Source organism: Phoenix dactylifera, unplaced genomic scaffold, assembly GCF_009389715.1.
Source record: "Phoenix dactylifera cultivar Barhee BC4 unplaced genomic scaffold, palm_55x_up_171113_PBpolish2nd_filt_p 000304F, whole genome shotgun sequence".
Lineage (NCBI taxonomy): Eukaryota > Viridiplantae > Streptophyta > Magnoliopsida > Arecales > Arecaceae > Phoenix > Phoenix dactylifera.
In genome coordinates this window covers 360722-418725 of record NW_024067778.1, presented here as the reverse complement: position 1 = coordinate 418725, position 58004 = coordinate 360722, and the positions used below count along the sequence as shown (strand labels likewise).

Here is a 58004-nt window from a genome sequence, read left to right as displayed (position 1 = left end):
TAGACCAAGATGAATCAGGTAAATCTGTAGATCAAAAACTTTATAGAGGTATGATAGGTTCTTTACTGTATCTTACTGCAAGTAGGCCTGATATTATGTTTAGTGTGTGCATGTGTGCTAGATATCAGGCTAATCCTAAAGAATCACACCTAGCTGCAGTTAAGAGAATCTTTAAATACTTAATAGGAACTAAGAACATAGGGCTGTGGTACTCTAAAGAATCTAGCCTAAACTTAATAGGGTACACAGATTCAGACTTCGCTGGATGTAAGCTTGATAGAAAAAGTACCAGCGGGTCTTGTCAATTTCTAGGAGAAAACCTAATCTCATGGTTTAGCAAGAAACAAAACTCGGTTGCATTATCCACTGCAGAAGCTGAATATGTTGCAGCCGGGAGTTGTTGTGCTCAAATCTTGTGGATTAAACAACAATTAGAAGATTATGGCATTAAACAAGATAAAATCCCCATTAATTGTGATAATACAAGTGCCATAAACCTAACTAAAAATCCAATTCAACACTCAAGAACTAAACACATTGAGATAAGACATCACTTCATAAGAGATCATGTATTGAATGGTGATGTGACTCTCCAATTTGTTTGTACTGATAATCAATTAGCAGATATTTTTCACAAAACTCCTAAGTGAAGAGAGGTTCAGTGTACTTAGGAGGGGATTAGGAGTGATTGACCCATCCTAGTGGGAGTTTCCACTAGATTAATTGATTTTGATGGTTAAAATGAGGTTAAAATAGAGTTTCTATTCAATGATCATCAAATCAGATCCCAACTAGGTGATTTTTCCTCATTTGGCACGGTTATAGCATGATTTTAAGTGCGTGCCAAGGTTAGAGACGACTCGAGTAAGTTTTCAGAGTCGGCTCCTAAGGGGGAGTCGACTCGCGCATTTGGGGGAGTCGACTCGCAAAGTTGGCAGCTGAGGGGGAGTCGACTCGCACATTGTCGGGAGTCGACTCGAAGTCTACAGGTGCATAAGGAGAGTCGACTCGCGCATTTTCTGGAGTCGACTCGAGGTTCGAGTCGACTCGTGACTCAGGGGAGTCGACTCGCAGTCGGGATCCGACTTTTTTAACCCTAGGTTTGTCGTTTTGCAAACACTTTTTCTCAAGCCGCCACTGTTCACAAAGTCCCTAGAGCCGACTCCTAGGTCATCCTCGATCGTCTCCAAGCCCTTTTCCCGTCGATTCTTCGCCGGACATTGAGTTTCCGTCCGTTCCTAGGTCTTTTCAGGTCAGTCCCGAGCTTCCTCTATCGATCCTTCTTCGTTCTCTAGGTTTTCATCTCGTTTAGGTCAAGATGCCTCGCAAGGGAGTTGTTAGAAAGAGGTCCCGTCCCGTGGCCGGTCCCGAGCGGCGCTCCAAGGCGCGGCACGATCCCGCGAGGCAACCTCCTCCGGATCGTTCCCCGCCTAGGGTGGTTCATGTTAGGCCGTTGGCCGGGAAGGCCGTCACCTCCGGGAGGTATGTCACTTTCGACTATCTCTCCCGGGAAGGATTCACCATAGGCGATAGGCTTAGAGCCCAGGGTCTAGAGTACTTCCTCACCTTGGACCTTCCCACCTATCCTGGCCTAGTTCAAGAGTTCTACAGTACCGTCCATCGGGGAGATGGAGGTATTGAGGGCACGGTATTAGGTGTCCCATTGCGTGTCACAGAGGACCTCATTGCACATATCCTCCACCTTCCATTAGTAGGGGTGGCTCCTGCACATCCTGAGGATAGATTTGAGGCCCTTACGATCGTCTTAGGGCATCCACCTCAGTCTCCCCTAGATGAGGTATCTGCTAGCTCACTTCCTATTGAAGTGAGAATCCTTTTGAGCATTTTGTCCAGGTCCATCTTCCCTAAGACAGGGAGATTTGATTTTGTGAATGAGAGGGATCTAGCTATTATGTCTTACATTCTTCAGGACACCCCGGTCAACTTCCCCAAGCTCATTTATAGGTATATGTGTGAGCCCCTGGATAGACCTAGGCTCTCCCTCCCATACGGAATGATATTCACTCTTCTCTTTAGGCAGTACGAAATTTTCATTCCTGAGAAGGAACCCTCTCGTGCCTTGCGATGGATTGATCGCTTGGGTACGGGGACCATGCACAGGATGGGATTTCGGAAGAGAGAAAGGATCTGGGTTAGGAAGTCCACTCTCACCGCTCAGACCACCAGACATCACCCAGTCCTGAGCCAGATTCTGACTACCCAGAGTTCCCAGACCATCCAGACCTTCCATCCACTTCCTCCTGCTCCTACCACCTCTGCCGGACCTTCCTCCTCAGCTCCACCATCTATGGAGGTCCGTATTGATCCAGAGCAGCTCCGGGAGCTGCGGCAGAGATCGTCCGAGATTTGAGGGACGAGCTGCTCCGGGAGCTCCGAGGTTCCGTGCCAGCTCCCACTCCTGCACCCACTCCATCCTCAGCATTGGTCCCCATCCTTGACAGCCGTGACAGACATGACGGCTGAGGTGCGGCAGGAGATCTACAACATTAGGACCCTGGTGCAGGCCCAGTTCCACAGCATGAGCGAGGTCACGAGCACCACGAGGAGGGATGCGGGATGACATCCGCCGTGACATGCACACCACCACCGAGGGGGCCGAGCGCTTGTCGAATGTGCTCATCGACAAGCTGGACGCACTTCAGACCTTGGTGACTGGGCTTCAGACGTCGGTGACTGAGCTCTCCACTACACATAGCAGAGCCACCACGTCTATTATCACGCAGCTGGGCCATGTTACAGAGGCAGTCGCCCTCCTCATGGAGCAGAGCCGATTGAGAGGAGGAGTCACATCCTCTGAGAGGAGGAGCTACATCCTCCAGAGGAGGAGATGTATCCTCGAGAGGGGGAGCCACATCCTCCAGAGGAGGAGATGTATCCTCGAGACGGGGAGCCACATCCTCGAGGAGGTCATAGATGATTTTGAGTTGTGTTTGTCTTCTTTTGTATTGTTCTTGCTTTACCTATTGTATGCTCAAATGATATTCACCTTCATATCAATACAATGAGTAGACATCTTATCTTCATTTCTGTGCCATTTGATGATTGACTGTGCCATTTGTGCCATTGATTGTGTGTGATTACCTCCTTTTTGGTATGATGACAAAAAGGGGAAGAAATGTGTAAATATAAAATATGTAAAAGGGGAGAAATATTAAAAAATATGTAAAAGAAATCAATGGAAATAAATAAAAACGATAAACTCTTAAAAACACACATAAATTTGTTCTAAGTGGATTCGGTACCTCGAGGCTCATTATCTCTCTTTTGGGGCTCCTAATGGAGTAATCTCCAGAATCTATTCAAGGGATATTCGGAGATTAGCTGAATCCTACTCAAGAACAAATTGACAGATTTTCCCTCTAAAGATAAAATTCAGTTCAAAAAAACTTCAAAGCATGAAGAGGAAATTCAGAAAATCAAAATATAGTTGAATGCATATGTTGAGGGGGGAGAATCTGAATTTTAATCAAGCTAAACATTAATGACATATAAGCCAAACAATTGATTGCATAATATGAAGGCTTATATAATTCCAAATGAAAGGGGGAGCTTTAACTCCGAAATTTAATGTTTCACTCCCTTCAAACTTGGATAAATTAAATTATCAGACATTTGAATTCATTTATGGATTTTACTTCATTGTTTTATGAGCAATTCATTTTACATATACTCAAAGTTTTGTCATCATCAAAAAGGGGGAGATTGTGGAGTGATTGATTAAAACCCCATTTGATTTTGATGAGCTCAAAGCATTGGAGTATATCTTGTGATTACTAATGAATTCAATTGAGTGTTTCAGTGAAAATCCTGTCCAAGTGTCTCTAGACTTGGTTCATAGCATTTTGGATAAGTTAAGAAGTCTGCATGAACCAATGTCTGAGATACGAGTCGACTCCCGAGTTTCACGAGTCGACTCCAAGCGTATCAAGGTCACTGGCACGAGCTCGAGTCGACTCCTGATCAGTACGAGTCGACTCCGACTGAAAACAGACAGAAGGACAGAAGAGCAGTTTTTCAGGTCTGAGATTCGAGTCGACTCCAGTGGAACGCGAGTCGACTCCCAGCGGTACACACAGAAAAGTCAGAGAGCGTTTTATGGACTCTGAGATTCGAGTCGACTCCAGTGGAACGCGAGTCGACTCCCAGCGGTACACAAAGAAAAAGTCAGAGAGTGTTTTATGGACTCTGAGATTCGAGTCGACTCCAGTGGAACGCGAGTCGACTCCCAGCGGTACACAAAGAAAAAGTCAGAGAGCGTTTTATGGACTCTGAGATTCGAGTCGACTCCCGCAGTACGCGAGTCGACTCCGAGACTGTGCGACCATCGACAGACAGAAGACCATGTTACTGCCTCTGAGATTCGAGTCGACTCCCAGACAGCTCGAGTCGACTCCAAGACAAGCTTCACGTCAAAAGGCAGAAGACCAACTTTCGGAAACTGAGAGCCGAGTCGACTCCAAGGAAGTTCGAGTCGACTCCAAGACTGGATGAGCCAAAAGACAGAGAATCGGGAGTTCGGGCTCTGAGATTCGAGTCGACTCCCAGGACAGTCGAGTCGACTCGAGTGGACAAAATTCAAATTTGGATCCACGGACTACAGAGGATGAGCCGACTCCAAAATTGCCAGGTCAGCGCCAGAAGTTGGCGAGTCGACTCCGGGTCAAGACGAGTCGACTCCCAGTCAAGACGGCAACTTTAATTCAAACTGGGAACAGTTGCCGAGTCGACTCCGGAAAAGCTCGAGTCGACTCCTGCTTACAGCCGAGTCGACTCCTGATCGCGCGAGTCGACTCCAACCCACCAACGGTCACATTGTCAGGCTGCGCAGAGTGTGCAGAACGGCCAGAAAAAGCAGGAGTAACGGCTAGTTTCCGTGGGGGTTGGCTTAAATAGCCACAGAAGACTGTAGCAAGGTAGAGAACACACATTCCACTCCTAGCATTCAAGTCTTCAAGCTCTCTAAGTGCTCTTCAACGAGAAAAAGGGAAGATCTGCATTTACTGCTCCACCAACATCTTCCCAGCATTCAAAGCTTCCTCCTCCTGCTTTCAAGTCGATCACTCTTTCAAGAGGAGACCGGAGTTCCAGAAGCCACACCTCTTCACCATCTTAAAAGCGTTTGAGGGCTTCTAACTCCTTTACGATTATATTGTTTTAAAATCTGCTTTTTGAGAAGCTATCTTCTGTTTTCTTCTATCTCGTGTATTTACTTGATTCAATCGGGGGGTTGATTCAAGGGGATTAAGGTTGGTTGGTGAGCCGGTTTAAAACCAACGAGTGTAAGGGTTTGATTGTGAGCCCGGAAAAACAATCGGGGGTTGGTTCTAGTCGGTGAGCCTGGGAAAACCGACCGAGTTTCGTTGTGAGCTCGTAAAACAATAAGTTCGGTTGTGAGCTTGCAAAACAACCGGCTGTAATCCAAGGGGGTTATAGTGAAATTCCCAAGTAAGACTTGGGGAGTAGACGTAGGAGCAAGGGTTAGCTCCGAACCACTATAAAACTTTGTGTTTGTAGTGCATTGTCTCTCATCTTCCTCCCCACACATTACTCACAGCACTTAGCTTTAATTAAATAACTGGCTATAGTATTTAGTTAATCATCCACAAAGTTTTAATTAGCTAAGTTAATTTAAAAACCCCAATTCACCCCCCCCCCCCCTCTTGGGTTGTCTATCTGGGCAACAAGATGACAACTTGACTTTTGTCGCCTCAAAAGTGGGGTTTAGTGATGGTAAAATGTTGGAAACCTGGACCTTGAACTGGACCGACCTTCTTGACCTTAGTATAAACCGAGGCAGACAACTTTGGCTCCAGGCAAAGAGCCAGTCAACTGAGGAGCCGATCGGAACATGCTAATAGAGACTGTTGATCTAGCAATCGACAGTTGTGGTGGCACTGTAGTCGACGAGCGGTCAGTGTCGTATGTCGCTCATGCAAAATAATGCCCACGCCATAAATGTATGATGGGTCATTAACACATGTCGCATCAACTTAGATAAGACAAAATATTACTATCCTATATAAAGGGATAATCCGGAGATCCTCGTTTAGCGTTTATGTGAGGTTCATTCAAAGAGAACTCTACTCTGTTGAAATTTCTCCCTTCCATACTGTTGCCTCTCTATCTAACTTAGGCATCGGAGGGTCCTAACAAGCGAACTTCTTGCAGGCTATCTCCAAAGGAGATCAACTTCTCCATGCCATTGGCCACCTCATTCAACTTGATTCTTGCCCGACCTCAGGATCGGTCAAGCTGCACTCTGACCTCCGTCCAAGATCTATCCAGAAACCACTCTACATTTGAATCTCCGTGACCTGCTCGTGCATGTGCACACAGACACACACAAGAACATATTAGAACCAATAAATGCCATACTCAACCAAGCTAATTTTGTCTAAGATAGAAGGACTTTATCTGAATTGTGAAGATGGCGGTCCCTGGCGAGGCTGTTGAAACCGTGTTTGAAAAACAAGATGCGGAAAATGAAGGGTTTCGTAGAGAGAGACCCCAGCATTGTTTCAGACCAACTCCAGCCTCTTTTTTTGGAGATGGAAATTGGAGCCTCCCCAGCCATAAAATAGTAAGGGATCAAAAGAACCTCAGATACTGATCTCCTCACTCTCTGAGTTATATCAAGTGGTGGGGTTCCCACCACCGGGTGGGACTTCATAGAAGAAAACTGTCTGAACAGGAAAAAGCCCACTGTCTGGTCTATGTTTTGAAAGATACACAATCTTTGTAGGTGTTGGATTTCTTGAGAACCCAGGCTTACTATTCCCTTCTCTTCTAACATCATTATTTTGTTAAGGAAACAGAGATCTCCATGGAACAAAAGACACCCAAGCCAATTGTTTGAGGAAAGAGGCGAAGGAATTGCATGCAATGTAAGTATACTATTAACAAAGATTTTTAATTTATCTCTAGGAGTAGAACATCTTCAGAAAGAAGTAAGAAAAGCATGATGTCCGGTGGATAGTATCCTCGTAGCCGATGCTTGCAATTGTTCTTATATATATATATATATATATATATATTTTTTTATTTTTGATATTTAAAGATGGCCCAATCTTCATGCATCCCGGGCTCGACTGGGCGTCTGTTTAGACCTGACCCACCCTATTTTTGAAGACCCGGGAGCAAATTAGATTTAAATGTTAGACCCAGTCTATATTTTCAGGCAAGATTTGACCTAAAGAAAGTATTCCATGTCCTCCTTCTTTTCTTCCTTCAGAAGAGAAGTATCTCAAACTAATCTACTATATTAAGAAAGTTCGTCTGTCAAGGTTATTAACCCCTTAAAAGAAGTTATAATTTTAGATAAATATTAATTCATGGAGTTTTAACCATGTTTGCAAACAAGTACAAAAAATTTAATTTGATTTAGAGATAAACAAAATTTTCTTTTTGAAATCTTATTAATAAATAAATAGAGACCTAGATCTGAATTGGACTTAACTTAGACCTGAATATTTTAGATTAGATCCAAGGTCGTAAATGGACCCCAACTCAATTCAAACGGCCCACTAAGCCCAAAATATTTTTCATCGACTTAGTTTCATCCGTTCCGATCATCTATAAGTAGGGTCCGGTCTAATATTAAGACCCACGCATGAAATCAAGTCGGGTCGGAGTCAAGTATGCCCTAGCACGTCTGGCGTCATTCTGTTGCAACGAGGATCACAACCTCAACAGCGGAGAGATGGTACAACTAGCTGCAAGAAGAAAGAAAGGTCGACGTAGAAACAGTGCTGAGAGCTAGAATGGAAACGGAGATGCAGAAGCACACAGAAATCTCGGTCTGTCTGTGGAGTGCTCGAAGTCGCTAGCAGCATATATACCACCATGGCAGGGAGAAGCCAAAAAAACATAGGGTCTACAGCCAAGAAGAGCCAAGAACCGAGCAAAACCCAAAATTTCCACTGGGGTCTCTCTCAAGAAACTAGACAAAAGCTCCTGACATCTCTGGTGCAAGGATGGATGAATGGGTAGGATATTATTAGTTCCAGGGAAAAAAATGCCCGGACTTGACATGGTGACCTGGGGCTAGGTTTGATCTTATGCTAACACTACAGGAAAAGTAAGATTTCCCGACTCTTTTTCCCGACGCTAGGGGAAAGCGTCGGGAAATGTTGATTCCGCGCAAAATTGTGCCGACGCTTCTAAAAAGCGTCGGTATAGCTTTGTTGGGAACCCGCCCATGCCGCTGATATTTCAAAAATTTTTCAGATGGCAGCGGAATCGGGCATGCGCGAGTTCGACGTTCATCACATGAACGTTGTTTCGAGACCTTTCGTAATTAGGGAAGAATTAAAACTTTTAAAACTAATAGGAAGATCAAATCTTCACCTTGCGCGGGTAGATGATCACCGCGAATCTGAATTCGTGGTTTTAGGAAGAGGGTTCGCTTGAAGCCGTTCAAACGTCCGGCCTCTACGGGTATCCACACGAAGTAGAGATCCGATCCAACGTTTCCTTGTCTCCCCGGGGTGCTAGCTCCCTTGCAGAGACTTCCTTTGATGGCTGATCTCCTCTCTTTCTTTCAACTCTTGAAAGTGCTTGAGAGGAGGAAGAAGAAGGAGGGATGATGAAGAAGAACAAGAACCCTTTGCAGCCTTCTCTCCTTGCTTGCGTTGGAGCCCAAACCAAGAGAAGAAGGATGAGCCGGCAATCCCTTTCTCTCTTCTTGCTGATGGCGGCTGAAAACCCAAGGGGAGGATGAAGGGCGTACGGCACAAGGGAGAGGAAATCCCCAATACCCTAGGTGCTGCCCCTTGAGCCCCTTTAAATAGATTGTGGAGCCTCCCTAACTTTTAGGAGCTCCATACTATTTTCCAAGAGGGGCGCCGGCCCCTCTTACCTTGCCGCACCAAAGAAGAGAAGAAGGAGGGGGCGTACGGCCCTCCTCTTGGTTTGCCCTAAATCCTCATCTAATGAGGATTAGGAGGCCCTAATCCGGTTTAGTCCTAATTCGATTAGGCTTAGCCAAATTTGGTTCAATGCATACTAGTCCTAATCCAATTAGGACTTGAATGAACCATGACTCAATTGAACTCTTCAATCCTAATCCAATTAGGAGTCATGTTGATTCATTAGATTATTAATTAATTTAGACTTAAGGAATCCTAATCCAATTAGGATTTATTTAATTTTAGTCCTAATCCAATTAGGACTCTATTTGAATCCGAAGTCCTAATCCAATTAGGATTTCTAGGAATCCTACTCCAAGGAGGAATCCAATTTTAATTCAAAACTCCTAATCTCATTAGGATTGAGGAATCCTATTCCAAGTAGGAATCCCAGTCCTAATCCAATTAGAACTCTAGGTATCCTACCCGAAGTAGGATTCTTGTTTCAAGTCCAATTAATTAATTCCTTTTTTCCTTCTTCAACTTTTTATCAATCAAATTGATTTCTTGTGATTCCTAATCACGATTTCAACCATCGGATCGGTCAATACTTCTAGTGTGTGTGACCCCATAGGTTCTATTCTGACTAGTAGTGAGATATATTGTGATCTCTATCACTATATCATTGAAAACTCCTTTCAATGGGTTGGAACGATTCCAACTCAACTCATTAGGGTTTATCGATCATCAAGAATAATCCCTATGAGTCCCACCATCCACCAGTGACACCTAGCAGCATGTAGTGGCTACCCAGCAGAATGGAATGATGAACCTCTAGGTGCAGTTAACGTGTGATACAGTCCTACTATCGTGGATCCCTACAGGACGGAGGTCATGGACAACTCGTCAAACCCCATTGTCTGTCATATGTCAAGATTTATTCGACTTGAATTCGATAGTGGAAAACTCTTTCTCCACTTTACTGCCCTGGCCAAGGTCTTAGAACTCAGTCTAACAAATCACATAGGATCACTCCTCTTCTATCAAGGTCGATAGATTCCTTGTAGGTGCATACCCTACTCCTACAGTGAACCTACTGCAGCCAATCTACACTGCATGGACCCATATGGCTAGAGACCATAGTATGTGTGCAGTCAAACTACAATAACCTCACTGTGAGTAGCCGAAGCACCGCAGGTCAAAGGACCAGTCACACTACTGCAACATCAAGTAAGTCACTGACGAGTGGATAGACATCCAAGTGACTTCTTGTCTTGGTCACGCTCAGTACCTTGTTCTCTAACAAGCACCTGCACTATCACTTCAGTGTCCCTACACTGTGGACTCAAGTCTCGTCCATCCAGAAGGAAAGTGATCTGTGCACTGATCGGATCGATCACCGTCCTCGTGATGATCCATTGATCAGGAGCATTTAGAAATTAATCACCAATGATACATGGCTCAAATTCTCAACTCTTGAGATTATGTATCATCATCTTATTAATTTCTTGGACGATTCATAGACACATAAATAATTTGAATGAAAAGATGCCTTTTTATTTATTCAATAATAAATAGTCAAGTACAAAATTATGTCCTAGAATCAACAATGTGTCAGCCAAATTGACTTCTAGGGCATACATCTAACAATCTCCCACTTGCACTAAAGCCAATTGGTCATATATCTTAGGCCCATCTTCTCAAGGTGGGCTTCAGTCTTTTGCTGACTCAGCTGCTTAGTGAAAGGGTCTGCCACGTTATCCGCGGAGTCTACTCTCTGCACCTCTACATATTTCTTCTCCACATAGTCGCGTATGAGGTGAAAGCGCCGCTCTATATGCTTAGACTTCTGATGAGACCTTGGCTCCTTAGCAAGGGCTATGGCGCCATTGTTATCGCAGTAGAGTGTTATGGCATCTGATGTCATCACATCCAGCTCTGCAATGAATTTCTTGAACCAGAAGCCTTCCTTAGCAGCTTCAGAGGCGGCGATGTATTCGGCTTCCATAGTAGAATCAGCAATGATCGGTTGTTTAGAACTCTTCCAATTCACCGTACCACCATTGCACAAGAACACGTATCCAGATGTTGACTTCCTGTCATCGACATCAGTCATGAAGTCTGAATCTGTGTACCCTTCTACCTTTAACTCTGATGATCCTCCAAAAACCAAGAATAAATTTTTAGTTCTTCTCAAGTACTTAAGAATATTCTTCACAGCTGTCCAGTGTTCTTCACCTGGATTCGACTGATATCTGCTTGTGACACTCACAGCAAGAGCTATATCAGGTCGTGTACATAGCATGGCATACATGAGGCTTCCTATTGCTGATGCATAAGGAATCTTGCTCATGCGTTGAATCTCCTCAGATGTGTTGGGGCACATCTTCTTGGAGAGATGAATTCCATGCCTTAGGGGTAAGAGACCCCTCTTGGAGTTTTCCATGCTGAACCTCTTCAGCACCTCCTCTATGTACATTTTCTGTGACAGGCCAAGCATCCTTTTAGATCTATCTCTATAGACCTTTATTCCCAAAATATAGGATGCTTCCCCAAGGTCTTTCATGGAGAATTCTTTTGACAACCAGACCTTGACCGAGGTTAGCATGGGAATATCATTCCCAATCAGGAGAATGTCATCTACGTACAGTACGAGAAAAACGACAGCACTCCCACTAACCTTTTTATAAACACATGGTTCCTCCTCGTTTTTTGATGAAATCAAACGTTTTGATTGCATCATCGAAACGAGTGTTCCAACTCCGAGAGGCTTGCTTTAGTCCATAGATGGATCTTTGCAGCTTGCAGACCTTGTGATCTCCATCACTGGAAGTGAAACCCAAAGGCTGTTCCATATAGATATCTTCATCAAGATATCCATTCAGGAAAGCAGTTTTCACATCCATCTGCCAGATTTCATAGTCATGAAATGCTGCAATGGCAAGCAATGTCCGGATGGATTTTAGCAATGGCTACAGGTGAAAAGGTCTCCTGATAGTCAATACCTTCGCGCTGACTATACCCTTTCGCCACAAGCCTTGCCTTATAGGTCTCTACCTCTCCATCCGAACCTATTTTCCTTTTGTAGATCCATTTGCATCCAATAGGTACAATACCTTCTGGTGGATCTACTAAGGTCCAGACTTGGTTGGAATGCATGGAGTCTATCTCTGACTTCATAGCTTCCAGCCATTTCTCGGAATCGATATCAGATATCGCCTCGTTGTATGTTTTGGGATCCTGTATGTGATCCCTATCTTCCACTAGGAACATTTCCTCAGTATCCTCTTCAAGTATACCTAAGTATCTATCGGGAGGATGGGAGACTCTACTAGATCTACGAGGTGGTTGAGGGACATCGTGTACTGGCTCCTTATGAATAGGTTCTATAGGATCCATGACTCGTTGCTTTTCAGAGACTTTCTCTTCAAGCTCAATTTTTCTCCCACTGCCTCTATCAAGGATAAACTGATTTTCCAAGAAGATGGCATGACGGCTCACAAACACATTGTGATCCTCTGAGACGTAAAAATTGTATCCTAATGACTCTTTAGGATATCCTATAAAACGAGCACTTATGGTCCTAGCCTCTAACTTGTCCGCCTGTAGTCGCTTGACGTGGGCCGGACACCCCCAAATCTTGAGATGACCCAGACTTGGTTTCTTACCATGCCATATCTCATACGGTGTGGTAGGAACGGATTTAGAGGGAACTCTATTCAATAAATAAATCGCTGTGAGTAAGGCATCTCCCCAAAGGAACATAGGTAAATCAGTGAAGCTCATCATGGACCTGACCATATCCAATAGGGTCCGATTTCTCCTCTCTGACACCCCGTTGAGTTGAGGTGTACCCGGAGGTGTCCATTGTGAGACTATGCCGTTTTCTTTAAGATAGTCCCAGAATTCTCCACTAAGGTATTCTCCTCCTCGATCTGATCGAAGAGCCTTAAGAGGTTTTCCAGTTTGTTTTTCTACTTCATTCTTGAACTCTTTGAACTTTTCAAAAGACTCAGACTTGTGTCTCATAAGATACACATACCCATACCGTGAATAATCATCGGTAAAGGTAATGAAGTAAGAATAACGTCCCCTGGCTAGCACATCGAATGGGCCACATACATCTGTATGTACTAGGGTAAGTATTTCAATGGTCCTCTCCCCATGTCCTACAAAGGGCAGTCTAGCCATTTTTCCTTGAAGACAGGACTCGCAAACTGGATATGACTCGGAAGTCAATGAGCCTAAGAGCCCATCTTTATCCATTTTGTTCATCCTATCTTCTCCAATATGGCCAAGTCTGAGGTGCCACAAATATCTTTGGTTTATCTCATCTCTGGATCTTTTGATCCTTTGGCACTCACATCTTGCTTGGTAACATTCACAGATACATCCATATGTAAATGATAGAGACTGTCAATCATGAAACCACGTGCGACTATTTTATTTCTCAAATAAATAGAACAGCAGTCTTTGTCAAATGTAAAAACATGACCTTCCTGTGCTAGACATGAAACAGAAATCAAATTTCTGCTAGCAACAGGTACATAATAACAGTCTCTAAGTATTAAACTAAATCCAGACGGTAGTCGCAGATGGTAGGTGCCCACAGCCACAGCAGCAACTTTTGCCCCGTTGCCAACCCGAAGGGTTACTGCACCTTCCGCCAGCCTTCTACTTTCCTTTAGACCCTGCATGGTAGTGCACAAATGAGCACTAGAACCAGAATCTATAACCCAACTAGAAGTAGAAGAAACCGTTAGATTAGTTTCAATAATGAGCAAGTCTATACCTTCTGAAGGTGTGTCACCTTTCTTGTTCTTCAGGCTCTCGAGGTATGAAGGACAGTTTCTCTTCCAGTGGCCTTCGACATTGCAGTGGAAACATTTTCCTTTGTCGTTAGCCTTTTTCTTTTGAACTTCCTTCTTTGGCTTCTTGTCTTTCTTCTGCTTCTTTGCAGGCTTCTTTTTCTTCCAAGTAGACTTTCTCTTGGAACCAGAAGTCAACTCAGCAGCGAGGACATTGCCCCTTGAACCTTTCAAGGCTCCCTCAGCAGTTACCAACATGTTGATTAGTTCAGTCTTAGTGCATTCAATCTTATTCATGTGGTAGTTTACTATAAACTGACCAAATGAATCAGGAAGTGACTGTAGGATCAAATCCACTTGCAATTCCTTGTGCATGTCCATACCGAGCTTCTCAAGCTCCTCTAGGTCCTTGATCATGGTCAGACCGTGATCAATGGACAGACTGCCCCTCGCGCATCTTCGCTTTGAAAAGCCTCTTGGACACTTCAAAACGAGCTGTGCGACTTTGCTCACCATACAACTCTTGCAGGTGTGCCAGTATGTCCCTAGCAGTCTTTATATTTTCATGCTGGCATTGGAGTTCATTAGACATAGATGCCATCATATAGCATTTTACTCTAATGTCATCGTCCAACCACTTTTTATGCATCTCACGCTGAACATCAGTGGGACGTGCTGGTAATGTGGGGATATCTGAATCGAGTATGTAGCCTATCTTCTCACAGTCCAAAACTATTTTGAGATTTCTAAGCCAGTCCTTGTAATTGGTTCCGGTCAGTCGGTTGGTCTCAAGAATACGGGTCAAAGGGTTTGAAGCCGACATTGTATCTGCAGAGAGTAAAGATTCTAGTTAGACTTTTGTACTTGATCCTAATCTGTCCTAAGGTCTTTTAGAACAAATTGTGACTCCCACTATTTTCTCGAATTCCTCACACTCCCCTGGTAGGAAAACGAAAATCCCACACGACTAGGGTTTCTAGTGGGTACTGCGGTCCCACCAATTTACATGCCACCTCACCTAACAGTTATTGGTGACACATAGATGGATGAGTGTACAACTCTTGTACAATGCTTCTCAAGCATGTTGCAGTGCAACTTGGTCTCTAAGCCATGAAGACCTCACCTAACAGTTATTGGTCTCATTTCTTAGTTAAGTCAGACCCACTGTATAACCGTAGGAATAAAGTCGTCATTGGGTCCTCACCTAACAGTTATTGGTGCCCAACCCCACCTTTACCCTACAACATCTCATGTCTATAGAGAGGTCCAGCCCCCCAATGCAACTTGACCACTGTATCCAGCCGAGACAAGTCAACATCAGAAAGGCCTTAGCAGCTCTACTACAGTGGAAGACCTATTGACTTAATATTGGTTAATCAGGTCTTAGTGTTTGCAACTTGAGCCTTTCATAAGAGGTAATCGAACAATTGGCCAGGTAAGCAGGTGGGAGGCTCCCCTTACTCAGAGAGTAAGGTCCTAATTAAGTAACCACCTTTCATGCTTTCCTAGACACCAATTAGATCAATTAATCTAATATGACTTGCTCATGTCGGTTCACTCTCGACTTGATTGAGGAGGTTTTGATTTAGGTCTCAATTGGGTTTGCTACATCACATGTAGACCTATCTACCCGACTCTCATTCACATCACATGCAAACGGCGCATTGCAGGCAGTTATAATCGCGGCAATAATTAAAGCTAAACTTTAACTAGGTGATGATCATGGATTCTAATTAGGTCGTATTACAAGCACATGCACATCAATTGATCAAGTGGTCTTCAACTCTTGAATTGGTTCCAAGCCTCCTTGATTCGATCCTTGATCAACCCTTGATCCCATCGCCATCAACCGCTTGGATCACCTTTCATCTCATGCCTTTGCTTCAACTTGATCGTTGATGTACATCACATCACAGAAATACAACCAGATGTAAAATAAAAATAAAAATAATTTACATCTCCTTTTAGGAGGCACGCAGGCCTCTCAAAACATCAAATAAGATGCATGCAAGCATCTGAAAAATTACATGACATCGCAGATCACATCGCAGGTCATTACATTTGATACCAAAAGGGGTTGAATCCTATGATCATCACCGTATGCTACAATTATAATTTTCAGATCTGAAACTTAACTGATTATATCATGACATAGGTCGCTGATCATGCTAATCATGATTCTAAACTTTGTAATCCCATTAACAATGCAATTAGAATCATCTTTTTATCACATAAAAATCAGCATGTAAAAATCAGCACCCCTGAAAAATCTGCATGCAGAATTTTTCAGCATGCATGATCATTTAATTTTCAGATCTAATATGCCTTTAGATATTTAATTCTTACCTTAATCTACGAAGCCTAGGCTCTGATACCACTGTTGGGAACCCGCCCATGCCGCTGATATTTCAAAAATTTTTCAGATGGCAGCGGAATCGGCATGCGCGAGTTCGACGTTCATCACATGAACGTTGTTTCGAGACCTTTCGTAATTAGGTAAGAATTAAAACTTTTAAAACTAATAGGAAGATCAAATCTTCACCTTGCGCGGGTAGATGATCACCGCGAATCTGAATTCGTGGTTTTAGGAAGAGGGTTCGCTTGAAGCCGTTCAAACGTCCGGCCTCTACGGGTATCCACACGAAGTAGAGATCCGATCAACGTTTCCTTGTCTCCCCGGGGTGCTAGCTCCCTTGCAGAGACTTCCTTTGATGGCTGATCTCCTCTCTTTCTTTCAACTCTTGAAAGTGCTTGAGAGGAGGAAGAAGAAGGAGGGATGATGAAGAAGAACAAGAACCCTTTGCAGCCTTCTCTTCCTTGCTTGCGTTGGAGCCCAAACAAGAGAAGAAGGATGAGCCGGCAATCCCTTTCTCTCTTCTTGCTGATGGCGGCTGAAAACCCAAGGGGAGGATGAAGGGCATACGGCACAAGGGAGAGGAAATCCCAATACCCTAGGTGCTGCCCCTTGAGCCCCTTTAAATAGATTGTGGAGCTCCTAACTTTTAGGAGCTCCATACTATTTTCCAAGAGGGGCGCCGGCCCCTCTTACCTTGCCGCACCAAAGAAGAGAAGAAGGAGGGGGCGTACGGCCCTCCTCTTGGTTTGCCCTAATCCTCATCTAATGAGGATTAGGAGGCCCTAATCCAGTTTAGTCCTAATTCGATTAGGCTTAGCTAAATTTGGTTCAATGCATACTAGTCCTAATCCAATTAGGACTTGAATGAACCATGACTCAATGGAACTCTTCAATCCTAATCCAATTAGGAGTCATGTTGATTCATTAGATTATTAATTAATTTAGACTTAAGGAATCCTAATCCAATTAGGATTTATTTAATTTTAGTCCTAATCCAATTAGGACTCTATTTGAATCCGAAGTCCTAATCCAATTAGGATTTCTAGGAATCCTACTCCAAGTAGGAATCCAATTTTAATTCAAAACTCCTAATCTCATTAGGATTGAGGAATCCTATTCCAAGTAGAAATCCCAGTCCTAATCCAATTAGAACTCTAGGTATCCTACCCGAAGTAGGATTCTTGTTTCAAGTCCAATTAATTAATTCCTTTTTCCTTCTTCAACTTTTTATCAATCAAATTGATTTCTTGTGATTCCTAATCACGATTTCAACCATCGGATCGGTCAATACTTCTAGTGTGTGTGACCCCATAGGTTCTATTCTGACTAGTAGTGAGATATATTGTGATCTCTATCACTATATCATTGAAAACTCCTTTCAATGGGTTGGAACGATTCCAACTCAACTCATTAGGGTTTATCGATCATCAAGATAATCCCTATGAGTCCCACCATCCACCAGTGACACCTAGCAGCATGTAGTGGCTACCCAGCAGAATGGAATGATGAACCTCTAGGTGCAGTTAACGTGTGATACAGTCCTACTATCGTGGATCCCTACAGGACGGAGGTCATGGACAACTCGTCAAACCCCATTGTCTGTCATATGTCAAGATTTATTCGACTTGAATTCGATAGTGGAAAACTCTTTCTCCACTTTACTGCCCTGGCCAAGGTCTTAGAACTCAGTCTAACAAATCACATAGGATCACTCCTCTTCTATCAAGGTCGATAGATTCCTTGTAGGTGCATACCCTACTCCTACAGTGAACCTACTGCAGCCAATCTACACTGCATGGACCCATATGGCTAGAGACCATGTATGTGTGCAGTCAAACTACAATAACCTCACTGTGAGTAGCCGAAGCACCGCAGGTCAAAGGACCAGTCACACTACTGCAACATCAAGTAAGTCACTGACGAGTGGATAGACATCCAAGTGACTTCTTGTCTTGGTCACGCTCAGTACCCTTGTTCTCTAACAAGCACCTGCACTATCACTTCAGTGTCCCTACACTGTGGACTCAAGTCTCGTCCATCCAGAAGGAAAGTGATCTGTGCACTGATCGGATCGATCACCGTCCTCGTGATGATCCATTGATCAGGAGCATTTAGAAATTAATCACCAATGATACATGGCTCAAATTCTCAACTCTTGAGAATATGTATCATCATCTTATTAATTTCTTGGACGATTCATAGACACATAAATAATATGAATGAAAAGATGCCTTTTATTTATTCAATAATAAATAGTCAAGTACAAAATTATGTCCCTAGAATCAACAATGTGTCAGCCAAATTGGCTTCTAGGGCATACATCTAACAAGCTTTGCAATCGACGACGCTTTTTAAGCGTTGTGAAAAATTGGGATCTACGACGACGCTTATAAGCGTCGTCGGAGGCCAAAACCATCTCTATATCTCAAAACCCCTCTCGATGCCCTAGCTCTTATATCATCTCCTCTTCTCTTCCCTTCGGCGCCGACATCCCTCCCCCTTCTCTTGGATCTGAGCCACTCTCTTCTCCTCCTCCCTCCGGTGCCAACATCGCCACCAACCTCGCTTCCGAAGAAGAAGAAGAAGAGTAGATCCACCTCCTTCCCCTTCTCTTCCCTTCGGCGCCGACATATCCAATCCCCCCTCCTCCGAAGCTCAGGTGAGCATATTTGTTTTCAGGTCCTTTCAGTACACCCACATGTAGCCCAAGCGTCCTCCTCTGTTTCCAAAGGAAACACAACTAATTGGTCTGCCAAGATGGTGAAGGTGAGTTCGTTCTCCCTTGAAGGAAACACAACCATGCTCGAGAGATTTTGTATCTGTTTCTGTTCAATTTTCTACTTTGTTTATCTAGTTATATTTCCGAAGAGTAGATCCGCCGCCTCCCCCTTCTTTGTTTTTGTTGCAGGGGTGACAGGAGCAAGCGGATATGCAGGGAGACTGGAGTGCCGGCGTCACGCCACCGGGGACAGGCGGTGGCCGAAAAGGGGCGGGCCATGGCTCCAGGTGTTCAGATCCCCTCCCCTCTCCTTGTTTATTTATTTTTCTGTCTATTTTGAGAAACTTGACTCCAGGCAAAGGAGGAAAAGGAGGAGATCTGGGGCGTACTGGAGGAAAGAAAATCCGAAGCCCTCTTTCGGGTGTTTGGGTCTCTCGCCCCTCCGTGCGTAGGCCAGGGGAGGCGAAGATGAAGAAGAGGAGGAGGAGTCCTCATTTTCGTCTTATTTTTGGGTGATTTCTTGGTTTCGATCGATCATAGGCCATGATGAGAGAATCCAGTACTCCCCTTCTGGAGTTCGCTCGTCTCCCCACCATTCCCCAGGTCCACCCAGTGAGGAAAATATTTTTTTTTAAAAAATGTTAGCTAACGCCGGCTTTGATGCTTTTAACGACGCTTTTAAGCGTCGCTAAAATGTGTCGCTAAAAACTAACCTATTACGACGCTTTCCGAAAGCGTCGGAAAAAACTTTTCCCACTCAAGTATCGCCGACGCTTTTGCGACGCTTCGATTTGCGTCGCCGGAACTTTAGCCGACGCTAATAAGTGTCGGTAAAGGTACCAAAAAGCGTCGGGTAGTGTAACCTGTGTCACGAATGGCAACAAAATAATAAAGTTAAATAAGCTAAGTTTGAATCAAGCAAGAGAAAGATTTCCTTGGCTTTAGAGTGATGAATGCAAGTTGGCTGGCCGCTATAATTACTATGTTATGAAGGGGAGCTTTTTCAAGAAGAGAAATGTGCCCGTTTTCAATTTCTAATTTTAAAAATAAAAATTTATTATATTTTAGGAAAATTGAAAATCGTAGGTTGCTTTGGTAGTTATTTAACTTGCATCTATCATCAATAATGATAGGATGGTAATGGCAATGATGGTGATAGTAGTGATGTAAATGTGATGTCTAACGATAGTAACAATGATGATGGTGATAGTGATAATGATGGCGACAGAAACAGTAATAATAGTCACTGGTAAGTTTGGTTTTTAAAATTTTAGAACTTAGCCCTTTTTTTAAATTCCATAACTTTTAGAAACAAGAAAAAAAATAAAAACTAAAAACAGAGATAAACCGGACACCATTCCTATCTCGATTTTTATATTTAAAAAAAAAGAAAAAAGAGAAAATTTAAACCTTGTCCAACAAGTTCTTAGATATTTAGATTTTTTTTCTTTTTTAAGCAAAAGATTGGTAAATTGCCAAAAACAAAGTAAAAGAATGGTAGAACCATCTTATTTTATTTCAGCATGCTATGCTAATGCTGTAATGGGATGATGAAATGGCGTCACATGCAATACACCAGCCTTTATCAGGGTCATCCTGCAATACATTGAGAGCCATTTGATATAAGATTCTAATTTGCTCGCAAAATAGAGTATAACCTAACTCGGTTCGGGTTGGGCAAGATTTATAAAAATCAAATTCATGACCGGGTGGGTTCGATTCAAGTCAAATAAATTTTTAAAGACTCATGAACAGTTGTTTAGCCCAAAACCAAAAAAAAACAAAGAAAGACACACAAGCCACAAACATGCAGATCCGGATCAGGTACAACCACATAAATTTGTTAGTCTTATATATCACACCAAAATAAAAATCCATTTTGGCATCCATTTGGGATACACATTAGGTATGCGTAGCATCACGCAAAACAAATTATAAATTCTATTTGAATCTGGAGAATTTTTCAGAATATAATTTTTTTGCAATAGTTTTGTGGTAACTCATCCAACAATTTAAAGTTCCTGGTGGTCTTTGGACAAACAGCTTAGTGTTGTATAACTGGAGCAGCAAACCTACCTTTATCTCTCCATCATCTTAAGTTACTAACCCAATGGATTATATTAAAATAGCAACGGTCACACCTTCCACTTCCTTCTGAGGAAAATATCAAAAGGTTAGAAAACTACTCTATCTACAGTAATTATATCCTACACTAATGTGTTCCTACACCATGCCAATCAGCACATCTTCTATTTAAAAGCCAATTACCGATCATGTGAAGACTCATACGGATGTTTGTTTAGTCTCATATCGGTTATTTATTAGATAGATTTTGGGTATTTATATAAAATCAAAAAATCCAAATAATATATTCTAGCTAGCCATTTTAAGTGAGGTTTGGATTGTTCCAAATGGTATCAAAGCGAACTCGGCTCATAACCTATGTAGATTAGGAAATACTGTAGCACGGATCTATGTATTGGAGCTGACCATGGGCCGATCGTGATGTTTGTGATTATATTTGAATAAATTTGAAATCTTAATCTAATGCAGGCATGCGCGATGAATGAAACTCTAGAGATAGAGTGAAGGGTGCTCTATCTCCCGGCAGGGGGACTGCCATGCAAAGTTCCCTCAAACAATATTAATTGGTCCATGTAGCATACAATAATTGAATACACTTATATTTATAAATCTAGTTTTGCATCCGGATTGCCAGTAAAACCAATAATAAATGCGTCCAATCCAGGCCGGCCTTCCTACTTCCCATACCCCCACAGCTCCATCTCTCCACCACGTTGGCCGGAAATCTGATTCATCTGCTGCACCCCCTCACCTCCGGCGCCCCCGAACCTCCCATCAATTCCGTCGAGCACCGTCCAATCATTAGGGCTCTGATCCCTTCCCTCATCGACATGCTGCATCCCCTCGCCGGCGCCGACTTCGAGCCCTCCTTCATATGGCTTGACCATCGCGGATGACTCGGTCGGGAGCACCGACAAGTCATAGCCCGTCGGCCTGTGGTTGGTTAACAGGTCCTGCACCTGGACATGAGAGTAGGACTGTGTCGGCAATTGAGAGTAGTATAAGTTAGCGACTGACTGCTGCTGCTGCTGCTGCTGGTGGTGGTGGTGTGGATGGATGTATTGAGAGCTCAGTGGCCTAGCCTGGTCATGGCTCGCCGGGCCACCGACGTGGATCACCGAGCCTTGGCTCGTGCCGCCTCCGGTCCCGGCTTTAAAGAAGCACTTCTTCTTGAACACCCGGCACACCACCCACCCATCCTCCTGTTAGAAGGCAATCATATGAGCATGCTCGCTATGGTGCATCGTAACATAGAATTAGAATTGTGGAGGAGGAGCTTACAGCGCCGCTGCTGTCGGCGGCGTCCTCGGAGCCTTCGAGGCGGTACTCGTGCATGATCCAGTCGGTCTTCTGGCCATGGGGGGCGCGGCCGCAGTAGAACACAAGGGTCTTTCGCATGCCGATCTTCTTGTAGCTGGTCCTGATGCACTTGTCTCGGCCGGTGGCCTTCCAGAAGCCATTGTTGGTGGCACGGTTGGTCCTCGAGCCGGTGGGGTACTTGCGATCCTTGTGGCTGAAGAGGTACCATTCATTTTGAGGTGTGGATCCTATTCTGCATCTCTCTGAAGCAAGGAAACTAAGAGCATGTCACAATAATTACACTAAGAGCACTAGGTTGTGGTAACTCATTCTGAGAAGGTCATGCATGCTCTACTCCCACACGTGAAGTGATCAAATGACCTGCTTGTGAGGGTGTAAAGTATATCTTTTTCAGCATGCTATGATCTGAAAATGTGCCACTTTATGAAGGGTTTAACTGTTGGTAAATTTTGGCAGTCACCTTAACCTTCAATCAGAACAATAAATACTTTAAAGAGAATAACCATCAAGAGTTGGAAAAGTAATATCATCTTTGTGCTTCATTGCTCTAAACCCAGAAAAAAAAGTGTACAAATAAATAGGACTGTTTTGGAGAAATACAAGTAAATAGACCATTAGTTACTCCTGACTTCTATTGTTATTTGGGAAAGCCATCCAGTTGGGATTGGGCTGGGGCAGGATCCTACCAATCCAGTGCTCTCAGGGAGTCATAATATACAAGTACTATAAAATTCAACTATCAAACAAAGTAATGAATACCTTTCATTTATCCTTTGTTTTCTAATTCTAATCAAATAAATACATCTGATGGCAGAAAATGATTCACCAAGGGATGATACATTTTAGCCTAAACGACCAAGACTCTGATTGCATAATAAACTTTAAATGTTCATCGTAATGACTGGGAGATTACATTAAAAGACAAATTATTCCATAAATAAGGATTTCTTTTATGTGGTATGTAAAGAGTATATAAAACACATAACCTGCAATTCAAACCATGAAGTAGAAACTACAGCAAAAAAATGATGTGGAAAGGAATATTACTAGAAATAGTAGACTGAAAACATCATCTACGAATACTTATCATGGTTAAAACATATTACATGCTTCCCTCATGAAGAAACGTATCAGGTGCTTTTCGAAGAAAAAAAAATTATGTATCTAAAAACAGAGAAACCACACCACCTCGCCAAACAAACCAAATTTTACGTCACTTATTGAAGCATAAAGGGATAATTATGGTGGTGCTTTACAATTATCACAATTTTAACTTATTTAACCAAACCTGGTTCAGATCACCAGAATTTAAATAATCTTAAACAACAGGGGAATAATTGATACTTCTAAATACTTTGTTGTAACATGTATAAAACAGAATATCTCAAATATTTAAATTAAAATACATGCTTCATGATTCATATAAAATATTACATGCTGCAATTTAAACTATTGTGGGAGGAAAGCGTAGATATTCATTAACTAAAAATTAACATCATCTTTTCTTCCAAAGAAAAGAAAATTTACATCATTTGGCGAGTGCAGTTAAAATGTCTACAATCACCATTTTCATGTCTTCCAAAAGCCATTAACTAGATGAGCTCCTATATCACAAGTCATTTATAACTACGTATATAACGCTTGCATAAAGCTTTCTTTATAGATAAAGCTAGACTTCCAGTATTACCTTGCAAGTCCCATGGCTCTACCTTATTCAAATCAATCTCTCTAATCACCTCCAAGTCGAACTTCTCAAACGAGATCTTCTTCTTTAGATAGAAAAGGAGGAGCTCCTCGTCGGTCGGGTGGAATCGAAACCCCGGTGGAACTCCCGAGTTCGATGACGAAGATGAAGCCATCCTCTGGCCAAGCCCTCAGAAACCTTAGAACAAAGTATTGTACGCGGGGTGGCGCCAGTGCAGTTATATATGTGATGGGTGTCAAAACGTTGACGCCGGCAGCTACGCCGGTGGGTTGGGATAAAGCTAGTATCGTAGAAAAGAAGTCAAGAGCATGAGACTTGAAGGAATTTAAGGTTATTATACTAGCTGCTTGTTATTCTAGTCTGTTAACGATCCCGAGGAATAGAATAGTAATTCAATTATGGGATTATTTGATTGTTCTCAAAGCAAGTGTAGTCTAGATTTCAGAGCAATTATCCCTAGAGTTTAGCGCAGGAGCGTTGAAAAATATAAAGAAGTTATATGAATGGCTTGGGAGTTGAGAACAGGTGGACCGCTAGTAGTATAAGATCGAATGAAGTCATCAAATAACGCTAATGCTCAGCCCTGGCATCAAATAAAGCTCGACACCACGGGCATGCCACATGGTGGAAGGAGTTCAGTATGATTCATAAGGTCAGTAGAATATGCAGTGAGAATATGGTACAAAGCACCAATTTTCATGTCAAACATGGCAGGCCAGTACTGGAGCAATATTTTTTTTTTTAAGCAGAGTTTCTTTTTTCAAGAGAGAGAGAGAGAGAGAAGAAGAGAAATCTATGGGTATACTATAATTACCAAGATCGCAATACTATAGTATGCACTATCCAAGATTAGAATGCAGATTCTCTGGTAGCTAGGTAGAGGTTAATAACTACTAGGGCAAGCCCCAAGTCATTAGAGTCTCTTTTAAGTTCTTGCTGAATTGAGAGCATAAAGTAGGATGTTATGCTATCTTAGAAACAATTTGTGCATATAATATATAAAATTCTATGTTTTTGGTAATTCTCATTTTGTCCATAAATTTTATACAAATCCATATTATAAAACTCGTGGTTTCTGTAGCATTCCCTCAAAGGCATACTTCACAACCTATTTTCTCTCATCAAAATCGAACAGATGAAAATGTAAATTCCATGATCATCATCACTGTCATTGTTATTGTTTATTATTACAATCTAACTAAATTGTTAAAGGAGCTAATGTGTGGTCGAGTTTGGATCCTCTCCAGCTACAAACCTGTCTTGTTCAATCAACCACAAGACTTATATGGGTCTTACATTATCGAAGCACTTACATGCATTCAACCATGAAAAATAATTGGAAAGAACAAGAATCTTATATATTCTGGAGGCATTACAGGGATAGCATGTAAAGTGCACATCAGATTTCAATTTATTTTTGAGTAGTGCTAAATGGTGCAATCACCAAAATATATGCATAGACTTCAGAAGTTTATAGGCATGCATGGTGAGACTAAACATCCCACCATCCTTAATTCGAGTCTCTTATATATGAGTGTGGATTAGATGAGTTACATAATGGAATACAGGTTCAAGTGCAATTAATATACAACAGATTTCGATATGTTTGTTCTAAGCAAGTTTCTTTTTGTTTTTTCTTGAAGGATAATGATCTTGCTTCACAAGCCAAGATATAAATGAAGTGTAGAATGATGAATTGGACAGTTATAATTGGGCCATACATAAATCCTTAAGTCTGTCATATATTGCACTCTGGCAGAAATGTTTAAATATGAGATTGGAAAACTACAATCCAAGTACAAATTGATTGCCAGTCCCTGTAGGTATACCCTGAGATAGCATTAGCATCCTCGTATGACATGCAAGGGCATCCCCTCCAGCTTGCATCTTTTGTCAGGCTTCATTTGATAACGGTCAGAAATTAACCACACCTTGCAAGTTTCACCCCAATATCAGTTTAGCTTTGTCTTGATCCCAACCAATTATTGCCTGTTATTATCGTCTCCAATGTATAGTTGTTTGATAATTTATGCAACCAATTTGTATCACTACATACCATTCTTAGCTGCCATTACAGTTAACAGGTACAGATGGGAGTGGTGTGGTGAGAACCAAGTCATTACCAGTACATCTGGATTGTACTATTGGAACAAAGACTTACAAACACTGCCCCAAGAATAGTTAGTGCTATCCTAATTAGTGAAGAAGTTCTTATTATATATGGTATTATATAGATCTTATCTTCCCTGAATGAGTGAATTCCCTTATAAATATCAGATGGAATTTTAGACTAGAGAGAATGGTTCGAGACAAAGCCGCCATAGCTTGGGGTATAGCATGTGCAGTAGACTTCTGGGAAATTTATGGATAACAGCCTGCTTGATTGAAATGCACTCTTCCAACACTTTCATAACGTCCATTTTTCGTTAAGCGAGCGCGTGCACACTTGTGCATGTCTGATTATATATTGGTTACTGATCTGGGATTGGTGCAGATCAATGAAGGTTTGAGCAAAAATCATATGCACCAAATGATTAGGGGTGGAATTTAGGTTTACCACAGCGAATCAGTGATTCTTAGCTGATTCTCTCAGTCACTTGTGTCATGCCATGCACCTTCTTAGGGTTATTCTAACACTATGAGGTCGCTGAGATGGAGTTCTTAGTTCTAGTAAATGTGAATGCTTCAGGGATGAGATAGCTGGAGAATTGGAATTAGCACCTAAGCAGCATCATATATATAATTCAAAAGCCATTGACCAACTATAATTATGATCTTCTGGCAAAGGTAAAATAGCTTCCACATTATTTTACCATCCAAAGTGCTTTAAGAGGGCCAATTCCTCAAAATTTTCGTAATAGAGGTTAGCAGCTTCTTCTTGACTAAAATAGAGCAGCCTCTAAGAAAAGATTTAAAATCTTCTAACTGTTTTGATCCCGGAGTGCTTCTCATCTCTGAATATCCTTCCATTCCTTTCAATCGAGGTTCTTGAGCAAATAACAAGGGCTAATATATTCCATCCTTTTCTATCAGTCTTCAAAATCTTTTCCTCCTTTGCATTTACATCAGATCATTTCAATATACAAACCAGACTATAGGGTCAACGTTATGGAGCCAATGTATAGAAACCACATTCCTCATTTGTAGTAATTTCTCACAACTAGAGTTTTAAAGGATTTGCACTTGGTTTGCTCTTTCTATCTAAGTATTGGAAAAATTAATTAATGCCAAGCAAGGATTAACTTTACAAATTTGTAAAATTCATATTAAACTTCAAGGCACCAAAATTTATAGAGCCAATAAAACTTTCCCACATAACTCACTTGTAGGAACTTTTTGCAACTGGAGTTGTTAAGTATTTGTACTCAGCTTTCTCTTATTCCATGTATTGATTTTACAAATTTTACAAATTTGGGTGGATCTTAAGTAATAATTCTAGGGGAAAAATTATGTTGAAGTATGTGTCATGTTATTTAGGTTACCACAAAGTTTTGTTCTGCCAAGCTTCCACTTGATAATTTGCTGAATAACATGGTTTAGCGTTTGGGGAGGTAAGTGATTATGCATTGTCATCACTTTCTTAATTTGCAAGTTTCTTAGTCTGGCCCTCGCTGAAAAGAATGAGGCAACTATATAACAATTCTTGGGAAAGTCAATCATGGAAAATATAATAGTGCTTCATCATACCAAACCACCTGTGTCACAAATGCTGATTAATTTACAGAATATATTTTCTATAAACATATTACAGTGGACAAAGAGAAGGTAGGTTAATCTCATATCCAGTAAATTTGAAATATTGGTAAACCAATGGTTGTGAACCAATTTCCAAGTGGCTGGGTATATGTTCACATTGTCCTAGATTGTTGTGCAGATGTCTGGGCTCTCAAGGAGAGTCAGCAGTGCCATGCACATGTATTGTATATGCTTTTCCATATGTACGTAAGCGTTCAGGCATAAAAGTTGCATTACAAGTTTTTAAGATTATGCTGGTTTTTGATGCTTTACATTTATTAGCATAATTTTAGCGATCACGTAACAATCTATATCAGTCTATATTATTTTTTTTGTTAGCATGATCATGTATCGGTCAATATCATTTTTTTTTGTTAACGTGATTCTGTATCGGTTAGTATTATTTTTCTTTGATAGTATGATCCTGTTAGAGTAATTTTTAAAAATTACATGATAACTTGCTTCAGCGAGTATTTTATTTCTTTATTAGCATGATCGTACATCATTTTATATTATATTTCTTGTATGGAGTTTGTACACATATATATAACCCCTAAGATGTACCAAATATGACAAAACAAAAAAAATAAAATTATTTTTCTCTCTCTTTTTCTTCTGTTTTTCTCTTCTTTTGCAGATATTTTAACAACATTTAATTCCATTTGATGGGGGGAAAAGTGGACCACCCCACACACATACGATTAAAGCACCTGAATCTGACGGCAAGCGTAATCTTAATAAGAACGACCTCGGCAGGAACGACCTCGGTAGGTACGACCTCGGCAGGAACGACCTCGGCAAGCACAACCTCGGCATGGGTCTTGGCTGAGCAAAGGCCAATTGACCTCGAGTCGACCCCAACTTCACCAACAGTCAAGTTGGTCCGCCTAAAGAAGGGATCACCAAATCCTCCATATCCAAAATCAAATCCCGCAGTCTCCGCCACAACGGCTGTCACTATTTGAATCCTCACAATCCCAACTGATCGCCAGCTAGCCTAAAATTTCACGTCATCTAAGATAATTCATTTAACCCAAGATTCACGCAATGACATTTGATTGCATGTAACCGCTATACCCCCTCCTATAAAGAGGGGGGAGAACTCCAGGGAGGGGATCATCTTCTCCCCTCGCCAGAAAACACCTCTGCATTAAAAATATCTCCAAATTCCTCTCTGACTTAAGCATCAGAGGGCCTTCGCCGGATTCCCCGGCCAAAAGCTTTTTGCAAGTCCGCCGGAGACAGCCGTCCGCCACCGCACTGCAGCAGAAGCTCCTCCTCCTTAGTTCGTGGTCACCCCCGGGTCTATTTTCCAGCAACAGTTGGTGCTAGAGGAAGGGCCCGAGTCATGATCATGAGACTAAGGAGAAGAGGGGCTTCTAATGCCTCCAGACACCACGCACCAATCCTTGGTCGCTCGGTCCAGAATCCACCACCGAGGCCTCCAACAGATCAAGTGCCGCAAATCCAACCTGAAGAGTTCGACGTGCTGGTGCAGCGAGTCCAAGCACTAGCCACTGCAGTCCAAACTCTGCAACCAGTGGAGGCTGTGGGAGACTGAACGGATCTAATCCCAATCATGAGAAGATCGATGAATCGCTTCAAATCATAGCACCTGGAGACTTTCCTTAGCTGCTATAGGCGTGGATCACTGGTTCTTTGATGGTGGAGGAGAACAAGAGCCAAGCGAAAATAGGCTCTTCTTCCTTATGGCCTAGGGTTCTTGGGGACGGCGGCATATGTGCATAAGAGGAAGAGAAGAGAAGAGAATAGGGTTTTTTAGGGAGAAAGGAGTATCATCTAATTTCATTCCATCCATATACAAAATACGTGAGTATATATACACATGGTTAATCATGACCTAAATTAAAAAAATTTCCCTAGGCTAAACTACATGAGAAAGCACTCAACCCAAGCCCATGTACACCCATGACTTGCATTCTCTCTCCCTTTGAGCTTAAACCTAGCCCAATAATAGTTAGCCCCCTCAAGACCCAAATACTTGAGTCTCAAGCAAGTAGAAGACCAAATCCCATCTCTACCTAAATCTGAAACAAGCCTGGAGTCGACCCTTTAACAACATGAGTCGGCCCTTGCTCTTCAGGGATCGACTCATTAACAGCATGAGTCGACCCTTGCTCTTTAGGGGTCGACTCATTAACAGCATGAGTCGACCCTTATACTGTTTTCACTGCAGTTTCTTGCATTCCTTACTTTGGATGCGCCATACTTATGCCCATAATCTCTACCTTGGTGCTCCAAATCCTCTGCAAGCTCCACCTGGTTCGTTAACCCCATCAATCCCACACAAGAGAGAAAACTATCCCGTAGAAGAATCTTCGTAAGTGCATCCGACTGGTTCTTCTTCGTATGAACTTTAACCAGTATCACCTCACCTTCTTCCACCAGCTCCCTGATCCTGTGGTATCTCATGTCTATATGCTTTGTGCGAGCATGATAGACTGGATTCTGAACCAATTGCAGAGCACTCTGATTGTCGCTGTGCAGTACCACCGTACTCTGTTTCACCCCCATCTCCTGAATGAGTCTCTTCAACCAAAGAGCCTCCTTGGCAATCTCTGTGATCCCTATATACTCAGCCTCTGTGGTGGAAAAGGCCGTGATAGGTTGAAGGGTTGATCTCCACGAAATCGGTCCACTAAATATGCTGAACACATAACCTGCAGTAGACCTCCTCGTATCCAAATCACCTGCAAAATTTGCATCCACAAACTCTTCCAATGGACCTGAAAACTCCCTTGAGGCATTGGAGTTCCTCCCATGTCCATCTTGCTGCTCAAAAGTTAGACCAAGCTTCCGAGTTCCTTGTAGATACCGAAAAATCCACTTTAGTGCCTGCCAGTGCTCCTTCCATGGGTTTGCCATGTACCTACTCACCTAGCTCACTGCATGTGCTATGTCTAACCTACAACACATCATAACATACATCACGCTGCCCACGGCACTGGCATATGGAACTCTATCCACGTACTCTTTCTCTTCATCTGTTTGGAGGCACTGCAACTTTGAAACAGACATATGGCTTGCAAGCGGTGCGCCAACCGGTTAGGCTTTATCCATCCCAAACCTAATCAAGACCCTCTGAATGTATCCTCCCAATGATAAGTGGAGGACACTCTTGCTTCTATCTCTGTTAATCTCCATTTCAAGAATTTTCTTGAAAGGACCCAAATCTTTCATCTCAAATTCAGCAGACAATGCTGATTTCAGCTCATTTACTACATTGATACTCCTGCTGGCAATGAGCATATCATCCACATATAGAAGCAAATATAGAGCATTCTTCTCATTCACATCCTTCACATAGACACGATTATCATGCTCACATATGGAAAATCCAAGACTAAGAATAAAGGTATCAAACCTCTTATACCACTGTTGGGGTGACTGCTTCAAACCATAGAGAGATCTCTTCAGTAGACACATCTTTTCTTCCAACTCCGGCTGCCTGAAACCAGCTGGTTGCTGCATGTATATCATCTCCTCTAGGCTCTCATGTAAGAATGTCGTCTTCACATCCATCTGCTCCAATTCTATATCATACTGTGCTACCAAAGATAGCAATACTCGAATTGAAGTATGCCGCACTACCGGAGAGAATACCTCTGTGTAGTCCACTCTCACTCTCTCTGTGAATATCCCTTAACTACTAGCCTTGCCTTGTACATAATTCTACCTTGCTCTGAAGACACCTTTTTCTTCATGAAAATCCATTTAGAACCAATGGCCCAAGCACCTTCCGGTAGATCCATAAGTTGCTATGTCCTGTTCTTCTCAAGAGACTGCATCTCTTCCATCTTGGCTTGAATCCATGACTTCCTTTCTGAGCTCCCCATGGCATCTTCAAATATCTCTGGATCTCCATTGGCAGTAATGAGAGCATGGGAGATAGTCTCATCAATGCCATACCTGACAGGCTTAAAGATGATGCGCTTTTGCCTTGCAGTGCAACTCCCCTGACAAGGTCCCTCAAACCGAAACTCTGTGACTCTACCTGCACCTCTTCTTGGACTGATGGCCCTCCTAGATAGTCCTCCATACGTGTGGAAACATGCCTACCAAATTCCATCTCAAAAGAAACACATTTCGAGGTAGAATTTAAAGGAATATCACCTGCTAGCGAGTGCTATCCACGGCTGCCTTGTCCAGCCTTTTGCACTTCATCTGCTACTCCTAGCCTCATCAGGATGCTCTCTTCATCAATGATAACATTCCTACTAATGGTGGACTTCTGTGAATGAGGATCCCACAACAAATAACCTTTAACCCCTTATGGATATCCGATGAAGACCATCTGCTGTGATTTCGGATCAAGTTTGCTTCTTTCGGTTGCCTCCACTAATGCATAGGCCGGGCAACCGAATACCTTTAGGTGGCCAAGCTCCACTTTCTTCCCACTCTAGATCTCCTCTGGAATGCCTCCATTAAGCTACCTGTTAATAAGAAAACAAGAAAAAGTTATCGCATCACCCCAAAAAGTTTTGGAAAGTGATGTCTGCAGCCTCAAACTCCTAGCCTTCTCTGTCAATGTACGGTTCATCCTCTCGGCCACACCATTCTGTTGAAGAGTCATCCTTACTGTGAGATTGCATTTGATGCCATGCTCCTCACAGTACCTTCTGAACTCAGAGCTGTTTGCCATAAATGCAAGGCTCATATATGTCATTTCCTTCCTTTTGCACTACTGAAATCAGACTTCCCTTGCCGAGTTCCGTGAGCCCCCTGTCACTCATATGACCCATCCGATAGTGCCACAGTTTGTAGACCAACTGCTTCACCTATGCTGTCGCCAACACCTCTGCATCATCTGTCACTACTAAGCCTTCCATCTCATAGAGATTATTGGTCATCCTTCTGCCCTTCATCACCACTAACGCTTTTTTGGTGATCCTCAAACAGTCGTTGTCCAGTTAGCTTCCAAAAGCACACCCACGCTTCTCTAGATAGCCCAATGAAATCAGATTCTTCTTCAACTTCGGGACATGCCTGACATTGGTCAATGTTCTAATGACTCCATCATACATCCTCACCTTTATGATACCTACACTAGCAATCTTGCAAGGATGATCATCACCAAGGCTTACACTTCCTCCATCGGTTTTCTCGTAAGTATCAAACCACTTTCGATGTGAAGTGTAGTGATACGAATAGGCTGAATCTAGAGTCTATTGGCTATTATGCTTCATTGTTCCATCTGACACTACCAGTATGTCATCCCCACTGTCTTCAAATGGAGGAACACCACCATGACTGGCCAAACTTCCCTTGGGAGAATTCTTTTCCTTCTCAGATTTCAACAAAGGACAATTCCCCTTATGTGTCCAATCTGATGACACTTATAGCACTTCCAAGCCTTCTGCTTGCCCCGAGACTTAAATCTGCCCTTGGACTTCTTTCTAACCCTTTCTCGAGGCCTTCCTTGCCTCTCATTTACAGTAAGTACCTTTGAGTTTGAAGCTCCCTTACAGATCTTTTTCCTTTGTTCATTAGACCGAAGAACACCAATCACCTCTTCATAATTCAGGGTGTCTTTTTCATACACCAAGGTAGTGATCAGCCCATCATATGATCCTGGAAGAGAATACAGCAGTAGAAGGGTCCTATCTTCTTCCTCAATCTTCACATCAAGGCTCATGACCTCCGTGCAAACTTGATTGAACTTCTGAATATGAAAAATCAGATCTCCTCCCTCTGGCATCCGCAGACTATACAACTGTTTCTTCAACCACAATTTATTAGTCATACTCTTGCCCATATATGTGTTCTCTAACCTCTCCCATAGCCCTCTAGCCGTTGTCTCTGAGCAAATCTCAGGTAGCACCTGATCAGCCAAGCACATACAAATCGTGCTAAAAGCAATCTCCTCTAACTCTTTCCAATCTTCCAAACTAATTCTTTCCGGTCTTTTCCTAACCAAGACCTTATAGATTCACTGTTGCACCAACAAATCCTTCACCCTTTGCTGCCATAGGGTGAAGTTTTTCTTTCCATCGAACTTCTCAAAATCCGCTTTGAGATTTTTCGAAGCCATAACATCAAAAAGAATTTTAATGAACGCAGAAAATTCTGTTTGGAAGGCTTACCGCAGATTTTGATTTTCCTCTATCGAATCAGCAATCAATAGCTCTGATACCAATTGTGAGAGACTAAACGGATCTGATCCCAATCATGAGAAGATGAATCTCCTCAAACCACAGCACCTGGAGACTTTCCTTAGCTGCTAGAGGAGTGGATCATTAGTTCTTTGATGGTGGAGGAGAACAAGAGCCAAGCGGAAATAGGCTCTTCTTCCTTATGGCCTAGGGTTCTTGGGGTGGCGGCTTACGTGCTTGAGAGAAAGAAAAGAGAAGAGAATAGGATTTTTTAGGGAAAAAGGAGTATCATCTGATTTCATTCCATCCATACACAAAATATGTGAGTGTATATATACATGGTTAATCATGACACAAATCCAAAAAACTCTCCTAGGCTAAACCATATGAGAAAGCACTCAACCCAAACCCATGTGCACCCATGACTTGCATGCTCTCTCTCCCTTTGAGCCTAAACCTAGCCAAATAATGGTTAGCCCCCTCAAGATCCAAATACTTAAGTCTCAAGCAGGTAGAAGACCAAATTCCATCTGTACCTAAATCTGAAACAAGCCTGGGGTTGACTCTTTAATAGCATGAGTCGGCCCTTGCTCTTCAAGGGTAGACTCATAAACGGTACGAGTCGACCCTTGCTCTTCAAGGGTAGACTCATTAACGGTACGAGTCGACCCTTGCTCTTCAGGGATCGACTCATTAACAGTATGAGTCGACCCTTGCTCTTCAGGGGTCGACTCATTAACGGCATAAGTCGACCCTTACACTGTTTCTACTGCAGTTTCTTGCATTTCTTGCTTTGGATGCACCACACTTGTGCCCACAGAGGCCTCTCTTATGCCGCCTCCACGAGTTCACATTGGATCAACACTCCCTCCAGATGAGCTTGTGTCCCTAGGCCGTAATCCCCATTGCTCTTCAAGATAATGGGGAACGGTGCCATCACCAGGGTTCTTACCGGGCATCTCCTCAGAGGGAGCCGCCAAGGAGTCGCTAGGATAGAAGGCCGCAGCCTTCTGAAGCTAAGTCAACCCCAGGCCAGTCAGTATCGGGACGGACCACCATGGCGACTTCTCAAGGCAGGGAACTCGATAAGAAGGTTGAAGAACTCGAACGGCAAATTAAGGTGCTCCGGGATCAAAGAGTAAGGCATGAGGACGACCCCGATTTCAACTCTCCTGCCTAATTGAGGATGAGCCAATCCCACCGAGATTCAAGATACCCCAAATAGAACCGTATAATGGGACAACCGATCCACTAGATCATCTGGAGAGTTACGGAGCCCTCATTTTTCGAAGTTGGCACTCCGAGAATCTCAAGATGTATTATCAATAAAGCCCTTTTAAGGATCTCCAATGTTTGAAAATCCAACCAATAAGACATTCTTCAAGGATTTCTCCTAACCATTCAAAACTTCTTCTAATGATGATCTGCTTATGAACCACAGGTCCCTATTACAACAGAAAGCGTCCCCATAACACCAGAAAATGCTTCGAGTCACTTGGGGAGACCTAATGACGTTCCGACCAAGCTCGGGATGCCCCGTTGTGTTGACCGTGAGCTAAGTCTCTCTCGACCTCGGATACTACCTAATGACGTCCCGACCAAGCTTGAGACGCCCTGCTACGTCGACCGTGAGCCAAGTCTTCCTCGACCTCGGGCACTACCTAATGACATCCCGACCAAGCTCGGAATGCACCGGTGCGTCGACTACGAGCCAAGTCTCCCTCAACCTCGGGTACTACCTAATGACGTCCCGACCAAGCTCGGGACGCCCCGCTGCATCGACCGTGAGCCAAGTCTCCCTTGACCTCGCGGACTACCTAATGACATCCCGATCAAGCTCGGAATGTCCCACTGCGTCGACCGCAAGCCAAGTCTCCCTTGACCTCGGGCACTACCTAATGACGTCCCAAACAAGCTCAGGATGCCCCGCTGAGTCGACCACGAGCTAAAGCTCCCTCGATCTCGGGTACTACCGAACAAAAATTCGACTACAGTCCGAGATGCCTAAGGCAGACACTACGGATCGAAGCGCACTCAAGCTTGTAAAAGCTCACGATTCCAACAGTCGAATAATAGCTCGACCTCGGCCCGCACTACAACTAGATCTGAGCCCAGAGACTTAGTAAAATTCTTCAAAAAATGCCGGAATCAGATTCAAAAGTGAATGATGCGCGAAGTCCTGTCCAAACAATCGAAGACAAAGAATTTGTCGAAAACACAAGTAGAGACAAGTTCAAAGATGCAACAAAATTGAAGAAAATGTATATTTTATTGATAAAGAGCCTTGAAGCTAAGTACAAGGACACTGACTCCGAAGTCGGCCCGCTTAGTCAAACAATAGCTCTAGCGGCCGACCTCATTTACAAACGACAATAAAAAAAGGAAGAAGAAGATGGCAGAATCTCAGGCCGCCTCGGAAGTAGTGGTGACCTCTGCACCGGCCTCGAGGCAGTCCGCTGGAGCAGCCTCGGGAGCAGCCTCAAGAGTCACTTCGGGAGCACCCTCTGAGGCTTCTCCAGATGGGATCTTAGGAGCGACCTCAGCATTCACCTCGGTCTCGGCCTCGACGGCTACAGGGGCGGGACTCTCACACGCGCTGTCATCATCAACAGCCTCGTTTATCCTCAACGGCCCTAAACTGATGAGGCCGAAGATTACTGAAGTCGAGCTTGGGGCAAAGCCTCAACACCTAGGCCTGAAAGTCCTCAAGGCTGCGGATGAGCCCATCGACCGCCTCCTCCTCCAGCTCCTCTCGGTACTCGACTGACTCGCTAAAAATCTGCACCGCGTCTCGAGCTTGCTCCATTGCCTTCTTCTATCGAGCTTCAAGTTGCTCGATCTTTAGCTGGAGAATCCCCACTTCGTAGTTTTGGCCCGCAAGCTCAGACTGGGCATCGGCCAAGCATGCCTCGGCAGAACAAAGAGTCGATCTGGTAAGGGCATGCGAGGCTTCCTCCTCCTCAAGGCGCTCGGCCTTGAGCTTGAGCTCGGACTCGATGTCCTCCGCCCTCGCGGTGGATTCCTTCCACCTGGCCTTGCCCTCGGCAAGCTTCTTCTCCGCGACCTCCTGCCCTCTCTGGCTCCTCCGGGCCTCGTTTTGGTAGTCAGCCGCCGTGGAGACTAACACGTCAATTTCATGGAGGTGCTATAACGAGGAGGAGTAAAGGTTAACCGAGATTAAAAACTTGGAAGGATATGAAAATGAAAGCATGAGAAAAACTTACTCAGATGGTGGAACAGTAAGCCTAGTCCACAAAATTGCTGACCCCACTGACTTTGAGTTCGGCTCGGTCAGCTGGAAGCAGTGTGCAGCGGATGACCTTGCAAACGACTTTGCTATTGTGGAGGGCCAAGTCATACCCGAAAACCAACCACTCGAGGCAGTAGAGCCTCCTCTTAGGGCGATCCTCAACTCCTGAAGAGCTCGGGAGGTCGAGTCTTGAAGAGCTCGGCAAAGGAGCATGGGAAGAATTCGGGACCCCAAGACCGCTACCCAGCTTAAGTCCCGAGCACCGGAGATGGATGACCTTGCGGACTTTTGGAGGGCCTGAGGTCGGGCAAGCACAGGTTGCTGATTCCTCTACGGCCTCGGCAGGAGTCGCGTGCTTAGCGAGGCAAGCCTCTTCCGATCTGGATTCCCCCACCTTCTTCCTGTTGTTCTTCCGAACAAGCTCGGAAGTCTCAGCCTCAAGGTCTTCAACCTCCATAGGGGCAGAAGTCGAAGCCGGCCTAGGCCTCTTCCTAGGCATGGGGCAAGCTCCGCCGGCTTCGGTTGCTCTCTTATTGTACCTGGCGAGAAGGGCTTCGTTGCTAGACACCATCCCTGCGGTCTCTGAAAAAGAAAAAAGAAGCTCAAGTCTCAGACTAACCCTAAAAAGAGAAAAAAGAATAAAAAAGCAAAAGTAAAATGAAGGACGACGAAATGAAGGGAGGAGCAGTACAACTGCCCTTACCCTCAGGGCGCACCGAGCTTAGGCCGACATTTATTAGAGTCTCCTCGCTCAGGAGGTCGGTCAGAAGGATATCCCCCTTTAGACAGCGAAGAGCCTGAAGGATTTTCTGCTCGCCCGTGGTTAGTTCGGGGGTTTTATTATTGGGCTTAAGTATTGGCAGGCCCCACGACGGGTTGAACCCCCATGGATGCTCGAAGGAGAGAAAGAAAAACTTCTCCTTCCACCCACAAATGGAGGAAGGAGCGCCTTGGAAGAATGGCCTACCTTCCTGAAGGGCAAAGTATAGCCATCCTCTATCTGTGGAGTTAGATTTCAGCATGTAACACCCGCGGAAGACGTTTATCAAGGTCGGTATGCCGTGAGCGAGGCAAAGAGACAAGAAGCCAATAATTATCCTCCATGAGTTTGGAGCGAGCTGCGTTGGGATGAGATGATACATCTCCAGAAGCTCATTCATGAACTCGGGCAGGGGGCATCTCAGACTGGCCTGAAGTGTCTCTACATACACTCCAATCAAACCTGGGGGGGTCTCGTGACCCAGTCCTCTGGCCCCGCGAGCTCGAAAGCGAACTCGCGCAGAAAGAAGAACTGGGTTTGAATCGTGCCCAGTTCTTCCTCAGTCAGGTTTGACCCGACTCCGTCTAGGCCATGGCCCACCTCTGGCTCGACCTCCTTCCTACGGGAAGGAGCCTCAGTAGAACATGAAGCGCCACCTGACATCTGTCCCACTCACAAATTTAAAAAAAAGACAGAAGAGAACAAGGGAAGAGGAAAAAGGGTGAAGAAACAAAGAAAGGAGAAAAAGCAAGCCTCCAAGCAAGCGTGAGTGGAAAACCTACCGTAGTCCTCGCCGAAAGCACCGGCGGCTAGAAATGGAGAATCAAGAAAAACCTCCAAAAAATGCTTAGAGGCACCTTCGGGGAAGACTAAACAACAATCGTAGGAAAGTAAAATGGAGAAAAAAGAAGGCAAAGACTATGGCAGCCCAATGAAGGCTCTTAGGGCTGGACTAGGTGTTATATAGACCCTTCCAACGGATCGGATCGACAAGAGAAAGCCGTGCCTCCCATCCAGATCACGCCATGTGCCGGACTTGAAAATCGGCCCAACGTATCAACCTGGATCATCGCTTTAAAAATGGAACGGGGAGCAGCTGTCTCTTCGAACACTGGAGTCCCATTATAATGCTGTAGCACAAAATCGCCTCGAAAAACAAAAAGCTGCCGCCTCGTGCCTTCATTAAAAACATCCAAAAGCGCCCTTTTTTCTTCTTTCAAAACAACAAAATGATTTGAAGCCGCCTAGTCTCATCAGCATGACAGAATTAGCTACTTCCTTCGTCCAAACTCGAAAACAGCTCGAACTCGGAAGTCAAGGGGTAGTGATGGGGGGAAAAGTGGACCATCCCACACACATACGATTAAAGCACCCGAATCTGACGGCAAGCGTAATCTCGATAAGTACGACCTCGGCAAGAATGATCTCGGCAGGCACAATCTCGACACACATGGTCTCAGCTGAGCAAAGCCCGATTGACCTCGAGCCGACCCCGACTTTACCAACAGTCAAGCCGGTCCGCCTGAAGAAGGGATCACCAAATCTTCCATATCCAGGATTAAATCCCACAGTCTCCGCCACAACGGTTGTCAATATTTGAATCTTCACAATCCCAACCGATCGCCAGCTAGCTTGAAATCTCGTGTCATTTAAGGTAATTCATTTAACCCAAGATTTGCGCAATCATATCCGATTGTGTGTAACCGCTACACCCCCTTCTATAAAGAGGGGGGAACTCCAGGGAGGGGATTATCTTCTCCCCTCGCCAGAAAACACCTCTCCATTAAAAATATCTCTATATCCCTCTCTGACTTAAGCATTGGAGGGCCTTCGCCAGATTCTCTGACCAAAGACTTTTTGCAGGTCCGTCGGAGACAGTCGTCCGCCACCGCACTGCAGGAGAAGTTCCTCCTCCTCGGTTCGCAGTCACCTCCGGGTCTGTTTTCTAGCAACACCATTGTTAATGGAATCTTGGTGATTAGGAACTGTTAATCCAGCCTTCAACACCTGGACTTCTTGGCGAACGAGCTCGCCGATGCGATCGAGGCTGTATTCTTCGGCCACTTCATTAGTGTTCTTAGTGACCTCTTTTTTTGCTCCTCCTTGGCCTCCCTTTCTCCCTCCAACAACATCCAATACTGGCAGATCATTCTTGAAGGCAGCGGCAATAGTAGGGTTCAGTAGTCTTAGAGCGGCAGTGACAAGGAGGGAGGGAGGGAGAGGGAGAGAGAGAGAGAGATGGAGGAGGATAGGAATCAAGATAGGACGGAGACCATAAACCACCCTAAATCCTTAAGGGTAAGGATATTTTAGTCCTAATATTTTTTAAAGTTATCACATGATTGTCACGTGATGCAAATTCCTTAATACAAGCTAACAGAGATGGATGGAAGGATTACATTGCAACAAATTGAAAATTAAGGAATATAATTGAAATATGAGAGATTCTTTTAAGTAATTTGCTTCTTTTTTTTTTAAGACAAGAAGTGGCTCATCCCTATTTTTCTTTCCCATACCTACCTCTCTTGTGGGCTGACTCTATCAAGAATCAAACCCCTAACCTCTTGCCAAAGTAAACATAAACTCTAAGTAAGAAGTGATACCATCCGAGCTAGTGCTGAATAGTATCAAAGTAAACATGAACTTTGTTACAATATTAGCTAATCTTTTGATCCCAAAAATTTAAGATCAATAATATATACTTGGCTTCGCCATATCAAACCATATTTTTGGTCATGAGCACTAAAATTGGAAGTTAAATAACTAGCCAAGCTTGATCCAGGACACTTCAAACCATATCTCATAATTGGTGGTACATGGAGAAACTGCCTTGAATGGCTGGTGTGATATATGCATGACTTCTGTTGAAATAAAACTGGATGGGAAGGAAGAAATGGGAATGGTTGCTTCTACCGCATCCAATCATGTTTCTTTGTAATTTGGTGCTTTTATGGCATGGATGCTTGGATGACTGGGGTTTTTATTTTATGCAACATCTTATATTATGTGCCTGCGTTTTCGTAGTTTTTGCAGTCAAATTAACCAAATTTCGCTGTTTTGATCGGGTTATGTTAGTTGACGTTTCTAAGGGAACTGAGTTTGCTAGCTATAAACTAATCATAGCTTATTCTTCCATTCGTGATAGTATTTGAACAGAAGAAATAGCTTGATATCTTGTAGGACTAGGATTATCACCAGCCTGCAGCATAAATAGTTTTTTCTTCCATCAACCACAGTCGTATGTGCATTTCATGCATGGAACTTTAACATAATCAGTTGAATCAATCAACCTTCATCTTTTGTATATCTGCAACAAATATTAGCTTTTAGTTTATGTAAAATGAAGCAACCCCCTTCTAAAATCCTCTGCCTGTCTTCATCCTATTCCTCCTATCTTGGCTTCTTGGTGGTCTTGCCACTATCAGAATAAACGAGAAGGAAAACATTTAAAGAAAGAACTTTTAGAACAAAAAAAGAAATATCTGAATAACAAAGTGAGTAAAGATCAGAAAAGATTCAATATTTACCGCTAAATAGAAAAATATGACCAAAAAAGTGAGAAAAGTAGGGCTAAAAGCAGATTGGATATAATCCAACCATTTCCATTTCCACATCAGATTCGAGTGGTTGGATTCGGATATTGATATCTTAGTTCGTTCAGACCTGGATATTTAGTACTTGAATCTGCCGAATATGGATCTGAATTCAAATATACTTGATTTTTCCGAATTTGGATCCAGATTCAAATATACATGAAATAGTTATCTATACAACAAGGTGCTTCCTTTAAGGTAAAAAAAACAAGCACCCAATCACCAAATCAACTCAGCATCTAATATATATGAACCGTTCCTTTTACTTATTGAAATATATTCATATTATTAAATAACTATTTCATGTATATTGTTATATTTTATATTTTAATCATTATTTTCTATAAAAAAATTCTTTGATAAAAATGAAAAATTTATTTTGAATATTTTCAAAATTTTATTGACCAAAAATATTTATAAATATTAGTAACTTCTATGTACTACTATATTTATTTATTGTTGCCTTACAAGCTCTCTGAACACTAGATAAGTCATGATTATTTTCCATTTATTCTATAAATTAAGATTAAAGATAATATTTGATTATAAATTACTAATATTTTTAATGTTATATTTTTATTTTAAATAATTTTAATTTTAATATTTAATACAAATCTAGTCAAACTAGTAACTTGGATTCTTGATCAGGTTGAACTCTATGTGGCTTTAATAGCCATATCTTAAATCTTTAATTATCTTCTATTACATGCAATTTGCATAGTGAATTATGTTACCATTTTTTATGATTGAATAATTATTATTAGTTTTCATCATTTAGTTCCCCTAAAATGCTGATTTATATCCAAATAATATCCTATATATCCATTTAAGAATAGAAAATATGGATATAACTAATACCCAATTTGTATCTGTATCCGCTCACAACAAAAATATGGATATTCTAGATATCATATTTATATTCATATATATTTAGAAGAAATATAGATACTATAATTTTAATATCCATCTCTGTATTCATATTCAATCCATTTTCATCCCTAAAGAAAAGAACAAAAAAAGAGTGGTTCTTTACTGCAAAAACACAATACCAACAAAAAAAAAGAGAAAAATCAAAAAAGTTTTGTTTTTTACTATAAAGATATGAAAAAACTAACAAAAAACAAGAAAGATCAAAATAGAATAGTTCTTTACCGGTTGTCTTGCTTATGGGGGGACTTCCACTTCTTTTGGGCATCTAGCTGCTCAAGTTATTGATAGAGCTCAATCTCGTCGATGTGCTCCTACTTCTTTTATTTTGCACGAAAGGTTTATTCCCCTCCTCTATACCTGATCGATTCTTTTTCTCAACCTGCTCTATCTATCCAAGGGATGGAGGGGATAAAGTGTCACGCCCCGAGCCCGAAGAGCGGTAGACATCGTACGCCCGCACGGCGGGCCGCATAGGCGTACAAGGCAACAGATCATATCAAAGCAATCACATATGTTTAAAGATAATATAATTATTTAAGTTATTCAAAAGTAGTCTTACAAAATTTCAAATAACATATGCTGACGTAAGTCAAATACTCTAATCAATCTAACTAAAATGGCAATAACTGAAGAAATCATCGGAAAATCTAATGCACTCCCCAATCCCGTGCAATCAAGCCTCTGGATCTGAAAAACAGATAAAATAAAATAATGAGCTACACTAGCCCAGTAAGCAACAAAATATCCCAAAGTGGGGTCAGAGCATATCAGATCAAAATACAGGATAATGTCTGAAATAAATCATAAATAACATTGTTTTACTGTTTTCAAAACTTATTATCATTTTTTCCAAAAACTTTGATACTAGAATCTCAACATAATAGGCTACGACCACGTAACCCAGTGGCATGGGTTGCACAGAGTGCCAGAAATCATTATTGTTAGTCACCAGTGGCAACGGTGTCCAAAAACCACTATTCTAATCACCGATGGTGCGGTGTTGAAACCGGTTCCTCACAAATTACAAGTCGACAGGTCCAATGTATAATCTTCATTGGCAGGTCCAGAACAGAACAGAACAGAACAGGTCATGGCCATGCTAAGAATGCATATATACAAAAATAGATTTCATAAATTGTCCAGTCATATTTTACGGATTTCAGAGCATATAACATGATTTTTAAATAAAATTTAACATGCCTGACCCATTTTACTGAATACAAAACATATGTCAAAACTTAATCAGTTTATCAAATAATTTGAAAATCACACTTGAAGTATTAAGTTACTTACCTCTTCTCGCTTAACCCCTACTTCAGATAAGCGGATCAGGTTCACCTGTTTAAATTTAATTAATTTCTTATTAATTTCAAAGCTAAGCAAAATTCAGAAATAATACTACTGGGCATGGCCCAACAAGGCCTAGAGTTAGTCCATAATGAACATGGCCTGATAGGGCCCACATCGGACACGGCCTAATGGGCCCGCATAGATCCGGCCCAATAGGGCCTCCATGGTTGGCCTCTAATGGATTATTTATGCAATAAAATTCATTGCAGGGACTAATACTTAATTACAGGGTACTGTTCTATAATAAAACTTGAGGGAAGGGACTAAATAATATATTTGAGGACTTTTATGTAATACAACTTCCTTAGAGGGATCAAACCTAAATTACATAAGGCTCTTTTGTGCAATAATATACTATCAAGGGCTTAATTGTAAAATTTCATTTATTGGCCAAACGGGTTCGGATTTCGGGTTTCGGGTTTCGGGTCTGAACTGGATTTGAGGTTTCGGATTTCGGGTCTGAACTGGATTTCGAATTTCGAATTTTTTTTTTCGGGTTTCGGGTTCGAATCGGGCCCAAGTTGGGCCCGCAGTGAATAGGGCCCTTTTTCTTCCTCAAACCCCCACGGACAGGGGAAGAAGAAGAAGAGGAAGAAAGGACGGGGGGGGGTCTAGGCGGCCAGCCTGGATAGCGGAGGCTATCGTCCGGTCGACGGCCAGCCGGCCGCAGTGACGGCCGGCTACCGTTGCGGTGATCGGGGTCGAGAACAACCGAGCTTGGTCTCGGTTTGGGGCCAAAACAAAGGAAAGAATCAAAACTATTTGGCAATAGAATGAATAGCAAGAAGAAGAGGTTTACTGGCAGTCGACGGAGGCGGCGGATCCTGGCCGTAGGTGGCTCGATCCGGCAGCTAGCAGCGGCGACGGCGGTGGGGTTTTCAATGGCCAAACTAGATCTCAAAATAAGGGAAGCAGAGGGAACCAAAAAAAATCCAAGGGAGAAGATGACCTAGGGTGGAGAAGCTCGGTTGGGGTGGCGCACGCGGTCACCAGAGGAGAAGGAGAAGCAGGGAAGAGAGGGGGAAAAGGATAGGAGGTGCTCGGTGGAGGATCCCAAGGAGGAGGAAAGGGGGGTTTTATAACCCTATTTCAACAGCTTTCCGCCATGAAAATTGTGGCGGTGGGGCGAAATTAACGGCCGCTCATGCAGCCGCGGGGTGGCCGCGGAACGACCGCGGGGCTACCACGGTTACGCCCGAAGAAAGCCGGAGGGGATCGTGTCTGCGATCCCCTGCTCTAGCCCCTTCCAAAAAGGGGAATGGGGCTGAAGTCGGTTGGGGCTGCCGACTTCAGCCCCCGTATCTCACATTTTCTTCCCTTTAAAAAATTTCGTCCTCGAAATTTGAAAGATCTATGCCTTTCAAATTTAAAGATGCTCAGCTCATTGAGTAATATAAATCCAAGATCTCATTCTTCTCGATCAAAAGCAGTGTAATGGATAACTTTGGATCAATTATCAAAAATTTCATATAAACTCGTAAGAATGACACTAAATAAGAGACTGACTAAAATCTCAGATTGAAATTATCATCTTGATGCACGTTCACTCGAGATCGAATCAGGATCAATTTTCAACCAGATTGATTAAAATTAATTATATTTGGGATAGAACTTGAAATGAAATAAATCTCATACACTTATCATGGTAGTATGCTGATCGCTCAAAGGATAATGACCAACCTTAGAGTCAAATCATTATATGACTAGAAATGTAATTCACAAAATGAACATGTACTGATGATCATTAGATAGCAACGGTTTATCTCAAAAATGATTTGCATCAAATCACAAGAACAAGTCTGAGAAGGCAAAGTATCGATACCATGATTCAATATGCCACAAAGCTTTTAACTTAAACTTATAAATCATAAGATGGGAGCAAATAATGCATAGTTTATTCAGATACTTAACAAATTAGACAATATTTGGTCAACAATTAACTAACCCAAGTCATGATACGCTCAAATTATTATTATTATTATTATTATTTTCTTAGCATACGCAAAAATAGCAAAGTCTATCCAAGAGATAACATAATCATATCATGATTGACCTAAGAATCAATAGTATTCACCTTCCCTTATCAACAAAATCTTTCATTATTGAACAACATAGTCTTTCATCATAACATGTTACCAAAACACAGTAAATATTTTTGACCAGTTTAAATTTACTTAGTCCATCAAACTTTCACCGCGCAACTCAAATCAATATTCTCCAAAATTTCTTAATGATCCCTGATCATCAACATTTTTTTTTTAATATCCAAGCAAAATTTTATCCTTGCTTTCCAAGTACACTAGGTCATGATTAACCCTTAAGATAGTTGCCATATTTGTACCATCATATGATCAAGTAATTATATTCTAGATCCAATATAAACTAAACCAACTCTAGATTTTCTTGACAATAAACAATTTGCTATTGTCTTCTCTTTTAAGAATATCAATTCTATGCCCCGATGAATTAAAAGATTCCAGATTAACTTACTCATGAGCATATTCAACCATCTCAAATCTTTTCTTTTTGAACAACCCAAAAATATTTTAATCCACCAATATTCTCAGAATTTATTAATTGACTTTCTACCAAAATATCAATTTTGATTGTAAACAGAAAAGATATAAAATTTTAAGTCTCAAGTAGAGCCAAAAAAAGAACTCTTAAGACTCATCTGAAGGGATCCAAACCAAAATGAATCCAACAGCAGGAGGAAGGAATACACAAAAAATTCCGAAAAAACAAAACGGCTTGAAGAGAGAGTGATTCAATAACTTCTCATACTTAAAAACTTACAACACAACACCCACATATATAACACGTTCTATATGAGACGTCTCTTTTACAACAACTTATATAAGAGATGGCTCATTCACACACAGTTTAAAAAAAAACTTACTGATAAGAAAGAAACTGAACCAAAAAATAAACTAATTCCTAACCGCTATAACCCATTATACGAAACCAACTTCGATGTTCTCTTTGACACGATTTAAACATCCGAAAAATCTAGAACACCTGAAACTTGAGTTTGAATCATTCTTTCAACACACCCCCTTGATTCAAACTCTGTAAACTCAACATTGATCTGAGCTTACTAAACTGCTTAACAGGCAAAGCTTTAGTAAATATATCAGCCAACTGTTCATCTGTTTTACAATACACTAAACTGATTTCTTCCCTTGCTAACAGTTCTCGGATGAAATGATGTTTGATCTCAATGTGCTTTGATCTTCCATGAAATACAGGATTGTTAGCTAAGGCTATGGTTGATCTACTGTCACAATACACCATTGTAGCTGCTGTTTGTGTTTCTCCCAAATCTTCCAACACCCTTCTAAGCCAAACAACCTGACAACCTGCAGCCGTTGAAGCAACATATTCTGCTTCGGTGCTGGACAAAGAAATAGTGGCATGTTTCTTTGAACTCCATGATATCATCCCTGATCCAAGTGTCATACAATACCCTGTAGTGCTCTTTCGATCTTCCACAGAGTCGGCCCAACTACTATCACAGTAACCTTTTAAATTGAAATCATCTACCCTGCTGTATCTGATACCCAAATTAGCTGTTTCAGCAATGTACCTTAAAATCCTTTTAGCAACTCCAAAGTGTTGGTTGGTAGGATTATGCATAAATCTAGAAGTATAACTCACAGCGAACATGATATCTGGCCGAGTGTGAGTTAGATATATCAAGCCACCTATTAAGCTTCTGAATTTCTTCTCATCTGCCTTCCTTGAACCATCATCCTTCTGCATTTTTTCATTGAAATTCATTGGGGTTACAGCAAGGTTACACTTCTCCATCTGAAACTTCTTCAAAAGGTCTTTGGCATACTTCTCCTGGCTTAGAAAAATTCCTGATGAGTTTTGTAATACTTCCATTCCAAGAAAATACTTCATCTTCTCCAAATCTGTCATCTCAAATTCAGCCATCATGTCCTTCTTAAAGTTCTTCAATAAGGACTCTGAATTACCAGTAAAAATTAAATCATCCACATAAATGCAAACTAAGATCACATCTGATTCTCCTTGACATTTTTTGAAGAGTGTAGGTTCACTCTTGCTAGCCTCAAAACCTCTTCCACTAAAATATTTGCAGATTCTGCTGTACCAGGCCCTTGGAGCCCGTTTCAATCCATATAAGGCCTTCTTCAATTTGTAAACCTTTCCTTCATGTCCACAAACTTCAAATCCCACAGGCTACTCCACATAAACTTCTTCTTCTAACTCCCCATTCAAGAAAGCAGATCTTACATCCAACTGAAACACACTCCACTGTTTTTGAGCAGCCACTGCTAGGATAGTTTGGATGGTTTCAATTCTTGCCACAGGTGAGAATGTTTCAAAATAATCTACACCTGACATTTGGGCATATCCTTTCACAACTAACCTTGCTTTATGTTTTTGCAAGGTTCCATCTGCATTATACTTGTTTTTGTAGATCCATTTTAAACCAATCTCCTTCTTATCAGCCGGCAGATCTACTAGTTCCCATGTTTTATTTTTTACAATCATTTCAATTTCATCCTCCATTGCTTTTCTCCATTCTTGATGCTTAGAAGCCTCTTCTAAATTTTTTGGATGACACTTCATTTGGCACGCCACTGAAACTTGAGTCTGAAACTTTTCCCCCTTCTGAAACTCTATCTCCACTGCTACTAGGAAGATTGATCTCTTCCTTCTCATGCACATTCAGTGGTTTAGACACCAGATTCTCAGTCCAATTCCAACAAGTCTTTTCATTAAACACAACATCCCTGCTGATTTCTAATTTTCTGGTTATGGGATCAAGCAACCTATAACCCTTGGTTTCATTGGAATATCCAATGAAAATATTTTTTTTTGCTTTGTCATCAAGCTTTCTTCTCTTTTGTGTAGGTACATGTGCATAGGCTATGCTTCCAAAAATTTTAAAATGAGAAACATCAGGTCTGAAACCATACCAAGCCTAAAATGGAGTCTTCCCATTGACTGATTTTGTGGGGGACATATTTAACAAATACACTGAAGTGGCTACTGCTTCTGCCCATAAAAACTGAGGAAGGCCACTTGCCTTCAACAAGCATCTAGCTCTTTCAACAATAACACGATTTTTCCTTTCTGAAACTCCATATTGTTGTGGAGTATAGGCTACTGTAAGTTGCCTGTGAATGCCATGATTCTTGCAAAACTGACTGAACTGATTAGAGGTGAACTCCCCACCTCTATCAGTCCTTAAAATCTTCAATGAGAAGCTGGATTGCTTCTCTACAAAGGCTTTAAATTGGAGAAACATGCCAAAAACATCTGATTTTTCTTTTAGAAAATAGACCCAGGTCAACCGGGTTGCATCATCAACAAATATCAAAAAATATAAACTCTTCCCAAGTGAAGGCACACTCATTGGTCCACAAAGATTAACATGGACCAATTGCAATGGACACTCAGCTCTCCATGCCTTGTTCTTTCCAAATGGAAGTCTACTTTGTTTTCTAAAAATACACTCCTCACAGAATTCATGATCTGCACATAAATCTTCTGGCAAACCTGAAACGAGTTTGTTTTTTTCCCAAATACATTAAACTTTTCATGTTAAGGTGTCCAAACCTCTTATGCCAAAGGGAGGAATCAGTGGAACATTCAGCCCTTAAAGCTTTGGTTCCCAAGTTTGACATGAATAAGGGAAACAAGCTATTCTTAGTCTGGTTGCTGGTAGCAACTAGTTGCTGATTTCCTTTCTTGTAAATCAGGCAGCTATTATCATTAAATACAACATAATAACCCTTATCAATTAACTGACCAAGACTAATTAAATTTTGAGCCAAACCTGGTACAAACATCACATCTCTAATCAGTTTTGTTTCTATTTTCAGATTCACTGAAACTGTCCCCTTACCAAACACTTTAACTTGCCTATTATCTCCCATTCTAACTTCTGATTTCACAGATTCATCTAAATTCACAAATAGGGTCATGTTTCCGGTCATGTGATTGCTACAACCACTATCCAGAAACCAGATTTCATTACTTTGATCAATGGATGAAGAACAAGTCATAAATACAGATTCACTGCTTGTCCCTTCACCCTTCTCAGATTTATTTTCAGAATAGTTAGCCTGATTGTTGATTTTATTCCAGCAAAAGGCTTTTAAATGACCATACTTGCCACAGTTATGAACTTAAAGGGGTTTTGATAGTTGTTACCAGAATTTTATTGAAAATTCTGACCGGATTACTTGCTGAATCCTCTCCCAGAAAATCTGCCATGGCCTCTTCCACCTCTGAATCTTTCTCTGGTGTTATAGCCACGGCTAGAACCTCTTCCAGGTTTGAACGGTCTTCCATCTGACACTCCTTTGCTGCCTTCTTTCTCACTTAAATTCATTTGAAATACTTGTTCAGTGACTACTTCCACTCTTGTGTTCAGTCGCTGCTCGTGTGCTTTAAGGGAACCAATAAAACAATTGAAGGAAAGCTATGACAAATCCTTTGACTCTTCAATTGCAGCCACCACATGATCGAATTTAAGAGGTAAGCGTCTCAACACCTTCTCCACAACCATCTGATCGGACATATTTTCACCCAAAGATCTAGCCTGATTGATGATCAGACTCACCCGGGTAGAAAATTCTTGGACTGTTCAGTGTTCTTCATCAAAAGAGATTCAAACTCCCTTCGAAGAGTTTGAAGCCTCACTGTGATCATCTTCTCTGAACCCTTGAACTCATCCTTCAAAATATCCCATGCATTCTTTGATCTCATTGCCCCCATGATTTTGGGAAAAATTTCTTCATCCACAGCAGTTTGAATGAAGAACAAAGCCTTGCTATCCTTTTTTTCTGTTTTCCCTCAATTCTGTCCTTTGAGCAGCAGTCAACCTTTCTTCATCTTCACTGACTCCACCAAGGTCCAAAGTTCATTTGACATGAAAAATGTCTTCATTTTCAAACTCCAAGATTCATAGTTCTCAGTTTTGAGAACTGGTGGCATTTGGGAAGAAATGCTGATTGACCCCGTGTTCACTGCCATCTTCAAACAATCACCAGTTTTGATGATAAACAAGTAGTGAACTCCTTTCTCCTTGCTTCAAAACCTTTCTCTGATAACAATTTAAAGGGATCCAAACCAAAATGAATCCAACAGCAGGAGGAAGGAACACACAAAAAATTCCGAAAATACAAAACGGCTTGAAGAGAGAGTGATTCAATAACTTCTCATACTTAAAAACTTACAACACAACACCCACATATATAACACGTTCTATATGAGACGTCTCTTTTACAACAACTTATATAAGAGATGGCTCATTCACACACAGTTTAAAAAAAAAACTTACTGATAAGAAAGAAACTGAACCAAAAACATAAACTGATTCCTAACCGCTATAACCCATTACACGAAACCAACTTCGATGTTCTCTTTGACACGATTTAAACATCCGAAAAATTTAGAACATCTGAAACTTGAGTTTGAATCATTCTTCCAACATCCCCAAATATATTTTCCTTCTATATAAGACCTTCATGCATGAACCACCATCGGAACTTTTCTCAGCCATCGGATCGACCGGTCCTCCACTGGGAACGGTGCATAGGGGGCTCGTATAACAATGTTATCTTAGTTGGTTGTCCGGTCTCACGCTTGCTGTCCGGTCATAGCGAAGGTCCATGCGCGTGTAATAGCTCTTGCTGCTTCCGTTATTGCAGCTTAGCCATGGATTTGATGAAGCAGTTGTTCCATTTTGTTCATTCCGTTGGAGCGGCACGAGAGTGCTTCACGGGATTCGGACTTTTTCCCATCCTCGAAGAATATTTCAATGAATATTATAAAAATTTTTCTAGTCCAAACTTTAAACAACTTTTTATAAATGAACCTTAACTTGCCACCAAAATAATTAACTTCAACTAGAAGCAATATCCACAGTGCCTGATATCAAGTTAAACTTCTAAAATAATTACGTTGCACGATAATATCCCATGACTAATATTCCTTCACTTAACTTAGTCAAAATCTAATTAATCATAACTTGAAATACAAATTGCTCCACCAAGAAACTCTCATAGTAGCTTATTCACACTTTGGTTACGACCATAATTAGGTTGCATTCTAATTTTAGCATTTCAAAATTCTGATAAAATAACACAAATTTATTAATAACAAAAACAAATAAATACCTTCATCTAATGGCCTAATGTCTACCCATCTCTCAAACTTTCCAACGAATCCTAAAGATCCTAAAACTTAAGCTCCATCTGACTATTTCAAACACAATCCCTAGAAATCTGAAACCTGAGCTCTGATACCACCAAATCTGTCATGCCCCGAGACCGGAGCGCAGCAGACGCCGCATGCCCGCGCGGTGGGCCGCACAGACATGCAAAGCAGCAGATCATATCAAAGCAATCATATATGTTTAAAGATAATATAATTATTTAAGTTATTCAAAAGCAGTCTTACAAAATTTTAAATAACATATGCTGACGTAAGTCAAACACTCTAATCAATATAACTAAAATGCCAATAACTGAAGAAATCATTGAAAAATCTAATGCACTCCCTAATTTCATGCGATCAAGCCTCTGGATCTGAAAAACAGAGAAAATAAAATAATGATCTACACTAGCCCAATAAGCAACAAAATACCCCAAAATGGGGTCAGAGCATATCAAATCAAAATACAGGATAATGTCTGAAATAAATCATAAATAACATCGTTTTACTGTTTTCAAAACTTATTATCATTTTTTCAAAAACTCTGATACCAGAATCTCAACATAATAAGCTACGGCCACGTAACCCAGTGGCATGGATTGCACAGAGTGCCAGAAACCACTATTGTTAGTCACCGGTGGCAATGGTGTCCAGAAACCACTATTCTAATCACCGGTGGCATGGCGTTGAAACGGGTTTTTCACAGATTACAAGTTGACAGGTCCAACGTATAATCCCCATTGGTAGGGCCAGAACAGAACAGGTCATAGCCATGCTGAGAATGCATATATACAAAAATAGATTTCATAAACTGTCCAGTCATATTTCACGGATTTCAGAGCATATAACATGATTTTCAAATAAAATTTAACATGTCTGACCCATTTTACTGAATACAAAATATATGTCAAAACTTAATCAGTTTATCAAATAATTTGGAAATCACACTTGAAGTATTAAGTTACTTATCTCTTTTCGCTTAACCCCTACTTCAGATAGGCGGATCAGGTTCACCTGTTTAAATTTAATTAATTCCTTGTTAATTTCAGAGCTAAGCAAAATCCAGAAATAATACTACTGGGCACGGCCCAACAAGGCCTAGAGTTAGTCCATAATGAACATGGCCTGATAGGGCCCACATCGAACACGGCCTAATGGGCCCGCATAGATCCGGCCCAATAGGGCCCCTATGGTTGGCCTCTAATGGATTATTTATGCAATAAAATTCATTGCATGGACTAATACTTAATTACAAGATATTGTTCTATAATAAAACTTGAGTGAAGGGACTAAATAATATATTTGAGGATCTTTATGTAATACAACTTCCTTAGAGGGATTAAACCTAAATTACAGAAGGCTCTTTTGTGCAATAATATACTATCAAGGGCTTAACTATAAAATTCCATTTATTGGCCAAACGGTTTGGGTTTCGGGTCTGAACTGGGTTTCGAATTTCGGTTTTGTATCTGAACTGAATTTCGGGTCTTGGGTTTTCTTTTTTTTCGGGTTTTGGGTTCGAACCGGGCCCAAGTTGGGCCCGCAGTGAATAGGGCCCGTGAGCAGGGCCCTTCTTCTTCCCCAAACCCCTACAGACAGGGGAAGAAGAAGAAGAGGAAGAAAGGACCGGGGGGGGGGGGTCTAGGCGGCCAGCCTGGATGGCGGAGGCCATCGTCCGGTCGACGGCCAGCCGGCCGCAGTGACGGCCGGCGGCCGTTGCAGTGGTCGGGGTCGGGAACAACCGAGCTTGGTCTCGGTTTGGGGCCAAAACAAAGGGAAGAATCAAAGCTATTTGGCAATAGAATGAATAGCAAGAAGAAGAGGCTTACCGGCGGTCGACGGAAAGGGCGGATCCCGGCCGCAGGTGGCTCAATCCGGCAGCTAGCAGCGGCGACGACGGTGGGGTTTCCAATGGCCAAACTAGATCTCAAAACAGGGAAAACAGAGGGAACCAAAAAAAATCCAAGGGAGAAGATGACCTAGGGTGGAGAAGCTCGGTTGGGGTGGCGCACGCGGTCATCGGAGGAGGAGGAGAAGCAGGGAAGAGAGGGGGGAAAGGATAGGAGGTGCTCGGTGGAGGATCCAAGGGAGGAGGAAAGGGGGGTTTTATAACCCTATTTCAACGGCTTTCCGTCAAAAATTGTGGCGGTGGGGCGAAATCAACGGCCGCTCGTGCAGCCGCGGGGTGGCCGCGGAACGACCGCGGGGCTGCCACGTAATGCCCGTGGCGCCCCGCCCTCGCTGCACCCAAAGAAAACCGGAGGGGATTGGTTGGGGCTGCCGACTTCAGCCCCGTATCTCACATAAAGTCCAAAAGATCCATCTCATCATCCATTCTTTCTATTCTCTTTCTTTCCCTTCCCCTTGTCCTTCTACGTCGATTGGAGGGGAAGTCGACTCATATCCATTTTTTATAGATATTACAACAAAAATAGATCGACCTCGGCGGCCTCGGGCTCGGCGACCTATCCCCCGACCTCGATTTCGGCGGCCTCCTCCTCGTCCTCAAATCCGGAGGGCAGATCGAACTCATCGCCGAATCCCGATTTTGGCCGGATCCCTGACAGGTCGTACTGGGGGCAATACCGAGCCATTTGTCTTCGAAAAATTTTCGAAGCCCCGGAGGAACCCGTCCACGGTCTCCTCCTCCAACATGTCGCGGAACTCCTGCGACTCTTTGAAGAGCTCCACGGCATTCTCGGCCTGTTCGAGTGCCCTCTTTTCTCGGGCCTCGAGTTACTCGATCTTAAGGTGGAGAACCCCGCCCTCATACTTGTGGCCGGCGGCTTCAGAGCGAGCCTCGGCAAGACGCGCCTCGGAGGCACGCAACTCCGATCTCGCCAGAGTGTGCGCAACCCGCTCCTCCTCGAGCTCATCCACCATCGCTCGCCGCCCGGCCTCGGTGGCCTCCCTCCACGCCACTGCTTCCGCCAGCACAGCCTCCAACTCGGCGGTCCTCTTCTTGGCCGGCTCCAGTTGCCTATAGAGCCGCCGAGACTCCTCCTGGCATTCCGAGGCGATGAATACCAAGGTATCAATTTTGTGGATATGCTGCAGGAAAAGCAACTATAAGTAAAAATGAAGAAAATACTAATGACTAAGGGCAAGATGAAAAGGTGACTTACCCGAGCAGTGTTGCAGTAGGTCTGGTCGACGACCTCCTCCAGCATGAAGGTCCGGAATTCAGCCCGGTCCGCTGGAAGCATGGCGCGGCGGAATACTTCGCGCGCGACGTCGCCGTCTCGGAAGGCCGAGCTCCCCTTGGGTATTGGAGACTCCGGCTCGGCCAACTCCCTCCCTTCGGCCTCCGAAGAGCTCGGCCCAGCCGAGCTCGTGACAATGGGGCGGGGTGCACTCAGGACCCCGGGGCCCCTGCTCGGCTCGGGCCCCGAGCATTGCAGGCGGATGACCGGCCGACCCGCCCGCTGAGAAATGGGGGCGAGATAGGTCGGAGATGCCGAACCGAACGCCCCCCCAGAATCCGAGCTCGCATGCTCGGCAACCGGAACTCTCCCCCGGGTAGACCCCGAGACTCCGGCTTTAGAACCCCTCACCTCGGCAGGGGCAGAAGTACCGGCCGACTTGGACTTCTTTCGAGGCTGGAGAATAGCCCTGCCGGCCTCGGCTGCCCGCCTCTTCAGCCGAGAGAAGAGGGATGTGTTGCTGGTCGGCATGTGGGAAATGTCTGAAATAAAGAAGGGAAGAAATTTTTCTAAGTATCAGACCAACATCAAAAGAACAAAGGAAAGAAACAAATAAGGCAAAAACTAAAGAATGAAAGAGCAGTACAACTGCCCTTATCCTCGGGGCGCGCCGAGCTCAGGCCGACCTCCACCAGAGCTTCCTCGGTCAGAAACTCGGTCAGAAGAATATCCCTCCCAAGACCTCGCAGGGCATCAAAAGTCCTCTGCTCGTCCACCAAAAGACTGTTGAGCCTATTCAAGGCCTTCAGCCCGGGACGCCCCCATCTCGGATCGAACCCCCACGAGAGCTCGGAAGAAAGAAAGAAAAATCTCCCTTTCCACTCATGAATTGAGGAAGGGGCACCTCGGAAGAGCGACATACCGCTCCTCCAGAAAAAGTACAACCATTCTACGTCCGCCGGGTTCGTCTTTAACATGAAACACCGGCAGAAGACGTTCACCGAGGTCGGGATCCCGTGCGCAAGGCAGAGGGATACGAACCCGATGATAGTCCTCCATGAGTTTGGAGTGAGCTGCGCTAGGACGAGCTGGTACTCCACCAGCAGGTCATTCACAAACTCATGAAGGGGGAACCGCAGGCCGGCCCAGAGCGTATCAACGTACACCCCGATCCGATCTGGCGGAGGCCTAATCACCCGGTCTTTCGACCCTGCGAGCTCAAGACGAAACTCGGGTCGGAAGAAGAACCGGGAACGGACCAGCTCCAGTTCCTCCTCGGTCAAGATAGACCCAACCTCACCAAGACCAAGACCCATCTCAAAAGAAAGAAGAAAAAGAAAGGAAGGAACAAAAAACGAAAGGCAAAGAAGAAGAAGGAAGCGGGAATTTAAAGAAAAGGAAAAAACTTCCGAGCTAATATGGGAGGACGACCTACTATAGGGTCACCAGAAACCATCTCTGGATGCTGCCGGAAATTGCTTCTGAACGTCGCCGGGAAAGCTCAGTCGCAACCGGAAGAGAAGAAAGAGGAGATGGCAGCAATAACAAACATGCGGGACCTTTCTAGGGCTAACGCGAAGGGTTTACATAGACCCTCCCAACGGCCCAGATCGGCGGAGCTGGATCCCACCTTCCATCCGGATTGCGCCGCATGTCAGCTCCGAAAGACGAAGCAGCGCATTTATTCAGGACGGGTGCCTCGAGTACGAAATCGAGACGCCGTACCCTCGGATCTCGGAGCCTCATCATGAGCCCGCCACATGAAACGGCCTCGAAGGACGAAAGGGCGTCGCCCCTCTTCCCCCATTAAAGGCACTCTGAAGCGCACGGAGCGCCGGCATAATTTAAGTCTCCCTGGCCCCCATCACTGCAATAAAAGCAACTACTTTCCACGTCCGAGCTCGCGAGCAGCCCGAACTCGGAAGTCGGGGGGTAGTGTTGGGGAAAATACAAGTCCCCCCAAGTATGTGACCGGAAGCGCCCTAACTCGGACGTCCAACCTCGGACGACCGACCTGGCGCCTGACCGTGGACGACTGACCCGGCGCCCGACCTCGGACGACCCACCCGGTGCCCGACCTCGGACGACCGATTCGGCGCCCGACCTCGGACGACCGACCTGGCGCCTGACCGGGCATCCCGCTCTGGAACTCTCAACCTTGAAGCGACCGATCTCGGAAGGCATCCGATCCCAGAAGTCGGACCTCACCGATTGCCCGCTGTGGTCACATCCTTTTACGGCCCGATCTGGGACCATGCCTTGAGTGGCTTACTCAACAATTAATGCGCATGGTCTCTGCAGACCTCCGGCTTACTCAATAATTAATACGCATGGTCTCTGCAAACCTTCGGCTTACTCAACAATTAATGTGCATGGTCTCTGGAGACCTCCGGTTTACTCAACAATTAATGCGCATGGCTCCTGCTGTCTGCGGATCTCCAGTCCTCCACGGCAAGTCAGCTCGGTTGCGTTCAATCAACCGTGACAACTCCGTGATTTCGACCTCATCCTCTACGACAAGACATTAATTCACATGATCGTGCACCAATTCATGCGACGTGCCCAGTCATACGGCAACCTGGTTCCGTCGCATCACAGGTAACCCAGCACCCCTCTATAAAAGGAGAACCCCTCTATCTTAAGGGAGGGAAGAGGGAAAAACCCTGAAGATATTGTTTCTACCTATATTTCCCCTCTGACTTAAGCATCAGAGGACCGGCGCCGGAAACTCCGGCCACCGGCTTCTTGCAGGTCTCCCAGAGGACGCCGCTCGCCGACGGACCGCCGCCACCCGCAGCCCGCCGATTCTCACCAGAGCTCCACCTTCTTAGCAGGTCTCCTAGAGGACGCCGCCCACCGACGGACCGCCACCTGCCATTCTCGCGCCGAAGCTCCTCCCCCTCAGCCGACGGCCGCCCCCGGGTCCAATTTCCAACAACAATTTCCAAGTGGTGGTTCTTCGTTTCCTCCGTGTCTTCACCGAATTTTTTATCAACACTAGGCTATCAACAACTTTCACTAGGATTAGTTGTTGGGAACCCGCCCATGCCGCTGATATTTTAAAACAAAATCAG

General features: G+C 43.1%; 1 protein-coding gene across 1 annotated transcript; it reads right to left on the bottom strand.

The window, feature by feature from the left end:
- Nucleotides 1–21387: 21387 nt before the first annotated feature.
- LOC103723604 (protein BEARSKIN1-like) lies at nucleotides 21388–24034 on the bottom strand. The gene is made up of 3 exons (XM_039118057.1): nucleotides 23843–24034; nucleotides 22117–22397; nucleotides 21388–22037 (listed from the first exon to the last, which is right to left on the bottom strand). The coding sequence occupies exons 1-3, from the start codon at nucleotides 24012–24014 to the stop codon at nucleotides 21510–21512; spliced, it is 981 nt and encodes a 326-aa protein (XP_038973985.1). The 5' UTR covers nucleotides 24015–24034; the 3' UTR covers nucleotides 21388–21509.
- Between the last annotated feature and the right edge of the window lie 33970 nt (nucleotides 24035–58004).

What these genes read in the sequence shown, in the direction of transcription:
- LOC103723604 (XM_039118057.1), bottom strand. Translation starts at nt 24,014, where the DNA reads ATGGCTTCATCTTCGTCATCGAACTCGGGAGTTCCACCGGGGTTTCGA. An exon ending in AGAGCCATGGGACTTGCAAG is followed by an intron (nt 22,398 to 23,842) that starts GTAATACTGGAA and finishes TCCTTGCTTCAG; the next exon opens with AGAGATGCAGAATAGGATCC. An exon ending in CCGCCGACAGCAGCGGCGCT is followed by an intron (nt 22,038 to 22,116) that starts GTAAGCTCCTCC and finishes GCCTTCTAACAG; the next exon opens with GAGGATGGGTGGGTGGTGTG.